At 42.0% G+C, this 72,089-nt stretch overlaps 1 pseudogene; it reads left to right on the plus strand.

Annotated features, from left to right (window-relative positions):
• Positions 1 to 26,626: 26,626 nt before the first annotated feature.
• Positions 26,627 to 58,864, plus strand: LOC147890713 (germin-like protein 9-3; annotated as a pseudogene).
• Positions 58,865 to 72,089: the final 13,225 nt, after the last annotated feature.

Raw genomic sequence — 72,089 nt, forward strand, 5'->3', positions numbered from 1 at the left:
GAAGAGGAGGAAGGAGGCGGAGAAGGGAGAGCAGAATGGAGCGCAGAACGGAGTGTGGAAGGGAGCGAGGATTAGTCATAGAAGTAGTGCTAGCTACTCTTTTTTGTACTTAAAGCCATTGCCTTGGCTTCATGCCTCTTCTATATACACTCCTCTTATTTTTTGTACTTGAAGCCACATGACGTGGCTTAGCTTCGTGCTATATGTACATACAAGCACTTTTTGAACTTTCAATTTTATTGTGTTTTGGAGTTGTAATGTTTTATTTGGAATTGTAATTAAAATGCGGTTGGCTGTAAGAATTGAATTACACAATGTGAAAAGGGGATTCTTGTAACGAGCATGTGTAATTTCCATGTTGATCCCAAGATATATATGTGTATATATATGCAGTATAGAACACAGCTCGAAACTACAATTGTTCTGTACTTAATGATCAATCAGCTCGATATTGCAATTATTATGTACCTCAAGACACCTCGTTGTAGCATGCAAGCTAAATGAAGTCACAGGGATGCATATATACCTCTACTTTGCATATATATATATATATATATATATATATATATATGTATGTATGTATGTATGTATGTATGTATGTATGTATGTATGTATGTGTGTGTGTGTATACATACATACATACATACATACATATATGTATATATATATGTGTGTGTGTGTGTGTGTGTGTGTGTGTTTGTATGTATATGTATGTGTGTGTGTGTGTGTGTGTGTGTGTGTGTGTGTGTGTGTGTGTGTGTGTGTGTGCGTGCGTGTGCATATGTATGTATGTATGTATGTATACACACACACACACACACACACGCACGCATGCACACAAACACACACACATGCATATACATATACATATATGTGTACATGCATGTGTGTGTGTGTGTGTGTGTGCATGCATGTGTGTGTGTGTGCGTGCGTGCGTGCGTGTGTGTGTGTGTGTGTGTGTGTGTGTGTGTGTAATTAGACCACCATCCATATCCACCATCACGAAATGTGGTTGGAGCAAAAAATCAAATGTATGTGTGATCGATGTCGAGGAAACATGTATCGTGCAAGCAAGATTACACTCAATCACATCTCAAAGTATGGAGAATGGGATGCAACCATAAACATGGTAAGTGTTAAAGAGTTAAGGTTGATTGAGATACCTATGGGTGTTCACATGTTTGAGTTATGATCAAGGTCGGTATATAGAATGTTATGCATAAGTTAGGAGCTTTTATTAATTTAAATTTCTTATTTAATTGATTTTTTCTTGGTATATGGCACTATTTTCAATGCTATATGGTGTGAGGACAAGCATTTTCGAACACAATGGATCGATGATAAGAGAAACACACAAGATTGCGGCGTCATTGCTAGCTTTGAGCGAGCCAATGGAGCCATGGATGATTATTGTGGCATAATCCAAGATATTATTAAGCTTGACTTTCGACGCTTCTTTGTATATGTTTTGGATGTAAAGTGGTTTAAGGACGTGGTGGAAAGAGGCCCTAATGCAACAATCAAACGCCATGCAAGTGGCTTTGTAACTATTGACTCCACAAAGTTTTGGCAAAGTAGGAAGGACACACTAGTACTACCGCAACAATGTGAACAGGTACTGTGCACACATATAAAAATACTCGCTTTTAAATATTTGATGCAAGGAGAATAACATGATTGTATTTGTGTTTGAATTAGGTTGTCTATTAAGTAATGGTGGATAATAATAGATGGTGGCATGTCATACCTATTATGCCATGTTCCAAAGTGATGTATAGTACATTTACTAATATGGAGCGTATGGAGGATGATCATAACCATGGACATGATGATGACCGTGATATGAGAGAGGAGGATGATCATGAGATAGGAGATATAGATATTGAGGCCATTACCCGTGAGGACGAGCCTACCATTGGTGATGTTGATTTCGATGAGCACATGAGTAGCACAAGTAGTAGTAGGTTGAATGTATTGGTAGATCTAAACACTTATTTGGATTTTGAAGTAGACAGTTTGGCAAGGGTTGATCTCATTGAGGATGAGATTGAACCATAGCCCATCATTGATATTGGCAAAACTATTTTACCTATTGTCTCATTCTCCTCACCTCACTTAATTCTTGTAGATGTGGGCTTGCAAAAAGCATTGATGTTTTTGTTAAAATTATATGCTTTGGTAATCATGGGCAATGTTTGGAAAGCAATGATGTACACCAAAATCTCACTTTCTATATTCTCTATTTTGTGTCTAGATATGCATCTAAATATGCGTCTAAGTCTCAATGTAAACGCACTAATAGACGTGCTAATACACGCGGAAATAGATGCGCTGAGAAACGCAATGTTAGATGGGCCCATATTTTTTCAGTGTAGACGCGCAAATAGACGTGTTAATATACCCGCGAATAGACGCGTTAATACACGCGCAAATAGACGAGCTATTAGACGTGTGATTAGACATGCCCATAATTTCTCTATTCAAGAAATGCCTATAGACGCGCCCACTATTTTGCACATCTACCAAGTGCGTCTATAGTTGCTTTGTGTTATTGTGTGGTCTTGATTGTCAACAATAGCTCATGCCCAAATTTCATTCTATATCCCACAAATCCACTCAGCTATCATATGTTTCTCATTCATACTAGCCTATTCATTACCAAATTGCAAGTCTACTTTGAAGTATAATGCAATAAAGAATAATAGATCACAAAAAGTTTACCTAAGGCTTGACTTTATAGTATAGAAGGGGAACACGAGCACAGCTAAACACAAAGTCATTCCAAATAAACAATTTCTTAGCATGCGTGATGAGGTGAACATATCCTTTTAAGGCTTACATCCCATATATGTAGGAATCAAAAAGATGTATTCTACTATCTACATCAATCAATGTGGGCATCACAAGAGCAATTCCCTGAGAAATCATGCTAACAATTGGGGGTAGGCATAATGGAGGGCATACAACTTAAATTAAGACCTCTAGAGGCTTCTTGTTCGCTCTAGGTATCCTAATCCCCCCAATCGTCAGTTGACAGATAAATGGGCCAAGTCAAATATTGTTACGATACTTGGCAATAAAAGATATTCGCTTAAGAGGCAGGCGCTAGCGGAGCCTATCCCACACCACTCACAAGCGTGAGTGGAAGAAAGCAATGAAGTCAGCGAGGGAGGACCCCAGTCTGCAGCACGTGGAGGCATGAAGGATCCAAATGGAGCAATATGGAAGCGTGCATTTTGGAGCAGGGGGTGTTGATTCATGGGAGGCCCAATTTGTAAGTATCGATCTCAAATTATATTGCTTATGTAGTTTGTTAGGAGGTTGTTTCTTTGTACTAATCCCTCTACAAATTGTGTCATCTTGCAGCTTGATATCATGGGCAGATACCCTACTCCTGTCGAGATATCCTACCACCACCACCATCGTAGAGGAGATACATGGAGGCACTTCTATCATGATAAGTTGATTACTGAGGAGCAGTATATCCAAGCTACTGGAGCGGCCCCCGAGGTATTTGAAAGTAATTAAATAATGTCAATACTATAAGTAAAGATTTGATTTTTCATACATTGATATATGTTGTCCCTTGTTTACAGGTCCCTGCACAAGAAGACAAGGAAGAAGAGGAGGAGAAGGGAGCGCAGAAGGGAGCACAGAATGGAGCACAGAACGGAGTGTGGAAGGGAACGAGGATTAGTCATAGAATTAGTGCTAGCTACTCTTTTTTGTACATAAAGCCACTCGCTTGGCTTCATGCCTCTTCTATATACACTCCTCTTATTTTTTGTACCTGAAGCCACATGGCATGGCTTAGATTCATGCTATATGTGCATACAAGAACTTTTTGAGCTTTCAATTTTATTGCGTTTTGGAGTTGTAATGTTTTATTTGGAATTGTAATTAAAATGCGGTTGGCTGTAAGAATTGAATTACACAATGTGGAAATAAGATTCTTATAACTATATAGCATACACAACATACACAACATTCTATAAATTAAAAAATATATATTATATAGTGCGTCTATCGGTGCGTCTATAAATGTGTCTATATATGTGTCTGTCTGTTCAAGAAGTGTTTATTTCACAACAAGACAAAGCACCCATAGATGCACACACAAACGCATTTGCTGAACTAAATAAAAAAATTACAGGCGCGTCTATTTGCACGTCTAGAAACCCGCGTCTAATAGCGCATCTATATAGGACACACATGCGCGTATAGACATGCATATAAACGCTAAAATAGCTGCTCTTATAAATGCATTTGTAGATGCAAAAATAGACGCTTATCGACAGACAGACGCTGTATGTTGTGTATGCTATATAGTTACAAGAATCCCATTTTCACATTGTGTAATTCAATTCTTACAGCCAACCGCATTTTAATTACAATTCCAAATAAAACATTACAAGTCCAAAACGCAATAAAATTGAAAGCTCAAAAAGTGCTTGTATGTACATATAGCATGAAGCTAAGCCACGTCATGTGGCTTCAAGTACAAAAAATAAGGAAGCTAAGCCACGTCATGTGGCTTCAAGTACAAAAAATAAGAGGAGTGTATATACAAGAGGCACGAAGCCAAGCCAGTGGCTTTAAGTACAAAAAAGAGTAGCTAGCACTACTTCTATGACTAATCCTCGCTCCCTTCCATGCTCCCTTCTATGCTCCCTTTTGTGCTCCCTTCTGCACCTCCTTCCTCGTCTTCCTTGTCGTCTTGTGCACGGGCCTATAAATAAGGGACAACATATATCAATGTATGAAAAATCAAATCTTTACTTATAATATTGGCATTATTTAATTACTTTCAAATACCTCGGGGGCTGCTCCAGCAGCCCGGATATATTGCTCCTCAGTAATCAACCCGTCATCATAGAAGTGCCTCCATGTATCTCCTCTCCGATGGTGGCGGTGGTAGGCTATGTCCACAGGAGTAGGGTATCTGCCCACGATCTCAAGCTGTAAGAAGACACAATTTGCAGAGGGATTAGTACAAAGAAACAACCTCCTAATAAACTACATAAGCAATATAATTTGAGATCGATACTTACAAATTGGGCCTCCCATGATTCAACACCCCCTGCTCCAAAATGCAGGCTTCCATACTCCTCCATCTAGATCCTTTGTGCCTCCACGTGCTGCATACTGGGATCCTCCCTCGCTGACTTCATTGCTTTCTTCCACTCACGCTTGTGAGCGATGTGGGGCGGGCCCCTTGGTGGTTGACCTCCCTCGATCCTGGCAAGCTCTGCTAGTGCCTGCCTCTTAAGCGAAGATCTTTTATTGCCAAGTATTGTAACAATCTTTGACTTGGCCCATTTATCTATGAACTAGCGATTGGGGGGGTTAGGATACCTAGAGCAAATAGCAGCGAGGGTCTCATCAGCCAACCTCTTTGGTTGGTCTTTGAAGTGGATAAAGCAATCTCTGTAATTGTTAGCAATTACAGAGTGCATGAAGGCCATGATGTCCTTCCCCCGTGCATCCATCAAGATGCCTCCTATTTGAGTGATGTCATAGAATATCGTACCATCACTCAGAGGCACGTCTAAATCATCTAAATCATCATCGTCCCCACTGCCACCCCTTCCAAAGCACTATGCCATGCATCCCCCACTGCTCTCCTTGCTCCTATGCTTGCTACCGTGTCGTGTCGAGCTCATACACTGGCCACTCATAACTGGAGACTGCACAGGACTACACTGACCAGTCGTAGCTGGAGAACCGAGTCTCGACTGCACAGGAGTACGTCGACGGCTCTACAAGACAGGACCTCCTGACGGCATAGGGGAAGGGGAATAAGACAAAATGGAAGAAGGGGCATAAGATGACATGGGGAAAGGGGCATAAGACGGCATGGGAGATGGGACTGCGCTGTGTAGCCGGCTGGGTTGTGCTGACTCCGCTGGGGTGATCTCAGCTGGTGTGGGGTGGTTTGGAGTCTGTAGTGCCGACTCTTGGGGGGTGTTTAGGGTACCCATCATATACCCGTATAACTTTGCAGGACTAGGAGGGTGCCCTAAAAGGTTATATAAGTCCCTAAAAATAGACTCTTGGGGATCAGGTGAGTTGGAAGCGCTTCCTAGCCACATGATGAACTGAAAAAAAGAAAAAAAATCTATTACTGACGACCTGAGAAGAAAGGGGAAGGATTACTATCGTAGCGCATCTATAGACGCATCTAATTAGTGCATCTATTTTTGCGTGTAACAGCGCATCTATAGATGCAGTTGCTTGTGTCTGCAAACAGACTAGACATGCGTTTAAATGCGCCTATAGACACGCTCTGGGATGCGCCTATAGATGTGCTCCGACAGACAGACTTTTTTAAAAAGTAGAAAAGGACATTGCGCTTGACACACAAACGTGACACTGATACCCAGATCATGCATTGATACCCAGATCATGCATTTTTTGGATACGAGAAAGTACAAATCCAAAGAGAGCAAACTTCCAAAAAAGATCAACTGCAAAAAGAATTACCTTGGATAGAGGTATGGAAGGTTCTTCTCCTTTTTTAAAGTTGCTTCTCCTCCTTGTTCGCCCTCCTCTCCTTTAAGCTTGGAAGTAAGTGTGGGTGCCTTCCTCTTAAGTGTAAGCTTGGAAGTAAGTGTGGGTGCCTTTCTCTTAAGCATCGAAACTGTGGATCTGCTAATAAGGAAACAAGCAAGCTGTGTGAAGTATAAGTAATGTCAAGAAAAGCAAAGCGAGCGTGCTATAAGCAGATTTAAAAGCCACATCTATAGGCATGTCTAAAAACGCATCTATTTGTGTGTGTAAAGACACAGAGTAGATGCGGTTTTAGACACGCCTATAGACACACTTTTAAACACGCACCACAGAACAAGCAGACGTGCTTTTAGACGCGCCTTTAGATGCGCCACAAAGTTTAAAATTAAACATTTGAAGAAGAGCAAATTTTTTTGGGTTGTTTGTTTGTAGGATGTCTTCATCTTCAACAAGTAGCTCCAATGAGGATGAATCCCTCCGTGGATGTAAAGTGGTTTAAGGATGTGGTGGAAAGAGGCCCTTATGCAACAATCAAACGCCATGCAAGTGGCTTTGTAACTATTGACTCCACAAAGTTTTGGCAAAGTAGGAAGGACACACTAGTACTACCGCAACAATGTGAACAGGTACTGTGTACACATATAAAAATACTCGCTTTTAAATATTTGATGCAAGAAAAATAACGTGATTGTATTTGTGTTTGAATTAGGTAGTCTATCAACCAATGGTGGATAATACCCGATGGTGGCATGTCATACCTATTATGTCACGTTCCAAAGTGATGTATAGTACATTTACTAATATGGAGCGTATGGAGGATGATCATGGCCATGGATGTGATGATGACCGTGATACGAGAGAGGAGGATGATCATGAGATAGGAGATATAGATATTGAGGCCATTACCCATGAGGATGAGCCTCCCATTGGTGATGCTAATTTTGATGAGCACATGAGTAGCACAAGTAGTAGTGAGTTGAATGTATTTATAGATCTAAACACTTGTTTAGATTTTGAAGTAGACAGTTTGACAAGGGTTGATCTCATTGAGGATGAGATTGAACCGTAGCCCATCATTGATATTGGCAAAGCTATTTTACATATTGTCTCATTCTCCTCACCTCACTTAATTCTTGTATATGTGGGGTTCGAAAAAAGCATTGATGTTTTTGTTAAAATTATGTGCTTTGGTAATCATGGGCAATGTTTGGAAAGCAATGATGTACAGAAAAATCTCACTTTCTGTATTCTTTGGTTTGTGTCTATATACGCATCTAAATACACGTCTAATTCCCAGTGTAAACGTGCATATAAATGTGCTAATACACGTGCAAATAGAACAAGACAGGTTACAGCCCGTTTTTTGGAGCGCAGGCCTAATGCAAGGCATTCTTCGCATGCTATTCATGACAAGATCTATAGAATGTGGGCCTCAATGTCAACAATGGTCATGAATGCCAAAAGTTCAGTGCAACTACTTGTGAGCATCATAAATGTATACGGATGGTTGCCATCCGTATACCTTTTACAATATGGATTGCATAGGAGCGTTGCAAATGTTTTTGTTGATACAGATGAGGCTCAGCATGTACTGCCAAGGTTTCTTTTAGATAACACTACAGTTATGGTTGCAATTAAAAGAAGGATGCAATACACACACCACTACATGAGTGGCCTGGTGCGGCCTGCAACAACCATGTGCACGATGCACAAACTTCTACGGAAAACTCTTTACCAAGAGAAAAAGGTACAAATGAACCCGCTATGGTTATTGCACATTCTCATGTTGCAAGCAATGCATGAGCACGACGTGCAGCATGAAACTCCAATCAACTAGACTAAGCCTGAGTGCGACATAGCAATAGACACATTGGTCCACGGGATATACACTGGCCAGCAAGTTGTCGACTTTCAAGACAAACCAATATGTGTAGCTCCTTCAGAGGGCTTCTTACTGCTAGGCCTTTTCAAATACAAGTATTGTGAGGATCTCGTGTTCCCAACACTATTCTATGGGCAGCCTCGTGCATACAACATCCCTGAAAGAACAAGCTACCAAGAGATTACGAAGTGGGTGTTACAGCATGTCGACGGATGATTTTCTACATGCATTGACAATCTGTTCTTCAAAATAATAAAGGTTCTTGTTCGACAAGTTCTTTCTTCCACATGGGTACGCATGTGCAAAGGGAAACTACGAGGGTCAGTGCTACAAGCGAGGGATGCACTAGTCAATACCAATATAGAGAGGCTCCTATAGTCGAAAATCAACTTCCATGACTTTACATGCCTACGCACATTAGCAGACTACAAGCATCGCTTGAAGAGAGAATTGTTCGCAATGGTGGGGTAGCTTGGGGCCCCCACATTCTTTGTCACGTTTTCAGCAGCAGCAGAGCAGCTATGGGAGCCTCTACTTGATTGCCTAGCAAAGCTGCAAGGAACTAGGGATGGCAATTGGCATGAGTGGTCAACAAATGACATACGAAACATGATACGGTCTACAACACGATACTATGTGCACAAGTTCCAAGCCATAAAATGTTTGCTTAAGAAAGACCCCAACATCCTACGTCAGGTTGTAGACCTTTTCTTTGTCACTGAGTTCTAAAATAGAGGAAGCTAGCACTAACACAGTCTGCTATGGATTGCAGATGCACCCACATATGGCTCAGCCAACAAGAAATCGATTAAGGATCTCATTGACAAGCACATGACGATGGACTTATCTCAACTTAGCCCTTAGGCAAGAGACATACAAAGCCATAGGCATAGGAAAACATGTAAAAAAAGAGAGAAACTATGTAGATTTTTCTTCCCCCACCCACCAATGAGTGCAACAAGAATTCTTGAGTGAGCGTGACACAATGAGGACTTAACACCTTATAAGGCCAAAATGAAGGAAATATTGGAGTTGTGTTTACTCCCTACCACACTTGCAATGGACTTTGAGACATTCTTGTGCACACTTGCAATCACAAACGACACCTACTTACTACTAGCATTATGCAGCAAGATTTTCAAGCCAACTATATTCTTGTGTAGGAAGCCCAGCGACATGTACACAAACAACTTCAACCAAGCAGTGACTAACCTCTGGCATGCAAAAATAGATGTCCAATTCATCCTAAACCCCCACGATGTAGCATCATATTGCACGTCCTACATCACAAAAAATGACAAGGAAACAACATATGCTATTCAAGAGGCACTAAAGGCAAGCACACAAAACCATGAGCTAGCAAATGAGCGAATCCGCAAAGTTGGCAGTGCTATACTCAATACACAACACATTAGTGTGCAAGAGGTAGCATACCTATGCTTGTCACTACCCTTTACAAGCACGAGAAGGCAATTATGCTACATTAACATGAGCCCAAGCTGTGAGTGAACAATGTTGTTAGAGAGGTGGGCACAACTGGAACAAATGGGCCCTAGCAGCATGGAGGTATTCTTCAATGACATTGTCACAAAATATACGCAACGAAGGGATCAACTTCGAGACATATGCCTTGCAAGTTTTGCGAGCGAACATGACACCCCCTGCACCAAGCAAGCTCAACCAAAGACTCTTGGGTATTTCTAGAATAATGCACAAGCACAACCCTGTTGGGTTCTTTCTAGAGATAAAAAATGATGTACTATCAGCTGTGCACCCCCATGCGACAAAAGAATGTGGAGTTCCTATAATTGCTCAATAAGATAAGGTCTAGCATACAAACAAATGACAATCTGGAAAGGCTTAACACGACTAACTTATGAGAGCGACTGCAAAAACATAGAGTGCCACATCTCTTCTAAACAAACATTGTGAAGGACAAACACAATGAATATGACTGAGCCAAGGGTCTTCAAAGAAACAAATACTAGGCACAAAACATGATCTAAGGGCATAAAAATACCCACAGATCCCATGATCACAGCATGGCTTCATAAGGAGCTTCATTTGAAACCAGGCATGATAGTCGAGAGCTATTTAGGAAACATAGACGTTAATCGACGGCATTGTCAATGGTGTAGACGGCACATTCAAGGATGGCAAAACGTCCAACGACCCCCACTCATCTAGATCTAATTCACAAACCCTTAAACAGGGGCAAAATCTTGTTTTGAAAACAAGAAACTTTATAGCTAGGGACAGCTACAATCCTAGACACTAATACTATAGGTAGCATGTGAGTTCTAAAAAGGGAAAAACCACTTGAACGGTGTGACTCATAGGCAACTCCTAATCCAACCAATAGTTGCACGGATAGTCCATCAATCATAGGGACTCACCATGGAGGCACTGGCATTCAACCCAGTAGGGACCAAAGCACACGGACTCATCTACATAGCCCTTTCTAGGGTTCACGACCCGAGGCAGCTATACCTACTTTCAAGGCTGGACAAAAAACACATCAAGGTGGACCCAATGGTGCAACATGAGGTGCAACGGCTCCACATAGAATGCGCTTGGAGAGTGGAAAGGGTTCAAACTTGCATTGATATATTGCAATCACTCAACACAAGATCGACAGTTTCCCATGCCAAGGACATTCTACACTATCACAAGATGCTCGAGGCAACTGTACTTTGCTTGCAAGAAACAAGGCAAAATGGCACACCACCATTGCACCTACCAGGATTCAAGTCAGTGACAATTGATGGGGGCCTGGGGCTTGCAACATACTACAAAGCATCAATTCGATTGGAATCTATTAAAAAGAGTATGACGGAAGGCTATGGGTGCTTGCTAACAAACTTCCAGGCAACAGAGAAACAAGATCTCGTCATTATCAACCTCTACAAGTCCCCAAAAACAACAACTACATGTCTCCTACACACTCTTGAAACTATGCTACAACACATTCCAACATAGGGGGGTCACTCATTATATGTAACCCTATCACGTGAGTTCAATAGAAGGATGTTTTTAATATCTAAACTTAACAAAAGTTAATTTACATAAGGGAGTATTTAAAACAATTTTCAAAAAAATTTACAGATTTGTATAGAAAAAGGGTACATTTTATTAATGAAAATTTTACAGATAAGGGATTTTAGAAATATGCCTTGAACGCACGTGATACAAAGGGTTTATACATAGTGACCCCCCTGAGCATTCCAAGAACAATAGACACATTCATAGTCGGAGACTTCAACATACACTTTGACACAAACAACGGCACAGCACGTCGGCTTTAAGATTTCATGGAACACCACAACATGGAACAACTAGTCACAGTCCCAATAACAATCTACGGCTCCACACTCAATCACATATGGACAAACACAATAGCTACAAGGTCACTCACATGCACATCATTCATATATTGGTCAGACCATTCCCTAATCCAAACAAGGGGGCAGCTATAGCTATAGAAGTAGCAAGAGCTATGGGAGGGAGCTATGTGGGGGGGGTGTATGGAGGAGGGAGGCTATGCCAATGGGAATGGTGGAGCTACAAGGGAGGGAGCTATGGGAACTACAAGGAGAAGGAACTATATGGTAGGAAGATCCACAAGGCGAGAGTTGAGAGGTGTTTTTTTTTTAAAATTGAGGTGTGTGTGTGTGTTGGGAGGGGGATTGGGGGGTGCTGGGGCAGAAGTGGAAGGGCAGACCAGAGAGGGCACGCCATGGAAGGAGAGAAACAGGGAGGAAAATAAGTTGGGTCAATCTTTTAAAACCAAAGAAACACTAATGCTAATGCAAGAAAATAAAAGATAAAGCAACAAAAATACAAGAAAACAAACAAAAAACCAATGCAAACACAAGGAAGTAACTTTTGTTTTACTTTTTTTGAAAAATAAATAAATTAGAAATGATAATAGATAATAACATAATGGGGTGGAGGAATATCAAAACAAAACAAGTACCTAAGAGAAAATGACCTCCAAACATAGTAAAAACCTAACTAAAAAAGAGAATGCATTTTGCAACTTCCCATTTTGAATTTTGATTCTATGTTTCAGAATACTAACAATACCCAAATCAAAATTCCCCTCTCAAAGTGCTCTTCCTACAAGAAGACATTAAGGGAACATGAATTCGAGAGACAATGGTCCCTTGGACTCAATGGAGTTACTAAAGGATCACAGTGGTGGGCCATTTGGAGTCTCTAGAGCCAGGCCATTGGACCCAAACCACTTTGGTATGGGCAAGATCACCCTTGTTGGCACCTTTGGTTATGGGAGGGTAGAACCTTGTGTGAGGTATAGTGGGATAGAATCAAGTGGTTCTTGCCATCCCAAGTTGGGCACTTAAGAGCGAATAGCATAGATGCCTTTCTTCTCCTATATCACCTAGTTTGGACTCCTCCATGGGATCATAACTAGCTGGAGGAGTAAGTACCACATGAGGTCCTTAGCAAGTTTTGGTACCATCTTTGAACTAACCTCTGCCCAAGGAAGATCTGTTATTTCTTCTAGCTCGTAGCCTATGGTGGTCGACCCATTGGACCATGTTAGAGGAGCTCAGGTAGCTTGCCATTACCATGATGTTGGAAACCTTGAGACAACAGTAGCTCATTTTCTATGGAGTTGTTCAATGGTAAAGAGGATCTGGCAATGATCTCTTAGGATTGTGGGCAACAATAAATCTAGCGGGTGTTCACAAGGGGCATGGCAATTGGTTGACAAAGGAATGGCATGCTTTTCCTATTAAGAAGTTTCAGGCCACGGGATTATGAGTGTGCATATGAGCTTGCTCAAAATTTTGAGCTCATGCACAAGGGTCAAGGATCCAAGCAAGTCAATAGTAAGAAGTCCCAAGATTCCACACTAGGTGATGGTGGGAATGGGCAGCAAAAGAAGAGCTGGATGGTGAAGGATAGCAATGGCTATAGCGGGTACTTGGATACAACATGAGCACTCTATGCTAAGGAGAACCACTTCATGAAGACCTTGAAGGGTTTTGTGAGGAAAAATCTGAGGCTTCAAGGTATCAGGGTCGAGGGTTGGTTGGTACCAGAGTCACTTGTATATATTTTTGTGTTTCTTTTTTATGTGAATAGTTCTCTCCCATGACTATGGAGAGATGAAGAAGACCTAAGGATGAACTCTATTCTGCCTCAAGGGAAAATACAAAGCAAAGTAATGGATAAGGAGTTGCTTAGTAATATAAACCTCAATTGCATGCTTAATAGTGATGTGATGAAAACATGGGTGACAATATATGAGGATGCAAAGGTAAGAATACAATGACAAAGGGTCCTCTTTCATACACTGCACCATGAAACTCATGTGCAATACCTTGAATATCTAAGAGCACTTCCAAAGTATATTCATGTCAATTTGTTACTTGACAAAATGGAGAGAGTAGAGAGAGATGAGGGGATGCATATCACAATGGAAGAATGGGAGTATGCTAGAGGATATGCAAAAGGTCATATATAGAATATTTTGCATAAGTTAGGAGATTTCAATAATTTAGATTGCTTATTCAAAATTTTTTGGCTTGGTGTAGTGTATGAGGGAGGCATTTTCAGACACACACAAACTGCTAGTAAGAGAAACACATAAGATTGTGGCATCATTGCTAGCTTTGAGGGAGTCAATGGAGTCTTGGATGATTATTGTGGCATAATCCAAGATATTATTAAGCTTGAACTTTGGTGCTTATTTTTGTATTTTTTGGGTGTCAAGTGGTTCAAGGATGTGGTGGAAAGAGGCCTTAATGCAACAATCAAACGCCATGCAAGTGGCTTTGTAACTATTGTCTCCACAAAGTTTTGGCAAAGCAAGAAGGACATGCTAGTACTACTGCAACAATGTGAATAGGTACTCTAGAAATATATAAAAATGCTCACTTATATATATTTGATACCTTCAACATGTTTGTATTTTTGTTTGAATAGAAAATTAACATGTTTGTATTTGTGTTTGAATAGGTTGTTTATCAGCCAATGTGGGATAATAATAGGTGGTAGCATGTCATACCTATTACGCCACATTCCAAAGTGATGTATAGTACATTTACTAATATGGAGCATATGGAGGATGATCAACGCCATGGAGGTGATGATGATTATGATACAAGAGAGGAGGATGATCATGAGATAGGAGATGTAGATATTGAGGCCATTACCCATGAGGATGAGCCTGCCATTGGTGATGCTAATTTTGATGAGCACAATAGCATAGGTAGTAGTGGGATGAATGTATTCGTAGATCTCCACATTGTTTTGGATATTGAAGTAGATAGTTTGGAAAGGGTTGATCTCATTGAGGATGAGATCAAATCATTGTATCATCCAAATTTCTTATATATTGGCAAAACTATTTTATATATGGTCTCATTCTCCTCACACCACTTAATTTTTGTATATGTGTCTTTGGAAAAAACCATATTGTGGTGTGTGCAACGTGCATAGCATTGATATTTTTATTAAATTAGGTGCTTTGGTAATCATAGGCAATGTTTGGCAAGCCATGATGCACATTTATCAGCCTACAGTAAAATTCTAAACTCTACTGTGCATTTATAAATGCTTCTAAATGTGTGTCTATTATATAGTGTAGATGCATTACTAGACACATGTATAACTGTGTTGATGAATGCTTGAATAACCGCTCTAATAGACATGCTCATATTTTCATTAACTATTTTAGTGCTTATAGATGCACTCGCTATTTTGCGCATTTATCGAGCATGATCACAGAAGCATTGTGTTGTTGTGATTTTATAATTGGATAGGATTGCATGCCAGTCTTACATGTGATTTTTTTGGGAGAGAAACACTTTTTGATTATTTTTAATGCAATAGTTACGAGCCATGGCAGTGTCATGAGATTAACTAGCACTCATGATTATATAATTGGATGCACTTACATGCCGGTAATTTTTTTTGGGGCAAAATAAGCAATCAGTCCCAGTCAATATGATGCTCTCACCTTTAATGAGCACTACAAGGCACAGGCCCTTTTTCGACAAAAATATCGACCTTTTTTATAGTAAAAAGTATTTTTTTGATGGGTGCAAAGGTCAATATTTACATCGCTATTAGCATCGAAAAAGAACAATCATTATATTAGTGTCACTATATAGCAACACTAGTAAACGTCGCTATATAGCGACATTGGTAAACATGGCTACATAGTGACCATTAACAGAAGCTTTAAAAAAACATTAGTGGGGCTAAACAGGGCCACAGTAAGCCCTTTTTTGCCCCACTAATGTTTTTTTTTGGTAATTACAAAAGAATTGTTTTTATTACAAAATTTCCCTTGTGAAAAGGGTGATACAAAATCACTCAAACAAGCCGAGCGATAGAAGCATATATATGTTGAAGATATACAACATTGTTTGTTATAAAATTACCCTTTTGAAAAGTGATACAAAATCGCTCAAACGAGCTGACATACAGAAGCATATACCTGGCGAAGTATATGAAAACTACTACTAATACTACTACTGCTATAGCTCTTCCGAATCATCATCCTATCCTCGTCCTCATCCTCGTTGTGCTCGCCTTCCCTGGCCCTTGTGAGCTACACCTAATCCCTAGCCCTTGTGAGCTGTGCCTAATCCCTGGCCCTCCTCAAAGTTGTGTAAGCCTAATCCCTCACCATCACTGCTCTCCTCCACTGATGGGACGTTCGACCTTTGATTCTAAGAGTGAAACCATAATTAATTGGAAATTAGATTGGAACTTAAAGAATAAAATAGTTTAAAAAGTGAGATTACAAGTAGGAGTACACTTATACCATGTGAATAGCCACCTCAACCCGATCGACCGTCGCTCCTAGTGCCTCCTGCTCAATAAACCGCGGCTTTATTCCTATGAGAAACTCGCGTCTCATCTCTATGTCTGTGGGAAGGTGACCCATCGCAGCTTGCTGTGGGTCCAACTTATGAGAGTTAGATAAAGAATGCAATATGTAGTAAAACAAATAGAACAATACATTAAATGAGAAGAAGAAGACTTACCACAGTTGCCTCGAACACCAACCATCCACCTACACCTGAGTACAAAGTACCTACGAAGTCCAGCTGTCTCCTCACAACCCTCCTCTAACCCTCGAATAGTTTTGGATGGTCCCTCTACTGCTTCTTGAAAAACTTCCAATTAGCTTTGTCTGCCCAACTAGGTCCTTCCCCTTTGTGATGGAAGTAGACAAGGTTGACCTACGATGCTTCAAGAGGACCCCCATGTGCTCTTTCATGTTATCCGAATTCAACTCCCAATTTGGTGGGTTAGGATATTGTCTTTTCAATTCATCAATGATTGCCTGCTTCTTTTGGTCATCTTGGTACTGCCAATTAGTAGCTATGCCACTCCTAAAGTGGTGGCTCATCAACCACCTCATGGTGGCCATCATTGCTAAGTCTATTTTCTTTTCTATTATCTCTCCATCAACCATGATTTCATAGGATAGGCCTCGACTGGGTAAGCAAGACTCATGATATTGGCAGATTCAGAGCGAGTGGTGTTACTGCTACGAGCGCTTATGGAGCGAGGAGTAGTAGTGGGAGTAGGTTAGTCTAGATAAATCTTGGGGTTGTGTGATTGGTTCACCACGAACTGACTATGGCTCTTAAAACCCATAAAAGGACATATTGTTCTCTACTCTTAGGGTCCTCTTTGAACATCTTATGCCTTACGAGTGAACGTCCTGCAATGAACCTTTTGATTGTTCCTCGTCTACTCTTTCGAGTATGGGAGAGGATTTAGGGTCTCTATTGAAGGTCTAGTAGTTAGGATAATTGGTTTCTAGCCTCCCCTCAGCCCTTCAACTCCCAACTTTTTCAAAACACAACCAGCACATCACCCTTCCGCCGCCCCCCCCCCCAAAAAAAAACAAGACACGCGCACCCCCCCCCCCACACACACACCTTTTTGGGGGGGTGAAGTCTATATTTGGCTTTTTATTACAAAAACCAGTCCCAGATAGGCAATATGTAACTACAACATCGAAAGATGGTGAGAAATGAAACTTGGCTAGGGAGGGGTCACCAAAGACTATGATTTCTGTCTTTCCATAGAGTCCAAAGTGCCCAATAGCAAACCCAAGTCAAAAAAAGATCATATCCCTGCCTAGCAGGGTAGATCCCAAGTAACCAAGGAACTTGTCGAAGGAAGCACTAAGAAAACATGCCTATAAGAGTTGCAACAGGAAAAATAAGAAGTCACAGTCACAGGGCAAAGCTAGAAGAGTTATGCCAAGGAATCTCACGACGTCATACATCTGCGACAAGAAGCTGAGCAATATGCCGACATACTAAGATCTTACCATACAATAGAACCCCATATGATCATGGCCATGGAGGTGATGATGACCATGATATGAGAGAGGAGGATGATCATGAGATAGGAGATATAGATATTGAGGCCATTAGCCAAGAAGGGCGAGCCTACCATTGGTGATGCTCCATTATTGATATTGGCAAAACTATTATCATATTGTTTCATTCTCCTCTACTCAAGTAGTTAGCCATATGCCACGTCCAAATGAGTACTGAAGCAATTAGGCATATGTGTTCATAAATATTGTCAGCTAAAAGACGTTGAACCTTGCCACATTCAAACGAGTATGCAATAAGTAATCCATAGATGCCATGGCCAAATGAGTACTTAATAGTAAGTTAGCCATAAGTGTTCATCATGAAAGACATATAAGTATACCTCACCACATAAAGGGTGAAATAAAAGTATGCCTTGCTTGAACCAATAAGTAAATATATACCATAAGTCATCGGAGAGGGCAAGGGACCTGACTAGTACTAGGTCTCAGGACCAAGTGGAGACCTATAGGGATGTGAGTGTGCTGACTCATCTACATCTTCTGAGTCAGCACAACATAAGCAACCCTTCCTACTCTTCCTTCCCTTACGATGAGCATGCTCAGGTGATGACCACTTAGTCGAAGGGGCTAGAGGGGATAGCTAGACAATAGGTCTAGCCGTCAGTGTAGGAGAGGGATTTGCTGAGGTCCTTTGGGATAGCAGAGAGAAGAATCTCGCTGCCTTTGCATCTGTCATCTATGCGACAAACTCATCGCTCGAGACTCCCGATGACAAAACCATGGGCTGCTAGAGCAAAAGGAGTTCCCCGAGGGTTAGTCACAATACTATGTCCAAGAGGAGTTGGGCTAGGAATAGTCATAGGGGTAGACCCCCAAGGTGTCACCTGAGTGGATTCAAAGTCATCTAAAGAGTAGAGCTCATGATGTCTCCTCCTATGAGGGTTTTCGTACTCGTCAGACGTGCGACGTGATCCCATGTCTAATTTGGGGGGATTGGAGAAATGTAGACACAAACATGAAGACGAAAAATAAAAAACAAAAAACAAGAGTGAGTAAGAAGCGAATAGACAATTAATTACTTAAGACAATTATGAAATTCAAACTCAAGAAATTATGAAAAGGCAATTAATCACTTGTGAAAATTATGAAATGACATCAATGCATAAAGGATAAATATGAAAGGACAATTATTTACTTAAGACAATTATGAAAAGCTAGTTTTGAAATGACAAATATTTATGAAAGACAAGTGGAATCCAATAAGATTTTCATATATATATATATATATATATATAATAGAGACCAAAAGTATGTGCCCAAAATTATGTATATAAAAATTATATGTCTCCAAAAGTATGCTTAAGCAAAATTTGTCTCCAATATAGGTGTACTGCTCTGCATTATTGTCCTTGGTACTTTCCTCCTCCGCACCACTAGGCGGGTCACTAAGGACCTCATCCTCCACCTCTTCTAATATGCAGTCATGCTCTTCAGCGATTGTGTACTCGCAATCCATGAATGCCTCCACACAATCCATTATGTCCTTTACACAATCATATTTGAGGATCCACTAGTCGTGGGAGGTCTCTCCACAACCTACGAAGATCTTGTAGGTTGTGTCATGATTCCTCAGCTGCCCTTGAACCACTATCCTTCAGCTTGGACCCCACCTAGAAGTAAGCACCACCACATTGTACTTCACCCAGTCACTCTCTTGCACAATCTTCTCTTTTACATGAGCTAGCAGAGAAGCTATGTCTATAATCCCTGCGACGTGGGAAACTGGGTTGGGGTTGAGAGAGGACACCCATGGGTGAGGGCATGGTTGTTCCATTTAGAATTTGTTTGACAAAAAAATTATTCAAATACGGCTAAGGAGCATGTGAAAAAAGAACCGAATACAACTAAGAAGAGGGGAAAAGAAGAGAAGCATAAGCATAAGAGAAGGAAAAACATAAGCATAAGAGAAGGAAGAGGGAAAAGAGATTGAAAGAGGGGAAAAGAGCATAAGGGAAAAATAAAGAAAGCATATGCTTATGCTTATGCATGAGCATATGAGCATAAGAGAAAAAGAGAGAAAGCACATGCTTGTGCTTATGCATGAGCATATGAGCACATGCTCATGCATAAGCATAGGCAAATACATATGCTTATGGAAAGAGGAGAAAAAGAGATTGAAGGAGAGGGGAAAAGAAGAGAAAGAAAGGAGAAGGAGAAGGAGAAGGAGAAGGAGAAAAGGCCAAATGGTTGACTTTGGTCTTCATTGTTGTTTGCACAAGTTTGAATACAAGATCCCTCTTCTCTTCCAAGAGAGTGTTTTGGGTGTTCTCTTGTTTCCATTGTAGTGCCTTTGCGTCTGCCACTCCATCCCCCTTCACTCCCCTCTTCCCTTCTTCTTCCTCTTCTCTTCTCCCTTTCCTTCGCTTGTTCTCTCTCCTCTCCCCTCTTCCCGTTCCAACTTTCTTGCATGGAGACACATTGCAACAATCTAGAGGCTGGTTGAGTGACACTTGTAGATGATTCGTTCCTTGCATTGCTCTCACAAGGACTAGCTTTGAGTGGAGGCTCCATCGGCATCTCTTCAACATCCCCATGACACGTGAGTCACCATCGAGGACCACAACATTTTTGGCTCTGTTACTAGGGAATGAAGGTATGTTTTTGTATTTACACTTGTCTTCCTTCGATATGTACCCATTGCACAAGCCTTCAAGCCTAACTTGGAGCTTGTTAGTGGAGTTGTAGGAGAAGAGAGAGGGAGGAAGTGAGAGATTTGGACGAAAAAGTAGGAAAACTTTTTTTTTTGTTGGAAAGTCATTTTGGAGCATTTGAAGCTTGTTTCTGATGCTTTTTAGTGTTTTGAGTTGATAGAAACTTAGTGTCATGTGAGATTGCTAAGGAGTGTGTGAGGTCCAAACACATCAAAAAACAAAAAAAATGTTGATTCTTGCCAAATTTTGAAGTTGTTTTGTGTTCTAGAACTCACCCTTCATGAAATCTTGCATTTTGGCTTTCAAAAGTTGGTTTTCTTTCAAGTTTTTTTCATTGAGTAGGTAGATTAGGTAGTTTAGCATCCCCCATCATAAAAAAACATAAACAAAACTTCCAAATCTTCACAAATCATCAAAAACTAGTCAACAAAAGTGTGTGTTCTTATCCCCACGAGTCAATACAATAGCACTATCCCATCGACTAGTGCCATAACCATATCCCACCGATCAAACTTGCATTGAACCATCGCCATAGCTCTATCCTGCTGACTTACATTGACCCAGTGCCATGACTGTATCCCACCAGTCAAACTTGCATTGACCCATTGCCTTAGCGTTATCCCGCCGATTGTTGCTTTAACTCTATCATGTTGGCCTAACAAATATCAGTAGCTAGTCCACCACCCTAATTAATTACTGTCAGTCAGCTATCCTATCGGTCAAACTTGCATTGACCTAGTGCTATAAGGCGATCCTGTTGGATGTTGCCATAGCTCTGTCTTGCCAACCATTGCCATAGCTATATCCTATTGGTCGTTGCCATAGCTCTATCCTGTCATTCATTGCTTTAACTCTATCTTGCCGACTTGCTACCTTGATGGTATCGTCGCCATAGCTCTATCCCACTAGCCATCACCATAGCTCTATCCTGGTCATTTTGCCATAGCTCTATCCCCACGGCCATAGGCATAGCTTTGGGAACAAAAAAAAAGCATAAAAAATTAGATGAAAATTAGGGCCCCGAGAATCAAGAAATGATGAAATTTGCATGCAAATTGCATTGAAATAAACCCCATTTCGCCACCCCTTAACCCCATGTTGAGGTGAACTCAACCTAGAATTGAGGCCTCAACCATGCCAATGAACACATGATCTTGAGATTAAGAAGAGTCCTACAAGATCACCTTGAGCCTATAGACAGTGCCTCAAATACCATCTTGCAAACCTCCATACCTACCTTGGCATCCTCAGGGTCAATAAGCTCAAAAGTCAGTTCTCACTCATTGCAAGAACCACCACTTGCTAAATTATCCAGCTCGGAGGAGTCCCTGAGTCAAGACGGAGACATGGGTGAACCCTCCAATGTTAGAGCCTCAATAGCTATGGACTCCATCCCCATTGATCTCCACTCTCCTACCCTATCTACTGTAGCAGCCACATTAAGGAAAAAATTTCCAATATCATGGATTGGTTTAGAGCAAACCCAGTAGAGTGGTTGAACCCATTTGCTAGATAGACTAGGGCAATGCCAGAGGCTCAAATGCCAGCCCAACCACCGATGTCAAAAGAAATACTCAAGGAGCCAAGTCCCACAAAACCTGATGGCAATCAACCCCCATCAAACCAATTCTTTGATGATAGACAATCCTATGGGGAGGGATTTGGACCCACATTCTCACTAGGGGCCCAAAATCTAGAGCAAAGGGGTTAAAGGAGTAACCCTGAAGGTCATCAGTTAAGACCCTCCACCTCAGAATCCCCTATGATGCCTCCTTGGCAACAAAACATGGGAGATATTCCCTACCCAACAAGTGCCCCTCATAAGCCTATGCCTGCAAGGGACATACCAAGACCTCCAGTCCAACCTGTTAGGCCCAACCTGACCCAAGTCACAATGCAAATGCCTACCAGTGGGCCTAGATCCTCCCATCCCAACCTCATGTCATCCAATCCATGGAACCCTTCATTAGGACCACCAATGTATGGGACATTGCCCACCATTCCACAACCTCCTCTTGTATTGCAAACGGTCCTTAGAGATGAAGCTATGAGAGTTTTAGTGCAAGCAATGGGAAGGGGGGTTGCCACTCCACCACTAATGTTTCCAGGATGGGATACCAATCCCTCAAGGAGCAAACCTATCACAATCTCTATGCTAATCACCAAGTTTGTAGGGGAAGGAGACCCAATCTCCCACGTTGAGGGATTTGAACAAATCTATGACACTTTTGGTGGTATCGGGGATCTAGACAAGGTGAATGCTTTTAGTTTGAGTCTTGATGGCAAGGCTAGACAATGTTTTAGAGCCTTAAACCCTAAGGAGAAAATAAATTGGGATACATTGCATAAATCCTTCACTCTGGGGTTTGCCCCCAATTATGGCATGTGAAGCCTGCTTAGCCAGCTTTATCAAATGAAATAGAAGGAACTGAGTCCTTAACAGACTTCACTAGGATTAAACATCTTAACTTGCAATGTGAACCCCATTAGAGGATGAGTGATGTGCGGCTTCTACCATGCTTCCCCATAGGGCTATGGAATGCTAAGCTGCATGATCATTTGTTTGCTATGAATCCCACATCGGTTTGAGCTATACAGTAAGACCGCAATATGCTTAGGGGATAACATGAGGGAGACACCCCAAAAGGATAAATCCTCTGCTTCCTCTGACATGTCCCAAATGGCATAGGATTCAACCACAGAAGCAACTAGGGATGCAAGCATTATGCCCAAGGTGCTCAACCTGGAAGACTTGGCCACAGATCTATTCAACAAGTAGAGCCAACAATGCAATATAGAAGCACCAGAAGATGCTCCTAGCAACCCCCATCTCCTTCCATAAAGAGATAACATATGGTGTGGGGTATGCATTGGAAATCATCCCACTAAGGAATGCCCTCATCTTAGATCCAAGCCAAACACTCTACTGTGCCCATTGTGTTCGTTGGGGAAATCATGACACATCCCAATGTCATTATACTAGGGTGATTCCTCAACCTAGGCATCAACAAAAGCCGCATCTTCCATTGCCTGCACCCCCCAATCCATCAATCAGGCACAATTAGCAATACAAGGAGCCACACAAGGGCTCAAAATACTCCATTACCCCCCCTGGTACTAGGACCTCAACCACCACCTCCATGAATTACTCCCTTGAATCAAGTATTGGTGGAAGAGCTACCTAGTGATTGGGGAGACCCTAGACCTACCTTTAGTGGAAACAAATATACCCAAAATGGTGACAATGCAAATCAGTGTAGAATTATAAGTCACTACATTATACAAGGTGACCAACACATTTTGGTCTACCAAATGGTACCGATTCCTCAAAAAATGGGAGATAGGAACAACTTGACCAAGGTACAACCCATTCAATGCCATATGTGTCAAGGGCCACACCTAGCCAATGAGTGTCCATATAAGGGGTAATCTAAGCAGCCAATCACATGTGCACCAGCATCTAATACACCACTTCCATTGTGCACTGGGTGTGGTGTGGACCATCTTTTTAAGGATTGCTCGATGAGAAGGCCATCTAAGTCCACAAGCCTTAACTTGTTAAGCATTGGTAGAGGCCAAGTGTCATCAATACCCTTGAATGTAATCACAAGGTTGCAAGCTAAAGCTTTTAATAAAGAGCTTTGCAAACAAGCCAAAAGGGATAAAGCTAGTACATCACAGCCTAGAGATGCAACTAAATCAGCACAAGTAAGCACTAAGGGTGCAATGAAGATTGGAAAGGGAAAAAATAAGGTCATCATCCAACCAAGACGGGTCAGATGAAGATACAGCCACCCTAGGAACATCATCTTCCTCTGATGATACTCTCTTAACCGGTACCAGCAACAACCACCTGTGTGAGGCAAATGAGGCACCAATAATGGCTTCAACCCATGGCCAAGCTACAACACCTAAGGGTCATGGTGTATATTCCAACCCATGGGTGGGGAAACAAGGTCTCCCTGAGGCAAATAAATTTGTACACAAGTGCCAAGAGGAATGTCAGCAGAGTCTCAAAGTAGGCAAGAGTACTGATACAATTCATCCTAGATATGAGATAAATGCTCAAGCCTCAAAAGCATTACAAATACTTGAAAGGGTAGAGGAAGAAGGTGTGTCATGCCCTTCAACAAGATCCACCCTAATGCAATGGATGTTTGAAGAAGACCCTACTTTGCAACATGACAATGTGTCCTTTTATGGCTTAGAAGAGTCTAAATCAATAGGCATGGAATCTATCACTGGTCCTTGAGGCATTGCAGGATTAGCCTCATTCTTATCCACTAAGATCAAAATGCCCATCGTGACACTATTATGGGGTAATCCTACTCTATGGAAAGACCTCTCAGATTGGATGAATCTTGATAATGTTAAATCTCCCAATCATGCTCAAGAACTTCCAAGGGTGCCAATCAACAAATTGGGCCAATATTTTGAGAGTGTTGATAGGAACGCATTGATACGCATCTCCTTCCATGATAAGAAACCTATGGCAATCTTAGCCAGAGGAGTAGGTGTTAGCATCATCACAAAATAATGCTGGGAAAAGTGGGGAAGCCCCGACCAAGAGAGTGCTTTCTTGGTACTTAAATTAGCTCATGGAGGCACGGCTCAGAGGCACGGCTCATCCCATAGGAGTACTCAAGGACATTAAAATTGACATTCATGCAGTCATGTATGTAGTCATCTTTTGATTGGCTAGTCTTTCTAGCTGGACTTTATTTTCTACATACTTCCTTCCTCTTCCCTTTGGCCTATCTTTTGGGTTTTTTTCCCAAATGTGAAGGATGACCTATAGCTTAAGAGTGGGTAATGCACATTTATGTACAAGATCATAAGTTGTACTAATTATACATGCACCTACTATGTAGTCATTGTACTACCCACACAAGCACATACTACTTTGATTCTTTTGAGTTTCAGATGCTATCATATGCACCAAATAATATTGCACCAAACCTTAAGGGCATTAGGGGGAAACCCTGACCCTAGCGCTAAGGGGTTCTCATGTATATATTCATCTTTATATTTAATAAAGCATAGTGTACAGGTAGCTGTATCTTGTGCACCCCTCCCTCCTCTCTGCTCAAGACCTTTCATCTTATCAAGGAATCAAGACCTCCTTGTGTGAGGCATCCCCATTGTGAGATCTTTGTGAGGTTCATCCATTAGAGAGATTTTTTGGTTTGAGATAGAAATCCCTTACCCTTATCAAGGTGAAATCCCTTGTTTCATCAAGGTGTATCATTCCAAGCTATGGAGAGTGAGATATGATCATTTTTGTATTGAGGTTCTTTCTATGAGAAACATAGATTCTGTTCTCTCTTTTTTGGTATATTTCTAAGGTTTTCTTTGAGATGTTGTTTGAGATTAGCTATGGTTATCAGCAATAGCCAATAGCTCAATTGGCTACTTTAGCACCTATAACCATCTTGGTAGCTCCTGACTCAAAAACTTAAGCAAGCTCCAGCTAAGAAAAAAACAACAAAAAATAGCACCAAGCAACACCAGCACAGTAGGAAGGAAAGAAGATCAAGGAAGCAAAAGTTGTTGCTCGGGGGGTGCACTACTAGTAGGAACCCCTAGGTATCATGTGTGTTCAAGGGGTATTTAAAAAACCCCTCAACTAAAAAAAATTCCTCAATAAATATACCCCTCTTTACTTATGAACTAATGGATTTTTTTCTAAAGTTTAATCAAAAAACCCCGCTTGTTATTCTAAATCTATTAAAAATTTCCCAAAAGCTCCATTAAAATATCCCTCCTTTTAAATGCACGTGGTATATTAAAATTTGGTGAGGTGAACCCCCCAAGAGTTGTTGAGACAACAAGAGGAGTTTGAGCAATATAAAATTCTGAAAGAGGAGGAGATCCAATAGCTCACTAAACAGTTGACAATGTAGAAGAAGTGTTTACCAACAGTGCAAAAATGGCTTAGTAAAATGAAAGATGCATTTTTTACTCAGTTGCAAAGACTATCTGAAGATTATGTGTAGTTACAAGTTCATACAATGATTGGTAAAGAAATAATTAAAGCATTGGAGGATGTAGAGATCCAACTCAAAGCTATGACAGATGAAGTGGATGGAGTATTTATGATAGGGGAAGAAATTGGTGAGCTAAAGATTTAGTTGATTGGAAACATCACAAACCTTTTGGACCAATTTGAAGAGTAGATTGATGGTAGTGGCTCAAAGGCCGTATGAGGCTTTTGCCTTAGCTTCTTATGCAGTAGAGGTACTTAGGACAAAGAATGAGAATCTAGAAGCTTAGTTGAAGAAGGCAAAGGAAGTACACTCAAGAAAATCCAAGGAAGCAATGGATCCTCAAACTAACCTTGATTTTTAGATTTCTTTATTTGATGTGCAGGGTACAAGTAAAAGAGTAGGTAAAGAAGTGGAGATTGAAGATGCAAATGCAGTTATCAAAGATGTTGCTAATAGAGATGTAAAGACTACTATACAAGAACTTGATGCAGACATGCTAACAACTAAATCAAATAAAGAACCTAAAGTTCAACACTTCAATATCCTACAGCATAATACAATTATTGGAAGTATCTGTAGCAGTGATTGGAGGTACCTGCAACAAAAGTAGAAGAATTTTATGAGACCAATGTTCCCTATCAGTCTATTAAAGACAAAGTTGGTGGAGATTTTGAGCTCATCTCACCAAAAATGATAGCCTTGGGATTGATCTAAACTTTTTCAAGGAATATCTTCTATAAAGTGTTCGTGTCAAATCAAAAACCCTATCCAGTAGAAGTACCAAGTGTTAGGGGTTAGTTAGAGACCTACAACTAGCTCTAGTCCTAAGTAGTACTCTTAGGTGTTAGTTGTCATAGTTAGCATACTTAAAATAGCTATTCAAATATATGCATGTAGCTTCTATGCTCATGCTTATGAGCCTCTGGAGTTCGACAAGATTCAGAGATTGATCGGATTGCAATGATGCTCTATTTACTAATTCTATAATGATCTTTTGCTATGATCTGATAATTGTTAAATTACACGATGCAGCGGAACAAAAACTAAACAAAGAATAGAGAGTACACAGCAAACTAGAGGGGAACAAAATTTTCCTTCAATACTGATGTAGTACGGATGATGGCTCCGTCCACCCATGCACTCCCACAGTGGAGCTTAGATGGTGATCTAGACAAACACAAGGTGAAGAGCTACTAGCTGGAAGATTTGATCTGGTGCAATGGACTGGGGAGGTCGCCTCTTTATAGCTATGAGGGCGGTAGTCAAATCAATGTAGTCGGTGGAACTAACCTACTCAGTGAAGCCGACCAATCAACCTAGTTGGTGGAACCGACTAGTCGTCATTGGAATATTCAAGGAATATTCCCTATACCGTCGCAAGAATAAGGGGCTCCCACATAATCACCTTTCTACCATCAACGGTCTCATTGATAGACCTCATCCGACATGCAAGTTAGGATCCATCCAGTGTTTCGGGCTCACACATGGCTTCTCCTCATATGGGGGCCTTACAACTTGAGCATCTTGAACCACTGGTGGTTACCAGGAGGGTGGGGCATTGAGCATATCTAACAACCCCCCTGAATGTCCACCCGCAAGTGAACTACCCTCTCAGCCCAATGTTGCATCTTTGAAGATGACCTTAAAGCTGATCCTTCTCAAGTGCTTTGGTGAAGATATCTGCTCCATTTTTCTCTGTTGGACATAGTGATACTGAATCTCTATATGTTTTGTGCGTGCATGAAATACTGGATTTTTAGCAATGGCCATGCAACTTTGATTGTCGCACCTCAACATAGTTGCCTCATCCTCTTGCACTCCCATGTGCCATAAGATCCTCCTCAGCCACACTGCTTCACAAGTAGCAAAACATGCTACCTTGTACTCAGCCTTCGGTGGAAGACAATGCCACTGTTGGTTGTTTCTTACTGATCCAAGAGAAGATACCTGAACCTAAAGAGAAACAATATCCATAAACTAATTTCCTAGAATCAACACCTCCAACCCAATCTGAGTCACAATGACCAGCCAAGGAAGTGCCCATACCATAAGTGATGCCATAATCAAGAGTGCCCCTCCCATACCTGAGCACCTGCATCCCGACATTCCAATGATTCTCCTGAGGCTTATTGGATAACCTACTCAAAATGCCAATAGCAAAACTGATGTTTGGTCTGGTGTTGCATAGATAGATGAGACTGCTAACCAACTTCCTATACCTCCTGATGTCTACTAGGCATCCTCCATAGTAGCCTCACATTTACCTCCATAGGTGTAGCTATCTCCTTGCACTCAGACATACCAAATGCCTTCAAGATCTCCCTTGCATATTTCTGGTGAGAGATAAAGATCTTGCTTGGCCCTTGCCAAACTTCAATCCCCAAACAGTAGTGCATCAATCCTAAGTATGTCATCTCAAACTCTGTGCTCAATGCCTTTCTAGTCTATTGGATCATGTCTTCATAGTCACCTATAATAAGGAGATCATCCACATATAGAACAATAATAGCATATTTTCCACCTTTCCGTACACTTATAAGTTAGCATCTGAGGCACATCTTTTGAAGTTTAATTTATGAAAGAATTTGTCTATCCATTGGTACCATGCTCTTGGGGCCTGTTTCAACTTGTACAGAGCCTTCTTCAGCTTACATACCTTGTTCTTAGAATGGGGGGGATCAAATCTAGGTAGTTGAGCCACGTACACCTCCTCCTTGAGGTCACCATTCAAGAATGCTAATTTTACGTCCATTTGATAAACTGGCCTTTTTTTATGGGCAGCCACCGATAGTACTGTGTGAATAGTGGTCATTCTGGTAGTCGGAGCACAAAATTCCTGAAAATCAAACCCTTCAACCTGCAAAAATCCTTGTGCAACCAATCTAGCTTTGTACTTTTCCAAAGTCCCATTGGCCTTGTACTTTACCTTCCGAACCCACTTGGTGCCAATAATCTTTCTGTTCGGTGGTCGATCTACCAGCTCCCAAGTTTCATTCTTCATGATGTTGTCATATTCTACTTGCATAGCATTTTTTCAATCTCGGTCTACAAGTGGTTCCTCCAAACTTGCAGGCTCCTTTACTTCTGCAATAATCTCAGCCACAAGGCCATATTGACTATGTGAGCAAAAGCCCTCTTGCTCCTCGATTCTCTAAGATCGCCTTGGTCCATCTACATGCTACTCAATAGACATAGGCATTTGGTTATCATGGTTGTAGAGCTACATTACCCATTGCAGCAATGGCTTTTCTGGTGGTATAACAATAGGTTGGTGACATACCTTCATCATCTGATATTTCCTCTGCCTTTATAGCTCTTGGGATAGGTCCATAGGGAATTACATCTTGGCTTGATGATGATAAAGTGGAATAGATCTTCTTTGCCTCCACTGCATGTGGCTGCTCCCTGAATACCACATCGCAGCTCGCTATGATCTTCTTTGCCTCTCTATCATACAACTTATAGGCATTCTTCTCATCACAATAGCCTAAGAAGATACATCTGGTGCTTTTTGGTTGTAGCTTGTTTCTCTCTTTGTTTGGTACATGCGCATAGCGTTCACACCCAAACGTTCTGAAGTGGGAGACAGATGTCTTCTTATCGTTGTAAGCCTCATGTGGTGTTTTACCTTTGGGTGCCTTTGTATAACTGCGATTAAGGATGTAAACCGCAGTATTGACAGCCTTAGCCCAAAAGTGGTTTGGCAATCTAGCACCTTTCAACATACACCTCCCCATCTCCAAGGTGGTCTACATTAGGCATTCAACAACTGAATTTTGATGAGGCATATGTGGTGTCATCATTTGTCGCTTAATCCCTTTGCTCTTGCAAAAATCTCCAAACTATGTAGAAATAAACTCACCACCACCATCCGATCTAATTTTCTTCACTTTTCTCCCTATTTCATTTTCAACAAGCTATAGCCATTCTTTCAATTTACCAAAAGCTTGAGCCTTTTTGCAAAGAAAGTACACCCACATCTTCCTACTATAATCATTGACAATCAATAAAAAGTAGGAAGATGCTCCCAAGGCCTGTGTAGGCATCTGACTACACAAGTCAATATGCACCAACTCTAGAGGAGCGTTTGCTCTATTCTTGCCTTCTTGTGGGAATGCCTTTCTCTGTTGCCATCATGCAAGCTTCACACAGTTCTTTGATTTCTCCTACTGCAGGTAAGTGAACAACCATACCTTGCTTCTACATCTCCTTCAACACTTCAAATCCGATGTGGTTGAATCTTTCGTGCCAAAGTCTACTTATGCCCACTCCATCGGTGGCTGTAAGGGCACTTAGCTCATACAAGTTGTTCCTCCTTACTCCTGTGCCAACAAGATTGCCAGCACTATCTAGAATTTTTGCTCCTGTCTTGTTGAACCTCACCTCATGGTCAAGGTCAGTTATGGAAGCAACTGATAGCAAATTTCTCTTGATTTTTCGAACATACAGCACATTACATAGTTTCTTAACATCTCCATTTATAGAAACAAATGAAACCATACCTGTACCCTCAACAGAGGGCATTTTGTGTTATTTCCAACTGACGTAGTGATGGGTTCCTATAGAGGCTACATGGAACAATATAGACCCTTCTTGCAGGTCATGTGACAGGAGGTACCACTATCCAACACCCATGAATCAATGGGGTTGATGCTTCTTGATCTGAGGAACACTCTTCCTCAATGGTGAGAAATACATCCAGCTCTGCTTCTGCTATGTTAGCTGTCTCTTTCCCCTTATCTGTCTTCTTCAAGGTACCATTCTTTTCGTCTACTTTCTTGACCTAGTAATCTGCAATCACATGGCCCTTCTTCTTGCAATAGAAGCATTCTCCCTAAAACTTATTCTTGTCGCCCTTCTTCTTTTGTCACCACTAGTAGAGGACTCACTTTTGGTGGAGGAACCACTTTTTCCTTTTGCAATGGCAAAGAATGCATCATCCCCACTGCCGCCTCCATCTCGAGCTTTAAGCCTCCTCCATAAGTAAAGCATAGAACTCCTCAAATGACAATGGTTGGGGTATCACTGGAGTATTAAGCGTTGTTACCAACCCATCAAACATTGGTGGACATATCCAAAGACACCGCCGAGCTAGCTCTTCGTCGCTAGTCTTTTGTATCCCAACACCAACCATCTGCTCATGCAAATTTTTGATTCAGGTTATGAACGCCTCCGCTATGTCTCCTTCATTAAAATTCTTAGCTACTGTAAGCTGATTCTCTAGGTTCTGGATCCTTGTCTGATTCCACGTCTCATACTGACTCTTCAATATGTTCCACAGGCCACAGTTGCCTTAGATGTATGCTGAATCAAGGTCAAAACACTATCAGTAGTACTTATAACACGTCACACTGAACATTTGCGTTCCTACATTTCCAAGCTTGTAGAAGGTCGACATTAGGAGGTATCATACTCCCCGGATTCGCTAGGTTAGGGGCTCCTTTTGGTTCTGGGTCAGTCCCTAGTACTATCTCCAAAAGCTCATATGAGTCCAGAATAGCAATAATTTTAAACTTTCACAAAGTGTAGTTCATATCATCTAGCTTGCCTTCAGTGTAGTTCATACCATCTAGATTGTTGGTGTAGTAGAGGATCTGTTGAACTCGAGCTGCTTCTTGTTGCTATCACTCTGTATGCTGTTGAAACCCTCGCCTCTCTTCTATTCTTTAATCCTTAGAGCGGCCTATGCTCTGATACCATGTTAAATTACACGACGTAGTGGAACAAAAATTGAACAAAGAATAGAGAGTATAGAGCAAACTAGAGAGGAACAAAATTTTCCTTTAGTACTGATATAGTATAGATGAAGGCTCCATCCACCCATGCGCTCCCACAGTGGAGCTTAGATGGTGATCTAGACAGATACTATGTGAAGAGCTACTTGCTAGAAGATCTCTGCTAGAAGATTTGATCTGGTGCAATGGACTGGGGAGGTCGCCTCTTTATAGCTATGAGGGCGGTAATCGGATCAGCGTAGTCGATGGAACCGACCTAGTTGGTGAAGCCGACCAGTCAACCTAGTCGGTGGAACCGACTAGTTGTCCATGAAATATTCAGGAAATATTTCCTATACTGTTGCAAAAATAAGGGGCTCCCACACAATCACCTTTCTACCATCAATGGTCTCGTTGATAGACCTCATCTGACATGCAAGTCAAGATCCATCCAGTGTCCCAGGCTCACACATGGCTTCTCCTCATATGGGGGCCTTACAACTTGAGCACTCGGACCATTGGTGGTTACCAAGAGGGTGAGGCATTGAGCATATCTAACCATAATGATGAATATAAGGAGACAATTTTAGATCAATATCAGCTATTTCCAATGTGCCATTGAATAATTATTTGTTTCAAGTTATATCTTGATGGGAGGGGTTTTTTGAAGTATAATGTAGAAGTGCTCTGGGTATAGCCACCTTGAACACCTTTCAACCTCCAATGGAGGCAAAACCCTTCATTAACCCAACCATGATGATACACATTCCTTTCATACAAACACTTAAGCCTATGTCTCTCACCAGAATAGAACCCGAGGTCCTAAGCTACACTTATACTACAAAAGAAGACAACAATATATCTCTCGGTGATAAAAAGCCTTGGAAACCTGCATATTAAGAACACGCTGCTCTTCCTGTAGAAGCCATTGGAAAGAGCCAACACAGTGGTAAGGGGAGAAAATACAAGTCAACAAGAGAAGAAGGGACAAAGAAGCAGATTGGGAGAGCCAGCCCCCAGACAATATAGCCTTGAGAGGGAAAAAAGGAGGCTATCAAGAGGCTTCACAATCTCTCCCCAATAGATCCTGATCCAATTCAAGAAAAAGAGAAGTAAAAATAGTTAGCTATCATGCAAGGTACCAATCATAAATTCATTTTCTTTTCTTAGTGTCAATGTCTAGGGTTTGAATCATGTCATCTTCAAGCAATGGATTAGGAAGTTCAGATTAAAGTCAGAATTTTTAGGTATAGAGGCAATTCAACTATAGGAGTAGGTGAGGACTTAGTAGGCTCTCTAGGAAGATCTCTCAATACATGACAAGAAAGTGGAATTAGAGTAGAGTTTAGACATAAGCATCTAAAGAGTGACATTTTTTCACTCTATGCACCAAACTCTACAAGAGAGAACCTTGCTATCAGAGTTGTGCTCTTTTGGTGAGGATACTATTCTCTTGGGAGATTTCAACATGGTACAGGCTAGCATGGATAGATGGAATAGTTTGGGAGCCATCATTTGGGGAAGTGAGGCTAGAGCTTGGCAAGAGGTCAAGGAGTAAGCAGAACTGATTGACATCTCCAACATCAAAATCTAGAACCGTAATCGAAGCCAATTAATGGGAGACCCTATGCATTATGCATACCTAATCTTGGGAGACACTCCATGTAGAGCACCAGGGCACTAGAAAGTAGTCAGATCGCAAGCACTATGGCTACTATGGCATCATAGGTTCTTCATTCTTTTTTGAAATGTTTTCATTGATTCTTCTCTCAGTTACTAACTTGATGGCTGAACGTAGGATTGAAGAAAAAATTGGGAGGCATTGATAGGATTGCAAAGGAAGTAAAGGTTTGCCTTGAAAAGGAGCAAACGCTCGCAAACCAATTGGATTGGATCATGAGGAATCCATGGGACTTCATGTCAACTTATGCCCACAAGCTATAGGAAAGAGAGAAAGTGCATGAACTCTCTCAAAGATGATAGGTGACCCCCTTTGCCACCGCATAACTGATGACAACCCCCCACCAACTGTACCAACTATGCCAACCCCTTCTCCCATCACCCCTAAAGGATGCATCCTATATGTGTAGTACAAGTGACTAGTAGCTAGAACTAATCCCTAGGGGGGGGATGCTATGTACAAACCCCATATAGCACATGCGATCAAGAGGTATTAAAAAACAAAACCCTACCTATGGATTTTTATTACCTATATGCACCCCTTTTGTAAATTTTTAGATGATTAAAGTATCCCTTATGTATGAAAACTATCACTTTTTGCATTCAAAAACTCCTTATGTATGTATATTTTCTATAGCTGCATAAAATTATATAGCCCCTTCTATCGATTGCATGTGCTACCTTACATATTTCTTAGTGAACCCCCCCCTTGAGAATTGATGCAAAAAGTGCTACATACAAACTTCAAAAGGAGAGCAGCAAAAAGCAGAGCCAATGGGACTGCTCAATACTTCCTTCGAAGATACGCCTCAGAGACATAATGAGCCCAAGCACAACATCAAGCCAAGAGATGCACATCAGACACACCATCCTTCTGACATATTGTCATTTCTCTTACCTTTAATCCTAGAATATCCATCCCAAAGGAAAAACACTAGATTCTCTAAGCAAGGATGGTCTCAGTTTCTGAAAGCAATAGTTGTATTCTTGATAGCAGTTCACTTTGACATCTTATTCACCCGCTGCTATAACCAGTCTCGCTACTACTATATTCAATTGTTGCTATATTGAGACACTGCTATACTGTTAATGCAGTGGTTGACAATGCAATAACTTCTTGAGTCACTTCATTAAGGTTAATGTAGCAACTAACATGTTAAGGTTTAGAAAGGCACAGAGATTGATTCTAATTGGGCAGCCAAGCGGAGTAGGTGAACCATGCACCTTAGGTCTACAAGGGTGATAGGAGTTAAACCCAAACCAGAAGATACACTTCCAACAACATCCTAACTAGTCCAACTAGCACCACACTTTCAGTACCATTTGAGATCTCAATGTTAAGCTCATATTCGGTGCAAGGTCTTGCACACACTAGGAATACTCAAGTTCAAAGGACACTATGAGATTCAATGCTGAGATGGGGGAAAGACCTGAAATCTAAGGGACTCTATGGGTCCCAACTCTAGCTCAGAAAGGACATAGTCCAACACCACTTCCACCATAGCCTCATGTGAATAAGGGATTCATTCTCCAATCTCATGGGATGGTTTATCTTGGCTAATCTAGACTAAATCTATCCGTTTTCCAGGAAAAATAGGTTGGTTTAGGAGCAACAAGACCACCACCAACCACAACATCTAGTGATGAACCCAACAACCCCATACCTGTAACAGCTAAGGGACCCTTAGGTCCACACGTATAGTTCTATGAGGGGGAACCCTCCTTCACAAGGACTTACGAACTCTGGGTACCTGGGTATTGGCCTCATAGTCCTGAAGGGAAGAGGGCCGATGAGTTGAACTTTAGAAATAGCACCTTTCAATATTAATGGCCCCTCATCCCAATCTATTTTCAACTTGGGGAGGAGCTCTTGAAAGCACCTCCTTCCCCACATCCTCAGGGGCTTCACCTCCCAAAACTTTTAGTGTTCCACGTGCATTCAAAAGGAGGGGCACTTTAGTTCTACTTTTGGAAAATTTTGATAGGTTTATGATAATAAGACGGGGTTTATAATTCAACTTTAGAAAAAAAATTTGTTATTAGTTCATAAGTAAATGGGCATGATTTTATTGGGAAAAAAGTTTAGGTTTTTTAAAAATAACCCTTGAATGTAGGTGATACCTAGAATTTCTTAGCGGTGCACCCCCTGAGCCCACATCTTCATCCTATAGGCTAATTTTGCTGGAATAGGCTAAGAGATCTACTAAGAATGGAAACCAAAATGGGTATAATAGACCTGCAAAGGTCAAGGAAGTTAGCCTAGCTAGTCTAGGAGAGGACCCTAACCCAATTTACATAATTGATGACCTAACTTTCGAGCAAGAACATAGGCTTGCTTGCCTTACATCATCAATTTCAAGATTATTTTGCGTGGAAGTACACAAACATGAAGGACATGCCACCAAAAGTAGTGCAACACACCATTCCTATGATCGAAAACATTAGACCAATGTAGAAACGACCCTACCCCATGAATCAAAAGTATGCAAAGATCATCTGCTAAGAGGAAAGGCAAAAGAAGATTGACGTTGGATTCATATTTGAGATCGAGCATACAGATTGGGTTTCTCCCATTGTTATAGTGGTAAAGAAGAATGAAAAGGTTAGAGTATGCATTGATCCCAAGAAGGTAAATGCCACGACCCAAGGATCATAACCCACTGCCCTTCATAGAGTAGATCTTTGAAAGAGTCGCACAGGGAAGGAAGCTTATACCTTCTTGGATGGGTTCTCAGGGTATAACCAAGTGTCTGTAGCACCACAAGATCAGCATAAAATAGACTTTACCATGGAATGGGTGGTCTATACTTTAATGGTGATGATCTTTGGACTCACAAATGCTCCCATAATGGTACAATGATTAATGGTCATTGTGTTCAAGAAATACTTGAGGGATATTAAAGTTTTTTTCTTGGATGATCTGTATGTTCACTCTAATTGGGATGATCATCTTAAGTTTTTGAGATTGGTGTTTGAAAGATCCTGTCTTTATAGAATCTCCCTCAATCCCCTCAAGTGCCAATTCTGCATAACACATGGTGTAGTACTTGGACACATAGTCTCCAAAAATGGGATCTCCAACAATTATAACAAAATCAAACTAATTTTGGGTTACCCCCACCCACCAATGCAAAGGGCATGCAGTGGTTCACCAAGCAAAGGGGCTACTATGACATATTTATTTATAATTATGTAGAGAATGCCCCTCCTTTGTACAAATTGTTAATTATATTCCATTGGAGAGAAGAATGCCAATTGTCCTATGAGACCCCAAAGTTGGTCTTGGGATGAATCCCTATTTTGCGAGCACCCAATTGGGACTTAGAGTTTCATGTCCACATTGATGCCTCAAAATTTGTGATAGGGCATGTATTGGCACATAGATCATTTCCCTAGATGGGCAAAGGCTAAGGCCACCAAGAAAGCGGATGCAAGGGCCACCACAAAGTTCCTATATGAGAATATGATATCCCGCTTTGGCCTCCCACTCAAGATTGTGATTGATAGAGGGACAAACTTCATGAATGATATAATTAAAATACTATTTGTGATATTTGGAGAACGGCAACAATGCCATTGCCCACCACAAACCCATATGGAGATTCGCATTAGTGTCATTAGTGTTAAACTCCAATGGATATTGGCATTAGTGTCATTCTCCAAAGATCAAATGAAGTTGTGTAGAATGGCACTAGTGCTAGTCTCCAAATAATAATATGAGGTTGTTGAGAATGGCACCAATGGAATTCATCACATGGATGAAGAATGTTTGGAGAATGGCACCAATGGATATTGGATTCAATGCCAACCTACCAAAGTGAAATCAACTTCAATGGGTATTGTGATTTGGATTGGTTTGGATATATGGACATTATGATACATTTTGGGTACTACATCACATAGAAACTAGATTTATCTCATGGATTAGCAAGAGGCATTAATGCAAAATGGCCCTATGATTGATGAGAGTGGAGCTCTGATAACTATGTATGGTGTTTTGTGAGTATTAATATCCTCTTAATATCTCACCAATATTCTGAAGGACTTCTAAAGTCAAAGGCCTATTGCTACAATCATAGTTGTATGATGATCCCAAGGAATCCATAATTCCATATCAGGACAAAACACAACGAGTTCCATTATATATTCATCAAGGAGATGATGAAGGATAAGCTGATCGTGTTGATCTATTTCCCATTGAGGAAAATTCTACTAGCTTTTTCACCACTTGGCACTATCTTGAGGACAAAACAAGCATCTCATGGGCGAGTGGAGCTCGATATCTCAACACCTACATGGCTGCATCTTGAGGGAGATTAGAGAAGAAGGGGTGGCAAGGGAGGTGGGGAGGGAGCTTGTAGATACTGGAGCTTTATTGGCATTTTCCAACTTGTATAGGTAGGACAATGCCTATATAGTGTCCACTCCATGCCATTTGAGTGGGAGCCGACATACTTATTCTTTTCATGCAAGTTCTATGTTCTTATCTTCTACGATCATGTATGGATGATAATTTTTATGGGTTTTGGCCTTGTCATGTTGCTATAAAATGGTGGTATTGTATTCATAGATGTAATTGCACTATACTTGAGCACATTATCATGTTATGCAATATAGTTTAGCTATGTACTTGCAGTCTAATAACGTTGGCACTTTGAAAGCTTGTGTAGGTTCATATTTAAATTCTTTGAGTCTACCCATCGGGTATACTACGTGTTAAAGTTCAAATAGGAACCTTTACCAAGGTTAGAGAGTATTTACAATAAGGATGCATTTATACCATTGGGGATGTGTAGGAGTGAGGGCCTTCTTTGTTTTGAACTTCCAAAGGTACCCATTCATCTTCCATCTTGGAGGGTTCAACATGTAGAACATGCATGTAGGAATCACATGTTGGACTTGCATGTAGGAATCGCATGTAGAACTTGCATGTAGAACATGCACGTTGGATTCCTAAGAGAGATTATTCCTAGTCTTCTCCCAGTACAAGTAGAGCTTTGCCGCTACTCTACACACACATTCTATGCTACCTAAGTCCATGTTGGCATAGAGACAACAATGACAAATGTTTTGGAGTCTACTATATCTTGCAAATGCTTGTGCTTGCCTCAATATTGCATTCACTACTAGAGTCCTCTATCAATTTGCACCTAGATCAAGGGTGACACATTGGAAGGCATGACTTTGTGTGCTTTGATATTTGAAGGGTAGCCTAGGTTATGTAGTAACCAAAGTGAAATCATCTTCCATTGGTATTATGATTCATATTGGTTTGGATATATGGACATTATGATCCATTTTTTGTACTACTTCATGTAGAAGCTAGACCTATCTCATGGATTAGCAAGAAGCAATGCCAAATGGGCTTGTCATTGATGAAAGTGGAGCACTCATAACTATGCATGGTGTCTTGTGAGTATTAATATCCTCTTAATATCTCACCTATATTCTAAAGGACTACTGAAATCAAAGGCCTACTGCTACAAGAAGAGTTGCATGGTGGTCCCAAAGACTCGATAATTCCATATCGGAACAAAACACATCGCATTTCATTATATAATAATTAGAGAGATGATGAAGGAAAGGCTGATAGTGTTGATCTATTTCCCAATGAAGGAAAACTTTACCAACATTTTCACTAAGACTCTATCTTGGGGACAAAACAATCATCTCATGGGATTCTTGAGCATAGGCCACATGTTGGGTCAATGGAGTGTTAGATATTATTGTCTCCAATGTATTTGGACTTTAAATGCATGAAAAACTTGTACAAGTATCATTACTTTGGATAGTGCATTTGTGGACACATTAAAAGGTTTGGAACTATGAGAATCTCACATGTCGCACATCTAGTTAAGGTTGACTTAATTAGTGTGGGATTTCCATGCTTGTGGGTTTATTTAGCTCAAATTTTGCATTACAAGTTCCTTTGAAGGTTGACAAGGCTCTACACTAAGCCTGATACTTTCCATAAGGTCACAAGGTCTCATCGATGTAGTTAGGTTACATGGCTATGGCAACGGTGGCTGGAAGGGGAAAGGGATCTAATATGGGAGGGATATTGATAGCTGCAATAGCTGGCTCAAGAGGGAAATGGGAGAAGGAGGTGCTACTATGATTGTCTGCCTGTTGAGGAATATGGTGCCATGAGCACATAATTAGAGGCTAAGGTATAGTATAGGACTGTATTAAAGTAGCCACTCTAGGATGTGGACTACATGATCTGAGGATGTGGATTGAGGACATCCGCAAGGAGAGATGTGAATCAGAGGATCCCACAAGTGTTGACTACTTTAAAGGATCTCTCTATAAAAGAAGCCTCTCATTGTATGGTCAACATAGATTTAAAATAGATTGATTCATAGTTGCTCATCATCTCTTCCATGGAGTTTCTTCTATGGGTTGAGCCTCCATAGTTCTTATGCTCATCTAGTTGCACTAGGTTTAGCACGATCTTACATTCTTTGACATGGTATTAGCTAATCCTATATTTGTTTAGGAATGTTTCTATATTGTAGAGAGAGAATAGAGTCCATCCATTTCTCTGCATTTGAGAAAGAAAACTTCCAAACCCATATACTGCCAACTCCTTGCTACTACTACTCAAAAATTTTAGTTCCTTTTGGTTTGTTTGCTGCATAACTTTCTCTTCTCCCACACCAGTCTCCTTTGACATGGCCACCAAGAAGCATCGCGACGGGACCGCCGATGCTAAGCCGATAGCCTAACAAAGCAGGAAGCCAAAGACCACCAATCATGCAAAAGGCAAAGTACGAGGAACCTTAGAAGGAGTGAAGGCCAAGGTCAAATGCAAGGTTAACGATGCCAAAGATGCTGCATCTGCTATGTATACTGGGGCCAAGGACAAAGTGGGGGAAACAATTTCCCAAGCAAGAGAAGGAGCCCAACAAACTGATGAAAGCACTTAAGAAAAAGGAAGGGGCTACATGCAGTACATCGGTGACATAGTCTCTCAGACGGCCAAGGATGTTGAAAGACACATTTTTGGGGAAGTTTGAGCAAGTGTACAGTAAATAGGAGGATGCTTCCCAACAAGCAAAGGATCAAGCTACCATCACACAATAGATCAAGGACTCTGCTCAAGAGACTAAAGATAGTGCACAACAGAAAAGTGCAAGTGCTCAAGAACAGGGGAAGGGATACTTGCAGTCCGTTACGGACACCATCTCAGAGAAAGCTAGTGCATTGAAGGAGGCATTGCTTGGAAAGTCTGAGCAAGCTAGGGGTGCAACACAAGATACCATCCAGAGGGCACGAGATACTACCAGTGTGAGTATGCACAAAAAGCCAGTGATAGTGCAATGCAAACCAAAGAACAAGAAGTGGGCTATTGTCAGTGACAAGATCATCGAAGAAGAGCACCGCACCATCATTGTTCTACTATACGCCTTCCCACACCAAGGTCTCAGACCTTAGAAAATGCCATGTGGAGGATAGGACAATTCAAATTTACCATGGTCAAGTTTGTTTAGCCACTCTATTAGCTCAATTTGGTTAGAAGACTAGACATGGCATAGTGTCACCTAAGCACAATTTATAAGCTGCAAGCTGCATGTGAACAGCCTCTCCGTATCATCACTTTCCCCTCTTCTTCATAAAACTTCGACAAGCCATAACTTGCAATCCAAGAAGAATTTGCACATGCTCCAAAAAGGAAAAGTGATCGACTTTTCAAGCTCTACATGCTTGCTAAGTCAGAAACATTGTTAGCAATTAGACACTTCCAAGGAAGCAAAACTAGGCTCATGGTAAGACCTTTACAACAAAATGGAAAAGCAATGCATGAATGCAAAAAAAATGCCAAAAGCACAAGTGCATGAGGAGATGACCATAGCACAAAGCATGGCATCCACACCTAAAGCATTAAGGCACATGGAAGAACAAAAGCATCATGCAAAGAGAAGCAACAACCTTGCCACCTTTAGCCCACAAGTTTGTGAATCAAACCTGACCACCTGAGAGTATCTATGAAAGCAACCCGGGAAGGATTTGATCTTGTAATACCCACATTTGACCACGTTAAGTAGTAGGTATGCACTAAGGAGAGGTGATGGATTTTAAACTCACATTTGACCACCTTGCAGTAGCCAATGGATCATGGCAAGGGGAGTGTTGAGGAATATGGTGCCATGAGCACATAATTAGAGTCTAAGGTATGATCTAAGAATGTATTAAAGTAGCCACCATAGGATGTGGTTTGAGGACATCCACAAGGAGAGATGTGGATCAGAGGATCCCAAAAGTGTTGAATATTCTAAAGGCTCTCTTTATAAAAGAAGCCTCTCATTGTATGGTCAACATAGATTTGAAATATATTGATTCGTAGTTGCTCATAATCTCTTTCCTGGATTTTATTCTATGCTTTGAGCCTCTATAATTCTTATGCTCATCTACTTGCACTAGGTTTATCACGATCTTACATTCTTTAACATGACATGCATGGCTACGTACTAAGGGAGATCAAAGAAGAAGGGGTGGCGAGGGAGTTGGTGAGGGAGCTGATGAGGAAATCTATCAGGTGAAGGTGATGAAAATGAATGAAAGGCATTTTTGTGAGAATGAAGCCAAGATAGAGCTTTAGATCTCGAGGACTATGCATTTTCAATGCTTTTATTGCTTAACACCACACTTACTTAGCACACATTATGAAGCATACTCACATTCCCTAATTGAGAAAAGATGCATTACAAGGTGGATTCTGGAGTAGACATACTTATTCATTTTATGGTTCCATTTTCCTATTCTCTACGATCATGTATGGATAACAAATTTTATGGATTCTGGCCTTGGCATGCTGAGGGCTTGTTGCTATGAAATGGTGGTATTGTATTCATAGATGCAATACTACAATACTTGAGCACATTATCATGTCATGCACTATAGTTTAGTTGTGTACTTGCACTCTTATAATAACGAGGTTGAGATGCGTGCAAAGTATTTTCACCATCGGATATGCTCTGCATGGTCGATTACGCATTATACAACGTTTTTCCCCTAGTGATATTCACATCCGCAAAAAAACACGCCCTTAGGTATGTTATTTGACCAAGTACTTATCAGATGGGTGTGCCTCTTTGAGAACATTTCAATACCACCTAGGTTAAGGCATAGGAAAAGTATTGTGTCCATCAGATATGCTTTGCATGGTCGATTGAGCATTAAATACCATTTTTGCCTTAGTGTCATGCACATCCGTAAAAAAACACGCTGCTAGGTGTGTTATCCGATCAAGTACTTATGCGATGGGAATGCCACTTTTCATGTTAGTCAATTCCACCTAGTTGAAGGTTTGTGCAAAGTATTGTGCCCATCGGATATGCTTTGCATTGTCGATCAAGCATAAAACGCCATTTTTGCCTTAATGTCATGCACAACCATATAAAAACACAGTCCTAGGTGTGTTATTCAAACAAATACTTATTGAATGGGGGCTCCACTTTGCATGCAAGTCCATTTCAACTAGGTTGAGGTGCATGCAAAGTATTATCACCATCAGATATGCTTTGCATGGTCGATCACGCATTATACACTGTTTTTCCCCTAGTGATATGCACATCCGCAAAAAAGCACACCCTTAGTGTGTTATCTGACCAAGTACTTATCGGATGTGCCTCTTTGAGAACATTTTACTACCACCTAGGTTGAGGTGTAGGAAAAGTGTTGTGCCCATTGGATATCGTCTGCATGGTCGATTGAGCATTAAATACTATTTTTGCTCTAGTGTCATTGACATCCGTAAAAAAACACGCTGCTAGGTATGTTATTCGATCAAGCACTTATGGGATGGGCATGCCACTTTGCATGTAAGTCAATTCCACCTAGTTGAAGGTTTGTGCAAAGTATTGTGCCCATCGCATGTGCTTTTCTTTGTCGATCAAGCATAAAACACCGTTTTTGCCTTAGTGTCAAGCACATTTGTAAAAAAACACGGTCCTAGGTGTATTATCAGATCAAGTGCTTATCTAACTGACACGCCACTTTTCACGCAACTCAATAACACCTAGGTTGAGGTGGGTGCAAAGTATTGTGCCCATCGGATGTACTTTGCATGATATATCACGTATTAAACTCCGTTTGTGCCTCAATGTCATGCACAACCATAAAAAAACACGCTTTTAGGTGTGTTATCCGACCAATTGCTTATCAGATGGGTGTACCACTTTGCATGCAATGTAATACCATAGTTGTTGAGACTCATGCAAAGTATTGTGCCCATCAGATATGCTTTGCATTGTCGAACAAGCATTAAACACTGTTTTGGTCTTAGTGTCATGCACAACCATCACAAAACGCAGTCCTAGATGTGTTATTCGACTAAGTACTTATCAGATGGGCATGCCACTTTGCATGTAAGTCAATAATAACTAGGTTGAGATGTGTGCATAGTATTGTGATGATCGGATATGCGTTGCATTGTCGATTAAGCATAAAACAGCATTTTTGCCTTAGTGTCATGGACAACAACCAATAAAAAACATGGTCCTAGGTGTGATATTCTAAAAAGTACTTGGGGGGGAGCCACTTTGCAAGAAATTCCATTTTAACTAGGTTGATGTGCATGCACAGTATTGTGTCTATCGGTTATGCTTTGCATGGGGGATCACACATTATACACCATTTTCCCCCTAGTGTTATGTACATTCATCAAAGAACACGCTCTTAGGTGTATTATCATACCAAGTACTTATTGAATGGGTGTTCCACTTTGCATGGAACACCATACCACCGCTTTTTAGGAACGTGCAAAGTATTGTGCCCATCGGATATGCTTTACATGGTAGATTGAGTATTAAATACCATTTTTGCCTTGGTGTCATGTAGAACCGTCAAAAAACACGATCCTAAGTGTATTTTTCAAACAAGTACTTATCGGATGGGGATGCCACTTTGCACACAAGTCAATACTGCCTAGGTTGAGGAATGTGCAAAGTCTTATGTCCATTGGATATGCTTTGCATAGTCGATCGCACATTATACATCATTTTGTTCCTAGTGTTATGCACAATCATCATAAAATACGTATGCAGGTGTGTTATCCAAACAAGTACTTATGCAATGGGTGCACCACTTTGTATGCAAGTCAATACAACCTAGGTTGAGGTGTGTACAAAGTTTTGTGCCCATCAGAGAAATGTAGATGCGATAATATTAGAAAATTCTCGATATGTGTATATGTGTGGGTGTGTGGCAAACAATTTTGATACAACAAAGTAAACACCTAGTGCACAAATTATGCACTTCATACCTTGAGTATTGTGTCAAAATAAAATCTAAAATAAGCTTGTTGATGAGGATAAATATGCCCTTGTAAATACGCCCTTGAATAAAAGCACAGTTGTTGTATGACCACAATAGGATCGCTTTGACACTTGTGATTTTGCCCACATGTAAGTTTGCAAATAGTATAAAAAATCATATAATAATATATTAATAGTTTGCAAATGTGTATAGCAAGTGAGTAATGGGAAGTGGAAGTGGGAGTGAGGAGGGAGGAGTGGAATGGGAGAGGGGAAGTAATAGGGGTGTATGATAATAAGTATAAAAAATAGTATAATAATATATTAATAGTTTTCAAATGGCAAGTGAGTAATGGGAAGTGGAAGTGAGAGTGGGGAGGGAAGAATGGAATGGGAGAGGGGGAGGTAATAGGGAGTAGGATAATAAGGGAGTGAAATGAGTGAGGGGAGTTAATAGGGAATAAAAAAGAGGAGGGTGAGATGGGGAAATATGGGATTTTGGGAAATGGAAGGAGTATGGGACGTGGTGAAAATGTGGGATGGGAGTGGTGGCAATGGGGGAGGAAGAAGAAATGGATGGGGGGAGGGCCAATGGAAGATTGGGATGAGGGATGGGGGTCCAATGGGAGAGGGGGAGTAATGGGAGCCAACGAGAGAGGGGAGAAATGAAAAGCCAATAGGAGAGGAGTAGGAAATGAAAAGCCAATAGGAGAGAGGGGAGGAATGGAAAGCCAATAGGAGAGGAGTAGGAAAAGAAAGAAAGAAAGCAAGGACGAGCAAGAAAGCAAGGAAGGAAGGACGAGCAAGAAAGCAAGGAAGGAAGAGCAAGAAAGCAAGAAAGAGCAAACTTACAATCTTTTTCCAGGTACTTGTAAATTTTTTTGATTAATTCTTTATCTAGATTTTTTTTTTTAAATTTGAAGAGAGAGAAAGAAAGAAAGAGAGAGAGGAACTAGAGAGAGAGAGAGAAAGTTTAGAGAGAAGGAGAGAAGCCTTGGAGGCCGCGGCCTCCAGGAGGAAGAGGGAAGTGGAGGGGGATGAGAGGGAGGAAAGGAGGGAGGGAGGAGCCAATGTGGGAGGGAGGAGCGACGGAAGAGGGGAGGGAGGGAGGGAGGGAGAGAGGGAGGGAGGAGCGGAGAGAGGGGGAGAGAGGGAGGGAGGTAGGAGGAGGGAGGAAGAGGGAGGGAGGAGCAGGGGCATAGGGGAGGCGAGGGGCGGGAGGGGGGATCCTGGCGGCTACGGTGGCCGCCAGGGGGAGGCGAGAGGGAGGGGAGGGAGGGGAGGGAGAGAGAGAGAGGAGGGAGGGGAGGGAGCAAGAGGCAGCGAGGTAGGGGGGAGCGGGGGCGACGAGGTAGGGGGAGGCGAGAGGCTAGAGGGGGGAGGCAAGAGGCGGGAGGGGGAGTGGTCCCGGCGGCCGCGGTCACCAGGGGGAGGCGAGCAGGAGGAAGGGGAGGCGAGAGGCAGGAGGGGAGGGGGAGGCAAGAGGCAAGCGAGAGGCGGGAGGGGATGAGAGGCGAGAGGTGGGAGGGAGGGGGAGGCGAGAGGCGGGAGGGGGGGAGAGGCGAGCGAGAGGGGGGGAGGCAAGCGGCGAGAGGGGGGGCATCCTGGCGACCACAGCCGCCAAGGGAGGCAAGCGGGAGAGGGGGAGAGGTGAGAGATAGGAGGGGGGAAGGAGAGAGGTAGGAGGGGGGGCATCTTGGCAGCTGCGGCCGCCAGGGGGAGGTGAGCGAGAGAGGGGGGGCGGGAGGGGGCATCCTGGCGACCGCGGTCACCAAGGTGTGACGCTCCAATTTTGTATATGAAATATTTTGGAATATATATCACAGATAGTGTTAAAAAAGGATGGTTTTGATGTTTTGAAGGTTTTGGGAAAGTTTGGTGTTGGTCGAAAAATTTTGGTTTTTGTCCATTATGGTGTCGGCTAGATTTTGCGGCTTGATTATGAGTTGGTTAGAGAAATAATTTGAAGAAACTCTGTATGAGAGAGTTTTAGATCTTGTTGAGTAGAAAAACTTTGTCCAAGTGAAAAATTTGTGGTTCACTCGTTTGCATGCCTGTATGGAGGTCAGAAGTTGCTAACAAAGTGGTTTTGAGCTAAAAGTGCATCTGGATTCCCGTGTCAAGAGTTGCAGGCATTAGACGGAGGTCAAGATGGAAGAGTTAGCCATAAAAGGTCAAATGCAAAGGGAAAGAAGAGGGTCCGATCTTCGAGATGAACTATTGAGCTTGTCCATTGGACCTACGAGGCAGGCGTGGTGATGCTCTGAACAAGGCCGTTTTCATGCCTTAGAAAAAGAGACGTCGAGATTCCGTACACGGTTGCTATCAAAAGCGCATGCTAAAAGATGGTGAAAAGCACACACACTCTTTTCGAGAAAAGCTATTTTTGGCCGATTTTGGGGGCTTTTGGCCACTTTTTGCGAGTCATGAAAGGCTATAAAGAAGAGGAGATCGTGAGGACACACAATCCAATGCACGCATATCGAGGCTATACAAAAGAGAAGAGAAGGCATGCATCTCGAGGTTGCACGAGCGAAGAGAAGGCATGCATATCGAGGCGCTGTGAAAGTGACAATAGCGCACATGAATCGAGGCAGTGCAAAGAAGAAAAGATAGATATAGTGAGAGTGACAGTGACAGTGACAGTGTGATTGAGATTTGATCATTTGATCATCTGATTTGAACATCTTCATGCGAGTGAGAGTGAGAGTGAGAGTGAGAGTGAGATAGCTCGGGGGTGGACGGGTGGTATCGAGCTCCTTCACGAAGTGATTCTTCTCCAAAATTATTGTAAAGACTCATCAATTTGATTCATACTGGAATCTCTCTTCTTGTTCATTCGTGATTATTATCTTGCTACAATTTTGATCGTGATTGTGAAAGAACAGTGCGTGACACAAGGGGAGGTGAGCAGGAGAGGGGGGGAGGCGAGAGGCGAGAAGGGGGGCGAGGCGAGGGGGGGCATCCTGGCGGCTACGGCCACCAGGGGGAGGGGAGCAGGAGAGGGGGGGGACAAGCGGGAGGTGGTGGGGGATGAGCGGGAGGCGGGGGGGATCCTGGTGGCCACGACCACCAGGGGGAGGTGAGCGGGAGAGGGGGGGGAGGCGAGAGGCGGGAGGGGAGGGGAGGCAAAGGGGGGGCATCCTGGCAGCCGCGGCCGCCAGGGGGAGGGGAGCTGGAGAGGGGGGGACGAGCGGGAGGGGGGGGCATCCTGGTAGTTGTGGCCGCCAGGGGGAGGCGAGCGGGAGAGGGGGGGAGGTGAGAGGCAGGAGGGGGGGAGGCAAGGGGGGGGCATCTGTAAAGAATGAGGGAGAGAGATAGGAGACTCAAGTGCAGCTTTCTTCACAACACACAAAAGAGAGAGGACACAAGGTTGGAGGGTGAAGCCTTTCTTCACTTTTGCACACAACAACAATACAATAGAAGAGGGAAATACCCTATATGTCAAAACCTAGAATACGTGGTTCATATGTGAACCCAAACCAAAAACATACGTGGTAGTCTAACTACACCACGAGTACAACTAACATAGGCGGTGACATAAATGATAGTCATCCAGGAGATATATCGGGGGTAGAGCTTGATATCTCAACACTCCCCCTCAAGCTCAAATCCACAAGCTCAAATCCATCTCACGTACACCAAGAAAGCTCCTAAATCTGCGAAGCTTCTCGGTACCCAATGCCTTCATAAAAATATCAGCCACCTGCTCCTCAGTGCTGACATAGACAAGATCAATCTCACCAGCTAGAACCTTCTCTCTCACAAAGTGATAATGCACCTCAATGTGCTTCGTTCTAGCATGATAAACTGGGTTATTAGCAAGCATGATGCTGCTAATATTGTCACAATGAATGACAACTGCTGCATGAATTGTCTGTCCCATATCTGCAAGTAGCTTCCGTAACCAAGCTACCTCACATGCAGCCATTGCTGCACCCCTGTACTCAGCCTCTGTGCTCGACAAGGCAACTGTTGGCTACTTCTTGCTGCTCCAACTGATGGCACCACTCCCAAGGGAAAACATAAAGCCACTAGTAGATCTCCTGTCTGAGACACTACCAGCCCAGTCAGCATCTGTGTATCCATGTACCTGTAATGCACACCCAGCTTCATAGAAGAGTCCATAATGCAATGTGGACTTCACATACCGCAGTATGCGCCTAGCCGCATCCAAATGTGGCTTCCTCGGTGCCTGCATAAACTGACTCACCAGCCCCACAGCATAGCTCAAATCTGGTCTGGTTATAGTCATGTAAATCAAGCTACCTACTATGCGCCTGTACATAGTAATATCTTCAAGAAGCTCACCTGTCTCTGCATTGAGCTTCACATTCTGCTCCAATGGAACAGAAATAGGCTTACAGCCTGTCATCCCATATTTGGACAGCATGTCCAAACTGTATTGCCTTTGCAACAGCCATATCCCACTCGGGGATCTAATAACCTCAATGCCCAAGAAGTAACGCAGCTCTCCCAAATCCTTCATCTCAAATTTTTGCTTCAATAGCAGCTTCACTTCATTAATGTCTGCATCACTATCACCTGTAATAATCAAGTCATCAACATAGATGACTATAAGCACAATCCCTCTGTTTGTCCTTTTCACATAAAGTGAAAAATCTGAATTGGAAATCTGAAATCCAATAGTGACAAGATATTGCCCTATCTTGTCTGACCATGCCCTCGGTGCCTGTTTTAAGCCATACAAGGCTTTGCGCAACCTGCATACAAAATCGGGGTGTGAATTATTCTCATAACCTTCTGGCTGCATCATATAAACCTCTTCCTGCAAATCACCATGCAAGAAGGCATTTTTCACATCCATCTGATGCAAAGACCATCCCTTTGCAGCAGCCATAGCAATTACTGCTCTCACGGTTGCCATCCTTGCAACTGGGCTGAAAGTTTCCTCATAGTCAATTCCATATGTCTGCGCAAAACCTTTGGCAACCAATCTTGCCTTGTACCTGCTAACAGACCCATCAGCATTGTGCTTTACTTTGTAAACCCACTTGCAGCCAATAGCCTTCTTATCATGAGGCAAAGGCATCAAATCCCAAGTGTGGTTTGCATCCAAGGCAGCCATCTCTTCATCCATAGCTGCTTCCCAATTTTTATGCCCTGCTGCATCCTCAAAACATGTGGGCTCTGGCTCCTCTAGAACCTTGACCATATAAGCATAGTGATGTGCTGTATACCCATCATATCTCAGCCTGTCAACTGGATACTTAATACGAGTGGACTTCCATACAACTGGATCAGTTGCAGGAGTCTTTAAATCATGCCTGCTTTTCCTTGCACCAGGTGTAACAACAGAAGGAATCCCAAGTTCCTCATCAAGGCTCATTTCAGAGCCGCTTGACTCTCCATCAACATGAGAGCTACCAGCAGACACATCAAACACTGGAGCATGGTCCACTTTTTCTTTTCCCTTATGTGATACCTGCACAACACTATTAGGACTGCCATGTGACGATTCACTAGATCTCAATCTCCCTGTCCATGCATTAGATCCACTAGTAGAGGACTCTCTGGGTCCACTCAAGGCTTGAGATTGCTGCTCTGCATTTATTGCAGCATTCCCATTTCCTGCATCTGCATCTCCTACCATAACAGTTGGTGCATACCAGCTGCTCATTTCATCAAAAACAACATCTCTGCTCACTTGCATTTTGCGGGTGGAAGGGTTATAACAGCGACCCTTTCTGGTGCAGAGCATATCCAATAAAGATGCATTTTTCTGCCTTTGGATCCAACTTTGTTCTCTTCTCATCAGGAACATGAACATAAGCTATGCAACCAAATGCCTTCAAATGAGAAATATCTGGTTTTTGACCTGTATACATTTCTTCAGGCGTCATGCCATGGACAGCTGCAGTGGGGGTTCTGTTCATAATATAAACAGCAGTTGCTACTGCTTCAACCCAAAAATAATCAGGCATGTTTTTCTCATTTAGGATCGCCCGTCCTACTTCTGCAATATGCCTGTTCTTCCTTTCTGCAACCCCATTCTGCTGAGGGGTAGACCTGCATGAGTACTTCCTTTGAATTCCCTGTTCTTTCAGATATTCACAAAATTCTTCTGAAAAGTACTCTCCCCCTCCATCAGATCTTAGCACTTTAATATGCACACCTTTCTCTTTTTCAACCATGGCCTTAAAAGCCTTGAAATGGCTGAACACTTCACTTTTGTGCTTCATAAAATAAATCCACACCTTCCTAGTGTAGTCATCAATAAACATCACATAATAATGGCATCCACCAATAGAAGCAGCTTTGGTTGTCCAAACATCTGAATGGATCACTTCCAAAGGTCTTCTGCTCACCTTAGCATTTTTGGGAAATGCATGTCTGGCCTGCTTACCCATTTGGCATGCTTCACATACCTTTTGCATTCCCTCAACTCTGAATTTAGGCAAACCTGCAACAATGTTTTTCGTTTGCATAGATTTCAGCCTTTGTATATTCACGTGCCCAATGCGCTTGTGCCATATCTCAATATCTGCAATGACACCTCTCCCATGCGCAAACATAGCAGCTTTCACCTCAGGCATATCAACATCCAAGGTGAACATTCTGCCATTTTTGTTGCCTTTCGCAACCAAGCGGCACTTATTTTTCAAGTCCTCAACAAAGCATCCATCAGGATTAAATCTAACCTGCAGACCTTGCTCAACCATCTGGCCAACTGAAACCAGGTTCTTAGTGATTTTTGGAACATGAAGTACATCTGCCAAGTACTTCGTTTTGCCATCCTGCATAGCCAATGGCACTTTACCAACCTACGTAATTGGGTGCGCAGTATCATCACCTGTTTCAACATAACCTGGCTTATCCAAATTTCTAACATCATGAAACCACTCACCATGACTGGTCATGTGGTTAGAGGCACCTGAATCAACATACCAAACATCATTGCAAGCTGCAGCATCTCCTGACATGGAGTTAACCATATGCTGCATCATAAAAAGGTGCTCATTTCTGTCGTCACCATGCCCACTTGATGATGCATAGTTGCTTTGCTGCAACTTCCCACTTTTGATGTCATTCTGCTTTTTATAGCATGTATTCTCCTTGTGTCCAGGCTTTCCACAATAATAGCATTCTGTGCTGCTATTTACTTGCTGGTTCCTTTGCCATGAACCACGGCCTCTTTGGCTCCCCCTGCCTCTAGAACTACCACGTCCTCCTCCATAGGACTGGTTTTCCTATTGTTGCTGTTGGTTCTGATTTCCTGCACGGCCACCAAAACGGCCTCTTCCTCTACCCCTGCCTCTACCTGTATTCGAGTAGAAAGCAGTCTCTTGAGAAGTTGAGGTGGCTGAACCACCATTCCTTTGCTCTTCACTCAGCAAGAGAGCAATAAGTTCGTGAAAATCAGGAAATGTTTCACGGACTCCAATGGATGTCCGAAACTGTGCATAATCTTTCGCAAGACCATTCAAGGTCACAGACACTAAGTCCTCATCATCAACAGGTGCTCCAATGGAGGCAAGAGAATCTGCAAGGCCTTTCACCTTCAAGGAATACTCATTTATATTCATATTTTTCCTTTGCACATTGTGCAACTCCTGCTTTAGCTGCATCTTTCGTGCTTTGGTATTTGTGCTATACAGCTTCACCAATGTATCCCATGCCTCCTTAGGTGTCTCTACATCCTGTATATGCACAATCATAGAATCTGAAATGCTAACAGACAGCCAATACAGGCATTTTCTGGCTTTTTCATGCCATTCTTTAAAGGCCTTCAATTCAGCAGGGGTGGGAGCAGTACCCAAAACTGGTTCTGCAGTTTCACCACTGATGTACTCCCAAACTCCCTTTCCCATAAGGAAGTTTGTCATCCTGAACTTCCATGCTTGGAAGTTGTTCTTGTCAAGCTTCTCACTGACAATGGTAGACAGATTCTCAGACATTTTACAAATCACGAATTGCAACAGCAACCTGTAAACACAGCAAATGCCTCACAAGGTCAAATAGCAAAACTTCTGCAAAAAGCCTCACAGGGGCAGATCTGCAACACTGACGAAAGTGGTATTTCACCACACAGTCACTTCCTAGTGACGATTTTGCATCAACAGGCAACAGGCATGAATCTGCAACTCCCAATATCTCTGCACACGAGCATACGAAGCAATTTCTGTGGCACCTTTCCACCGACTAGCCGCGCAGTGGTCGCACAGCAAAAAACAGGGCCTTTTTCTGAGTGCCTGCGAAGAACTTCCGCCTTCAAAACGGGCCCCAAAACGGCCTCAAATCCAAAAAATAAAGTCACACCGCGAAGGGCCTCTCAATCTGAAACAGTGCACTCCTGCACTTCTGGCTGTGCTACCTACAGAGATTTGCTCCCAAACTCGAAATAGGAAAGCAACACTGGTCCTCTTACTAGGACACCACAAACTTGGCTTGCTTTCTTGAGCTCCTTACCACGAACAAGGCTCTGATACCATGTAAAGAATGAGGGAGAGAGATAGGAGACTCAAGTGCAGCTTTCTTCACAACACACAAAAGAGAGAGGACACAAGGTTGGAGGGTGAAGCCTTTCTTCACTTTTGCACACAACAACAATACAATAGAAGAGGGAAATACCCTATATGTCAAAACCTAGAATACGTGGTTCATATGTGAACCCAAACCAAAAACATACGTGGTAGTCTAACTACACCACGAGTACAACTAACATAGGCGGTGACATAAATGATAGTCATCCAGGAGATATATCGGGGGTAGAGCTTGATATCTCAACAGCATCCTGGTAGCCACGGCCACCAGGGGGAGGCGAGCGGGAGAGGAGGGGAGGCGAGAGATAGGAGAGGGGGGCATCCTGGTGGCCGCGGCCACCAGGATGAGGCGAGAGGGTGGGTCCTGGCAGCCCAGGCTACCAGGGTGAGAGAGAGAGGAGGGAAGGGAGGGATGGGAGGGAGGGAGAGGGGGGTCCTGGCAGCCACAGCCGCAGGGTGAGAGAGAGAGGAGAGAGAGAGGAGGGAGGGGAGGGAGAGAGAGAGCGAGAGAGAGAGAGGGGGGGTCCTAGCGGCCACGGCCACTAGGGTGAGAGAGAGAGGAGGGAGGGGAGGGAGGGAGAGGGGGGGTCCTGGCGGCTGCGGCTGCTAGGGTGAGAGAGAGAGGAGTGAGAGAGAGAGGAGGGAGGGGAGGGAGAAAGAAAGTGAGAGAGAGAGAGAGAGGGGGGGGGTCCTGGCAGTCGCGGCCGCCAGGGTGAGAGGGAGGGGAGAGGAGGGAGGGGAGGCAGAGAGAGAGAGAGAGGGGGGGGTTCCTGGTAGCCATGGCCACAGGTGAGAGGGAGGGGAGGGAGAGAGAGGGGGGGGTCCACGGCCCGAGTGAGAGGGAGGGGAGGTGAGAGGGAGGGGAGGGAGAGAGAGAGAGAGAAAGGGGGGGTCCTGACAGCCACTGCCGCTAGGGAGAGAGGGAGGGGAGGGGGTTGTTCCAACTTGAAGAATGCTTTGATTGATTTAGAGGAGTGCCTTGATGTAACCCTTGTAATGGCCATAGAAGTTGGGGATCCATGGTACGGTGGTATTTATAGGTTTCTAACTGCTTTCTCCTTTCCTCCAAAAAGTACTAGCTATGAGAGAAAGAAGATCCGAAGAGATAGTAGGCGCTACACTCTCTTTGATGGGGTCTTGTACCATCAAGGCATGGATGGGGTACTAAGACGATGGGCCATTGATGCAAATGAAGTGCCTAAGGTATTGAAGCATTATCATGATGGATTTGGTGGAGGCCACTATGCTAGTGACTATACAGCTAAGAAGATTTTACATGCTGTGGATACTATTGGCTGACCTTGTTCAAGGATGTCACTTTGTATTGCAAAACCTATGAACTATGCCAATTCTTTGGTAGGAAGGATTTGCATCCTAGGCAACATCACCTAGTGATGTCCATCCATCCGTTTCAAAAGTGGGGAATAGATTTTGTCAGGCCCGTGCCCATGACTGCCTGCAAAAAGAAGTATCTTTTGGTAATCACTCAATATGTCACTAAGTGGGCTGAAGCTATCGCCCTCCCCACTGTAAATGGTAAGGCAATTTCAAATTTCATATTTGAACGTATCTACACAAGGTTTGGGACACCCATGGAAATAGTATCTGACCATGGGAGTCCATTCTTAAATGAAGCAATGGAATTGCTCATCGATCGCATGGGTATTGATCATCGCACTTCTAGCATCTATCATCCATCATCCATGGGACAAACGGAGCGGACCAATGGCCTCCTTTGTAAAACCATGGGAAAAATGGCTATAGGGAACAGGAGCCAGTGAGATCAGAAGGTCATAGAAGCCATATGGGCTTACAACATCACTCATAAATAGGCATAAAGTCCTTTCAACAAGAAATTGAATTTTTTTCACAAGCCAACCTACTTTTCTAGCAAACGGCTCTCTGGATGGTTTTTTTTTTTTCTAGGCAACAACTTCAACTGTTAATAGGCGAATCAGCTTTAGCGCCTTGCTCACAAATGAACACACGAGACGTAGATGAGTGACCTGAAAGTTTGAAGTGACTTGAAGACTTGTAGCTGGAGGAAGCCAAGGCAATCGTTCTAGGCATTGAGGGAGAGTGGAGCCCCTGAATTGATTTATAGCCATGTTGGAGGGGGGTTAAAAGCACACACCTAAAAGTTGAAAAGCCAACAGTCACACACAAGCTAAAAGCTGAAAAACCAATAGGCATCTAAAAGTAGAGGTTAAGAATTTTAGAAATTCCTAATAAAAATCCTAAAAAACTAAGAATAATCACAAAACTCCCACTCAACTCAATCCTAAAGCACTGTCTCTAGGAGAGCCAGTGCTAGTAAAAATATTAATGAAAAGCGGTGATATCATATTCCTCTCTTATTGCCACCATGAAAGCTAAGTGGACATAAGATATTTGCACGTAGAACTTGTCTTAAATCCATGTCATGTAGCCTCTTACTTATAATAACTTGCAAGGAAGAATAGATCCTTGGGAATAACCAAGGTGAAGGATCCAACATGAACTAGCATGGTAAGGACAAGTAACTTAAAAATGGCTTCAATATGGATTCCCCACTAGTAGTTTTGTGAAGTCGCAAGGTAGCATTACTTTTATCCTTTTTGGAATCATAAAATGATTCAATTGTAGAATAAGGGTACTATCATGCAAGAACATGCAATGTAAAGGCAATATAAAAGATGCTACTTACACATGTGTCCACCTTACCACCATGAATTCAATCCCATTACAAGTTTCGAGCAAGTTTATTGATGCCATGGCTAAAGTACTTACTAAGATGATGTTGAATTCCATGAGAGCAAAGTGAAGATACCAATACACAAGGTGACACTTGCATTGCACTTGCATTGCAACACAAAAAAATAGTGTGACATAAAATATAAATGCACTTGCTAAAGTAGTATCAGTCTCTCTATCCAACATAATTTAACAAAGCCTTAAGGGTGCACTGCCACCTCTAGCCCACTCCACCAAGGTGGCAACGTCACATCCAAAAGATCAAGTAAGAAATCCTTGCATTAAGAGTGAGATCACCTAGTTAATCATTTTAAAGAGGAGAACAGAGCACCATCCTAGCTCCACACATGCACGATTACCAAGAAACCTTCAATGCCACCTCCTTATTGGTCCAACTTAACCATACAATTAAAAGAATTAATCCTAGCCGGGGCTTTTTGGAGGTGCCGGCTTTTTTATTTTTTAATTGAACATAATTTCGTATAAAGTCCAACATTTGGTAGACTAGTCTTTTACCCATGGCTTTGCCACAAGGTCTCTTTCTCACTCACTCTCTCTTTCTCTCTCTCACTCACTCTCTCTCTCTCTCTCTCACACACACACAGTCTTGTCTCGTCATTATCTCCTCGTGCTGCTTTCATTGCGATCTTGATGTTTTCATCGAATCTCCTAATTTCTTTCGTGTTTTCTCTGCTCGAGCCTCCAATGGTGTGACCTCCTTCTTCGAAATGGTATGGAAAGCAGCCCTGCATGATGATCTAACCACGACTATCCATGACTTCTAGATGGCCTTGGTATTAAGCCTAGCTATTCTCCTGGTGCTTCTCGAGTTGCCGTATCAGTCGCTCGACACTCACGCCATTTGGGCCATAATGACAGTGGTGGTGGTGTCCGAGTTTAGCATAGTTGAGGCTCACGATCTCTCTCCTGGGAACTCTTGATTGCAAATTGGCAGATAACCCTCTCCAATTGGTTTAGGATCACAATCCTTTTTATCATGGATTTCCTACAGGTACGACGCTGAATAAGGGCTGGAATTGAGGCACTGGCATGCTCTTTTACCATGGCTTGTTCCTATCGCCATCGGCCAATTAACTCGCCTATGCAGAAGCATCGCTCATACAATCATGGTCGCCTTGAACATTTTTGCGATAGTTGTGGAGCGCTCTTGTTTTTGCTAATGGTTTTTTACGCTCGGATTATGTGCGTTCAACGTTTCTCTTCAATCATTGCTCCTTGTTGTTATCTAACTATAAGATCGGTAGGGGGAGTCGTGACATTCATGAAACTCTAGCCTACGACGAAGTTGTATAAATTCAGCTTTAGATACACTTCATACGACACATGATCAGCTAGCACCAAAACTACCATACATAATCTGGCCAAGGGGAAGGATTGCAATTTTCTCGAGGTTGTGTGATTCTACAGAATGGCAAACCGTTGATGATCATAATGCTGAGAAAGGCAAGATACAAGGATCTCATTAAGCTAACGATCGACACAAGAATACGGATGTTCTTTATCAAACAAATTAAAAGATTGCCTCTTGAATTTGATACTTGTGATGAGCTCTAAACACAATCTTCTGTTTCGTTCACTTTTTCGAGACTTTTTCTTAGGGTACGACCTACGCGATCTTCTGAATCAGCAGGCCAAAAATTGAATATTGCTGAAGTGATCTTTTCACGTCGATCCGAATCATAGTGATAAGAGAAGCATACATGAGAGTGTTACTTATATAATAGAGAAAATATCCCACACTCACCTAATTGGTCTTCTTGCGCAGGCGAAGCGGGCTATAAAGGCGAGTAGGCTAAGCAGGCCAGAATGGACGGTTTTGGCAGAAGGGGAATAGAAGCATAGAGCGACAAGCCACGAAAGAAAGCCACAGTTTTGGTAGAAGGGGAATAGAAGCATAGAGCGACAAGCCACGAAAGAAGAGCCGCGAAGGAAGTTGAAACTCCCAATTATCCATTTTAGATCCTCCACCGACCCCGATATCCTCACTGACTTCTCTGTGCCCGCTGGAATGAATGAAAGCACCCTCGACGGCAACTTCTTCACCTTCACAGGATTCCGAGGAGGTCCCAAGGCAAGCATGGGCAGTTTCAAGCCTATCAAAGCATTCGTCGATGCCTTCCCAGCCGTCAACGCCCTTGGCATCTCTGCAGCTTTTCTACATTTCCAGCCCGGCTCCCTCAACCCTCCTCACACCCACCCCCGTGCCACTGAGTTGCTCTTCGTCATAGACGGCACTCTTGCGGTAGGCCCCGTCGACACCACCAACAAGATGTACAACCAGACGCTGTAGAAGGGCGATCTCTTCGTCTTCCCTAAGGGTCTGGTGCGCTTCCAAATGAATCCCACCTCGGACACGATGGCATTTGCGCTTGCATCTTTCAGCAGTGCGAGCCCCGGCACTGTGGCACTTCCTATGACATTGTTCGGGTCAGGAATTTTCCTCGCTGTGTTAAGTGAAGCTTTCAAAACATCGACCTCAGCATTGATGCAACTAGAGGCTCCCTTTGGGTCCATGCACTAGATGAAGTATGAGTAGATGGATTTTAAGCTCTCCACAATCCAAATTGTTACAATACTGTAACATCTTATGAATACATTAGTTGATAGATACCATGCGTCGCGTTGACAGGTCTCTCATGCATACCAGCTCCAACTCGTTCCATATGATTGTCCGTCTTCCTTATAAAGATGCTCTGACTTTTTGCTTCTTTCTATTTCTCCAGTATCAACTTCTTTCACTCTCATATTTGCAAATTTTCTCTTATCTCCTCACATGGTATCTAGACTTGACACTGCTCGTGTCCGGCCATACTGGGACACCCTCTTGAACTAGATCTCGATTTAGCCTCCTCGATCCTGTGTCGATTTCCAATCATGGTGTCCATTCCTCATGCCTTGAGACCCCCTCGCGGATCCTGCTACCTAAAATCTATGGGGTCGATCTCCTTGTCTTTCTTACATACTTTGAAATCTCATAGACGAAACGATGGACCGGCAGCAGTGCTTCTCTAGTTTACCCTAACCCCGCTTCTCAAAGGGTTCGTATTGCTTGATAAAGAACATCAATTTACAATGATCTCGACTAACACGGTAACACGTCGATAAAATGGTGTACAAAATCGAGAAAATGTCCGATCTTTATCTTTAATCTTTAACCTATTAATCTTTATCTTTAACCTATTAATTATTGTTATTAATTAATTAACAAGGGACTCGAGGGGGAAAAAAGAGGACACATGGAAGCTTAGAGAATAAGAGCTTGCCATGTGTCACAAAGAAGGAGCTCCTAGATGGAGGCTTTGAGAGCCGGGAGGAGATGGAAAAACAAGAGGTATTTAATTTATAAACTAACCTTCCTATATTATTGGATACTTTTTCACTAAACTAATAGTATAAATCTCTAGAAGAATAGAGTCACATTTACAGAAGGAGTTGAATAGAGTTATCATATGCATGCTTTTGCACAAAGTGCTTGATGCACTCCGCCTCATGTTGAGATGATCCAATGCACAAAGTAGATCTCTTGCAACCTCTTGCATTACTCTTAAGCCAGAACGAGTTATGAGACCATTCACATAAGAAACTGATCGAATGATGGGACGTGACTCTCTGAAGCAAATGCTTTCTATTGGCTAGTTGAGGAAACGTCCACCTTGAGACCGGGAGTAGTTGAGGATTGTTGTGTATCTCTACTCGTGCAAAGCATGGGTTCAGTACTCATTGCAATTACTATTTTTGGTTGATTAAAATGGAATACTAATCATGCGTACCTTCCTAATAGTTTCTTTCAACAATCAATCCTATCTCATAGCTACACCACGATGGAACAAGAGGTGATGGGTTATTTTGCAGCTTCTTGTTTTTTTTGTATACAGAAAGCAATCCTTGTCAGAAACATAGCTAGAAATTATATTGGGGTTAACATTTGCTTGGGTGTAGCCAATCGAGGAACTATTTTCGGGGCCATTTTGGGCCCGCAATGCGATGCACTTTTGGGTAAAATTTTGAATTTTGCGTAGACCTGCACTCTCGCTGAAAATTTTCTAGACGTTATGAATGTGCATTGGCATAATAGTGAGAAACAATCTTACCATGGTCGATAGCGCAGAGCTTGACACATGGCACTATATGCATTTACTCATGAGCACAAAGACTATTGCTCTACTACCTCTAGCCTGACTACATTACACAACCTTTGCCTTGCCATGTTTGCTTGCACAACTTCACCATCTGTCACTATGCAATGCAATCTTTTGCTGCGCTGAACACCATGCTGGTTTGAGCACAACCACATTGTCCTGACTACAGCATAAAACTTTTGCTTTGCCACCTGTCATTGCATAGCTTCGCCATCTATCGCTACGCAACACAATCTTTTGTTGCATTGACCGCCGTGCTGGTTCAAGTAATGATGTTGGCATGGAGAGACCACCACATTGGCATGAAGACCATCGTGGCATGTCAATCTCTAACGACACCCCTCAAGGTCCATATCCACAACCACCGCGCTAGATGTTAGAGCCATTTTAGTTTTAAACCAAGGATAATAGTGTTATTTTGGAGATATTTTAGTCGTATTACTCCTTGTGCAATAATTTCTCAACCACCGCAAACGTTCTTGGACCTATTTTAGTTCCAAGCTAAGAAAAATGTAGACATTTGCAATTTAGTATAGTTTCATTGCAACCACCACATTGGTTATTAGAGTTATCATAGTTCTAAACCACCATGCTGGTTATTAGAACCATTTTCACTACAGTAGCAATATTTTTTCAATAATTTCTTGTGCAATGACCCTTATAGTTGTAGTAAAATATAAAAGAGGGAACAAATATGCCATTTGTTCTTCTTTAGAGCCACTTTCACTACTGAAGTAACAACAACAATTTGAAACAAAAGAAATTACATCCAATAGTTTTTGCAATAATAGTATTAGTAACATCGAAATTGAAACAAAATAAATTACATCAGAAATAAACATTTAACAAAACAAATTACATACAAAGATGCTAGCACTTTGTTTTTGTCACACTTCTTTAAGCACTTGTCAACACCACTGTGGTAGGATTGGGTGTTACTTTTTGCCCTTGTTAGCACTTTCTTACACTTTTGACCTAGTGCCTTGTATGCAGGGGACAATATGAGCACCTCATAGTGCTATCATAGGTAGGACTTTCTTACAATTTTATCTTGGAATTCCTCATATGCAGGGGACAATACGAGCACCTCATAATTGAAATAACCTTTTTCATAGCAAGTTCTATCAAGGCACTACAAGAGGGAACTCAACTTGGTGAGCTCAATCGAGCACAACATTCAATAGTAGATAGGGAACTCAATATGGTGGTGAGCTCTAGCATAGTGACACATGCTCTTGGTGTGTTAGAGCTAATCACCAACTTGAGTTCCTTCTGGAGTGTCAAAGGTTGTGCGTAATTATGAGAGGCTCAGCTCCAAGTTGAGTTCTCTCCCAGTGCTTGATGCAACAATGATGACCCGTTTCCCTTGGCTCCCCATCCTACAACATGGTTGGTTATCAAGGAATTGCTTTCTTCCTTGCAACTTCTTTCAGGGCACTGGAGGGATTATCAAGGAATTGCTTCTTTCAAGAGGAAACTCAACTTGGCGGTAAGCTCAATCAAGCACAACATTCGACAATGGGAAGGGAACTCAATTTGGTGGGGGGTAAGCTCGAGCACACTAACACATGCTCTCAGTATGTTATAGCTTATCACCAAGTTGAGTTCTCCTTCCCTAGTGCCAAAGGTTGTGCTCAATTATGAGAGTCGCATCACCAAGTTGAGTTCTCTGCCACAGTGCCTAACGGAACAACAACGACCCATTTTCCTTGGCTTGCCATCCTGCAACTCCATTGGTCATGGCCATGGCTGGTGGAGTGTTGCAGAATGGAGAGCCAAGGCAAAAAATGGATCCCATGACTTGGGCATATGAAGGGGCATCGAGGTTGCAACATAAGATTCATCATAGGGGTAGAAGGGGGATTGGAGAGACCATGGAAGGGGGTAGGAGAGAAATTTTCTTGGGTGCGGTGAATTGTTTCTCTACCCTTAAGGCCTTTATATATATAGACTTGCCACCCTCCCACTCTTTCCCCTTCATTTCTTGTGTCAATTGTGTGAATCTAGGTGCCTATCACCGCTAAGAGCACACAATCCACTCGCTGGATTCTGCAGATAGCCCAACCTAGCATAGGTAGTCATCTACATCATCGTCTAGCCATGACGTGTGATTAGATGGTTGCCATGCTAGAATTTCTTGGTCATCAGAGTTAAGATCATGCAGATAATTTAATAGGAAGAGGGGGGAGGAGCCGTGGCACATGCACCCAGCTTACTGGTATCCTAGCCTAGCCTAGGCAATCATTTACATCATCGTCTAGCCCATGATGAGCAATTAGATGGTTGCCATGGGATATTTTCTCGGTCATCGGTGAAGATCATAATAATTCAATGGGATGAGGTGGGAGGAGCAGTGGCACATATAACCAGCTTTGCTGGTAGCCCAGTCTAGCGTAGGCGGTCATATATATCATTGTCTAGCCATGATGTGTGATTAGATGGTTGCTCATGATGTGCGATTAGATGGTAATTCTAATAGTGTGATATGTTCTTATAGTCTATCTCAGCTTAATGCTAGTTCTCATTCTAAACGATTGGTATTACAGCCTGATAAACTAGCTGAATGTTAATCTAAGATTGTGAACTAGATGCCAAGTCATTATTATTACAATCTGATTTCGGTTCAATGCTAATATGAGCCTGTGAATTAGATGGTCCCTCATGCACAGTCATTGTTATTATAGTCTAATTTTGGGTCAATGCTAATTTGAGCCTGTGAATTAGATGGCCCCTCATGCACAGTCATTGTCACTAAAATAAGCTCCATGGTTGTTTGGGATTAGAACATTTGTCCTTGTTTGGGATTTATTGATTGGGATTTACTGAAACAAGCATGATAATTGTTTGGGATTTACAAAATGTTATATTTTGTCGAGGTTGCAGGTAATCCTAAACCAACAAAAATGCATTTCATTTCTAGTGCCTACCTCCTCTAGCCTCAACTTGTGTTTGAGCTGACCCAATCACAATTGCATGATGTGCCAACCATCGAGCTAGTTTTGGACAATCACATTAAGTCCAAGCCAGCTTGGTTCTAGTGATTGAGCTAAACCAGCCACATGGTTGCATGATATTCCAACCACTAGGGTGGTTTAGGACAATCACATAATAGGTTTTTGAGCTGACCCAACCATGATTGCATGATGTTTCAACCACCGAGCTGGTTAGGACAATCACATTAAGTCCAAGCTAGCCTAGTTCTAGTGTTTGAGCTGAACCAGCCACATGGTGGCATGATATTCCAACCATTGGGGTCATTTAGAACAATCACATTAAGTCCAGGCCACAGCCAAGTAAACTATCCCAAAGCACAATCACAAACAACCACCAGGGTGGTCTAGGCAGCCACTAACCTGCATTGTATCAAGAAATGAAACAAGTAAACTATCCCAAAGCTCAATTACAAGCAACCATCGGGATGATTTAGGCAACCACTAACCTGCATTGTATCAAGCATGTGTATGATGTGCTTATCAAACATCCTGCATCCTGTCTCCTTTCTACAAATGTCCTTGTTATTTGGAGAAACTCTTGAGAGATGCACGAAGAGTGGAAGGAATGCCTAATCATCCCAATCTGAGTAGTCTATGTGCTTCAAGACAATGCAAGAAAAGGAGAGGCATTCTAAGTGTAGAAGTCATTGCAATAGTGATGACATTTTGGCACAAAAATACAAGGTGTTGGGAGGGTTGTCACTCTATGAACTTTAGGGTGCAAGCTAAAGCTTGTGAAGGCTCGAGAATGGTATTTACCTGAATGGCTTGATGTTGTTTCCTCGAATGCTACCACCAATGGTGACATCATAGCTCGTTTTGTTCGCTCTAATGGCAATGATCGAATGTGTGCATCTGCAGAATTCAAATGCTTCTTGTTGCAGCTCTGCAAGGAGTCTTTTATTCCTTGTGCCCTGAACAAGCTTTTTAAATTTTCTATCTCATAGCCTCTATTTGCTTCTCTTGTAAGCCATGGTGACGATCAATGAAAGACAACAATGCCAAACCAAAATAGAGAGAAGCTAGCTTGTGATGCAAGCAAATAATGGAAGACAGCTTACCCAAAAGAAGACAATGGCAAACTAGACAACTTACCCAAAAGAAGACAATGGAAAATCAAAGTCCATGCAAGGTCACATCAAGGTGCATGCCAGTTGCAGGGCATTTGCAAGGTGGGGGTAGGTTGCAAGTACTTTTAATCTTCCAAGATTTTTTGGGCAGGAGGTGTGAAAATTCAAAATTCATGGGAGTAGCAAAAATTCAGCTGCTAGTTTTTCCCACTCCAGCAATACACGTCAGTAGAATTGGATATCCCAAACAAGTGTAATATGGCCTCAAATGCTTCAAAACCCAAATAGGCCAAAGGGCACACTATCGGATTTGATGCTGTGTATTATTAAATGCAATGACCTTTGGCATGCTTATGAGCCATATAGAAAGCAAGTGCATGGAAAAAGAAAGATTTCAAAATTGTAAATAGTGTTGGATTTAATAAAATATCTTTACACATGCACAAATTGCACTTTTTCAACTTCTTCCATTTTAGGGGAAATCTAGATACCAACACCAACAACTCTCAATGTTTTAAGACCACCATGCACTAGTCCCAATATTTTGGATTCCAAAATTTCAATTCGTTTTGGTTTTCAACAAATCATAAAAAAGTTATGGAGCGTGCCCTCAAAGGGGTATGCATCACGTTAGCATAACATTGGAGGCTTGTTAGCCCATCCTAATGTTCTCATTTAGGAGTGTCCTTGGGTTGAGGATAAGCTCATGTAGTTTTGTTTTGAATGATTACTTGGATGCATGTTGTTATGGATAAATTTTTTTAAGGAAAAAGGCATAAATATGTGTGTGTGTTTGTATGTGTGGTAATAGTATAATAAAATATGGTGTGCATAGGGCCCAGGGTTGAGGTGGCAAGGCATGACCATGTGCCACCCTTCCACATAAGAGGACCCATAAGGTGTGATGTACATAATCCATGGCAGTAATATTATAAAATATAAGGTGGCATGGTTCCTCCATGTGCCACCCCTCCACCTAGGCAGATGCATTTAGTGAGATATGGCCCAAAGTCCATGGGAGAAGTAATATAAAATAGGTGATGGATATTATATTGGGTTATTCCCTCCATATAGGATAGGCCCATGTGGGGGAGGTATAGAAGGTCCAAGAATGCAAGTTAAATAATGGGGAAAGTAGGATGAGGTGGCAAGATTCCTTGTGCCAACCCTCCACTTGTCCTCCTAGATGTTTGAACGTATTATAAAATTGGGAAGAGACCAAGGGAGTATCATAGACTTGGGATATGGGAGTTGATATATGTGAAAAAATATGGCCAAGCGTTATCGCACACAATTGCGAGTGCGTAACCACCTAGCCCAGCCCACATGGGAGACTCTTCCACACACACCATGCATGTGGGAGGATGCATTTATTGGGAGAGACCCCCCTCTCTTGGCTATAAAAAGAGGGGGCCATTCCTTGAGGGGATACGCTCATTCTTTGTAAAGCCACCTAGCTAGTACTTTGATTTTCCCCTTCCCTTCCTTTCAAATAAAGCATGGCCCTCTTCCCTTGATGTCTCCATCTTTACATTCCTCCTCCCATCATGTACATGCTCTTCTTTCCCCTCTCTCTCTCCCCTTGTGCCATAGTCTCCCTCTTCATTCCCTCCCCTCTTGGTCTCTTTTCCCCACCTAGGTTAACGCTTCTCCCCTCATGTTCCCTATTCCTGTATGGCCCTCGCGTTGCCATACCTATCCTCTAGCCTCTTGTCTTGATTTCTTTTCTGGCTAACAGAAATGGTGTGGCTACTCGGATCGAAATCTCCACGGCTAGTGGTGTAAAACATGTTACTCCCACGACTGGCTGGAGCCTCTTCCATGCGCAACTCTCTACTTTTACACCTCTAAACTGTGTGCCTTTCTTGTCTCTACAACTACAAAACCTCCCTGCTTCTGTACTTCTAGTTTGCCTGCTTTCTGCTCGCGGTTCCTACGTGTATTCTGGCTAGCGAATCTTCTACTCATACCAATCACATCTGCAAAATTGTAACATTCATGCTCCCTCTGAGTTCCTGCGCGTGCATTCATGCATCTACTGTGTACACCCATGTGCATCATAGACAGATCGCGATGGTTTTCTGGGCTCTTGCATCTTTTGGTCATGGACAGTTTTTTTTGCAAAACTGTAATAGATCCTGTGCCCCCCCTCTCTCCTCTTCTTCTTCTTCTCTTTCTCTTCTCCTCTCCTCTCCTCTCTTTTTATTAAAGAGTGGGATTTGAACCCAAGACCTCCCCCTTCACAAAAGGGAGACTTATCATTGGGCCAGTAGATAAGAAGTGATGAAAAAGTAATGATTTTTTCTTATATATTAAAATCTCGGGAACTATAACTCTCTAACCATGGGGAGTTTTCACATGCTGTAAAAAGCAAAAGTACTTCACTTCATGTGCTCTTTTCATATCTCCTACTAGATCTAGATTCTAAACTTTTTCAAGTTCACTTCACGGATGCACGCCACATGAGGAGGGTGGATATTTATGTCACTTCTCGACGAGTTCAAGGATTTGGTGCCTGGTCCTTCGCACCTTACGGCTACCAATGGGCGAGATCTCTTTCTTGATCTTCATGTCGATCTTCAACAACTGATTGTACAGTGCATTGCTCAAGGAGATGACGGGTGGGATGATACACCATGGATGATTCAAGGTGAAGAACTAGTGATACGCTGGGAGGACTTTGATTTCAATTCTACTCATTGTGTAGTGATCGAGCTACTTGCTGCTTTGGAGGTAATTAAAAGAGTGTCCTTCTTCGAAGGGTGGGATGCTCCCCAAGCTTGGGGGGAGATTTGCACCGCTATGGTTGGTAATGTTTCGACCAAGGAATCCCTTTGTACCTAATCAACCCTTTGTGCCTCATTTTGAGCTTCAAGTTGTAATTCTTTTTGGTCTAAACATATACTATCAATAAAGGATTGCAAGTTTATTTGGTGTTGAATGTTTGGCTCAAGTATTGAATTCTCCCCACCCTCTCCTTCTACCTATCTTGGACTACCGAGAAACTTGGGATGTCTAGATTTTAATCTTGGTGTGATAACATTTTGGATCCTTCAATTTGATGGAGCTTACAAACCTTTGACCAAGGCTGTTGGCATGGGTGTGAAGCTCACTTCACCGAGTGGTGAGGAGTATTATTATAGCAATTCTGCACCTGCAAGTACTTGCAACCAAGCTAAGTACTCCGGCACTCATTTTTGGGCCACAAAAGGCACAAGAACATCACGTCAAGCAACTTGAGGTGCAAGGAGATTCTCAACTAGTCTGTGAACAAGTTAGTGGAAGGTGGAAGGTGCAGAGCAAAGGCTTGGTTCCACGACATCAACAAGCATTGGAACTTTGCAACCAATTTGAAGAGGTAAAAATCCAGCAGATCCCTCAAGCTCAAAATCTAGTTGCTGATTTCTTGGCATGTGAAGCTTGTACTTCAATCACGCATGACGCAAGTGGAAGCACCACCCTAACAAAGCTGCAAGCCACGAAGGAGGGTGATCATTTGTAAGGAATGCAAAGGTTGTGGTCATCGTGAAAAATAAGTGTTGGGCATATTTGATACGAGTTTACCGACTTCGAAAAATCATCAGAAAGGTCCTCAAGGACATTGCTCAAAAGAAGGATGCCAGACCGCACACCCCTTGAAGAAATAGCTTGGCGATTACAAGCCCCTCAATTTTGTGGTGAGTAAAACTCTCTCGACTTTGAGACTCCTCTCCAATTCTACATTTTATGCATCTTGGGATTGTGACTATCGAGGGTGCATGAACCTTTAATCTTGCAGTGTGCCCAGTGGTGAGAGTGCCAAGTTGAAGTTCGTGGATGTAGAGGGAAGAGCACAGAACTCTACATGCTACAAAGGTCAGCCTACAACATTCGAATTTAAAGGCTTGATTTGTTTGAAATGAATAGAAAGTGAGTGAGGGAAAGGCATCAATTGAAATGAGAGGAAAGGTCTTGATTTGTTTGAAATGTAGATTTTGAAAGTTAAAAGTGAAACTACTAAATAATTCAAATTTTGAAATATAGCTCTTCCCGCCATTGTTCCCTTTTGAATTTTGGATATATAGAGTGGCACTTATGCCATTCTCTCCAATATTCATTAATTTTGAAATTATTCTATTTGAAATTGTATTTCAAAACCTAAATTCTAGTTTTCAAATTTTGATTTCAAGTTAAACTTCAATCTCAATTTTGATTTTCATGATTGAATGGCAAATTTAGAGATCAAAATTCTAATTTTAAATGGAGAATGGCACTAGTGCCATTCTCCAAGACCTCATAAGAAGTCCTTGAGAGTGGCACTAGTGCCAATATCCCTTGAGATAAATAAAATTTTAAAATATAGCTCTTTCCACCATTGTTCCCTTTTGAATTTTGGATATATAGAGTGGCACTTAAGCCATTCTCTCCAATATTAAATTTAAATTCAAATTCATATTGATATTTTTAGTTTCAATTTGTATTTCAAATTGAAATTATTCTGTTCAAAATTGTATTTTAAAACCTAAATTCTAGTTTTCAAATTTTGATTTCAAGTTAAACTTCAATCCCAATTTTGATTTTCATGATTGAATGGCAAATTTAGAGATTGAAATTCTAGTTTTAAATGGAGAATGGCACCAGTGCCATTCTCCAAGACCTCATAAGAAGTCCTTGAGAGTGGCTTTAGTGCCAATATCCCTTGAGATAAATAAAATTTGAAATTTAAAAATTTCTAGTTATAAAGTGAAAGACTTGGAACACTGATCAAGATTTATGTGTAAGATTTGGTATCAAAATAAAATAGAAAGTGAATGAGGGGAAAGGCATCAATTGAAATGAGAGGAAAGGTCTTGATTTGTCTGAAATGTAGATTTTGAAAGTTAAAAGTGATAGTTTGAAACTACTAAATAATTAATATTTTGAAATATAGCTCTTTCCACCATTGTTCCCTTTTGAATTTTGGATATATAGAGTGGCACTTATGCCATTCTCTCCAATATTAAATTTAAATTCAAATTGATATTGATATTTTTAATTTCAATTTGTATTTCAAATTGAAATTATTCTGTTTGAAATTGTATTTCAAAACCTAAATTCTAGTTTTTAAATCTTGATTTCAAGTTAAACTTCAATCTCAATTTTGATTTTCATGATTGAATGGCAAATTTAGAGATTGAAATTCTAATTTTAAATGGAAAATGGCACTAGTGCCATTCTCCAAGACCTCATAAGAAGTCCTTGAGAGTGGCACTAGTGCCAATATCCCTTGAGATAAATAAAATTTGAAAATTAAAATTTTATAGTTATAAAGTGAAAGACTTGGAACACTGATCAAGATTTATGTGCAAGATTTGGTACCAAAATAAAAAATATCAATGATATACTACCAATAAAATCAATGGAATGCCAATCTACATGTTGAGTTTGTGCAGATTTCCACTAGTGGAGAATGACAGTGATGCCAATATCATGCAAGGATCTACATAATGGAACTGAGATCCCCAAACTCACATGTGAATTGGAACCTGGCACCATTCTCCTATGATCACTGGAATACCCCTGCTAGAATATTAGGGTAAACAATTGTACCAAGGGAGAATGGCAGTGGTGCCAATCTCTTATTGGGCCTTAGGAAATGGCACTGAGAAGCCTAAACTCACATGTGCATTCTTTTATGTTCCACCGGTGGAGAATGGCAGCGGTGCCATTCTCTAAAACATCATTCTTCTAGTCCCATCTAATCAATGTATAGGATAGATCATGTGAAGAAGTGCAACTTTGAGTATGCTATTCTCCAACATTGTGTCACTGTCCATGTGAGTTTATGGAGATTGTGGCCTTGGACTTCTTATAAGACTCTCCTATGTAGTGGCCATATGGCACAAGTGCCAATCTACATGTGAGTATGTGGAGATGGCCACTAGTGGAGAATGGTAGTGGTGCCAATCTCAAGCTAGAACCTAGAAAGTAGCACTATAAACCCTAAACTTACATGTAGATTGGCACCTGTGCCATTCTCCTAGTGCCAATATGACCGCTGGAATGCCACTACCCTATTGTTATGTTGACACTACACATTGGTGGACTTGTAAGAAATGTGAAATTCATCTTTTAAATTCCACTCTCTTAGTGATATCTTGATCAATACATATGGATTGGAATTTGACACCATTTTCTTGTGATGACTGGAATACCCCTCCTCATGCTGGCAACTACATAATCACACTGAGATCATCAAACTCACATGTGGATTGGAATCGAACACCATTCTCCTATGATCACTGGAATACCCCTCCTAGAATAGTAGGTTAAGCATTTGTACAAGTGGAGAATGCAAGTGGTGCCAATCTCTTATTGGGCCCTATACAATGGCATTGAGAAGCCTAAACTCACACGTGCATTCTTCTATGTAGTGATCACAGTCTCTGCTGTGTAGAGGTAGAGATCATATAAAACTATGTCAATCTCTATGGAGAATGCCACGAGTGGAGAATGGCAGTGGTGCCAATCTCTTATTAGCCCCTGGAACTTCAATCTATAGGTTTAGTTTGTCTAGACTACCACTAGTAGAGAATGGCAGTGATGCCAATATGATGCTAGCAACTACATAATGACACTGAGATCATCAAACTCACATTTGGATTGGAATCCAACACCATTCTCCTATGATCACTCGAATACCCCTCCTAGAATAGTAGGATAAACATTTGTACAAGTGGAGAATGGCAGTGGTGCCAATCTCTTATTAGGCCCTAAGAAATGGCATTGAGAAGCCTAAACTCACATGTGCATTCTTCTATGTAGTGATCACTGTGTCCGCTATGTAGAGATCATATGGAATTGTGTCAATCTCTGTGGAGAATGCCACCAGTGGAGAATGGTAGTGGTGCCAATCTCATACCATGACCTGAAAACATGCACAAGGAATCCTAAACTCACATGTGCATTGGCACTTTTGCCATTATCCTATTGCAGCCAATAAAATTAGTGGAATGTCAATTGATAGGTTTATTTTGTCTAGATTACCACAAGTGGAGAATGCAGTGATGCCAATCTCATGCTAGCAACTACATAATGACACTGAGATCATCAAACTCACATGTGGAATGGAAATGGACACCACTCTCCAAACATTTGTACAAGTGGAGAATGGCAGTGGTGCCAATCTCTTACTAGGCCCTAAGAAATGGCATTGAGAAGCCTGAACTCCATGTACATTCTTCTATGTAGTGACCACAGTCTCCGCTGTGTAGAGATCATATGGAATTGTGCCAATCTCTGTGGAGAATGCCACCAGTTGAGAATGGCAGTGGTGCCAATCTCATACCATGACTTGAAAACATGCACAAGGAATCCTAAACTCACATGTGCATTGGCACTTTTGCCATTATCCTACTGTAGCCAATAAAATTAGTGGAATGTCAATCTATAGGTTTAGATTGTCTAGATTACCACTAGTGGAGAATGGCAGTGATGCCAATCTCATGCTGGCAACTATATTATGACACTGAGATCATCAAACTCACATGTGGAATGGAATAGGACACCACTCTCCTATGATCACT

Source organism: Dipteris shenzhenensis, chromosome 18, assembly GCF_047967505.1.
Source record: "Dipteris shenzhenensis isolate YYH24624 ecotype China chromosome 18, Dip_SZ_1.0, whole genome shotgun sequence".
Lineage (NCBI taxonomy): Eukaryota > Viridiplantae > Streptophyta > Polypodiopsida > Gleicheniales > Dipteridaceae > Dipteris > Dipteris shenzhenensis.